General features: G+C 46.7%; 1 pseudogene; it reads left to right on the forward strand.

Moving 5' to 3' along the window:
* Positions 1-11,735: 11,735 nt before the first annotated feature.
* Positions 11,736-45,422, forward strand: LOC138287094 (olfactory receptor 8D1-like; annotated as a pseudogene).
* Positions 45,423-72,089: the final 26,667 nt, after the last annotated feature.

Genomic DNA, 72,089 nt, shown 5'->3' on the forward strand with positions numbered 1-72,089 from the left:
CTGTTCATAGCCACAAGGTCTTAATAGCAGCAGGCACGTGAATCAGTAAACCAGATCAAGCAGGCATTAGCCCTTAACCCCCAAGTGGCACCCCTCTGGCCCTGGACCCATGGTGTGGCCTCAGTGGAGTTGAATTGAAGATTTTCTTTTTCACAAAAGCAAGCAAGCCCAGAGTTCTGTCAATAGGCTCTTTGTATTACAGCATTGACAGTGGGAAGCGCAACTAAAAATCTCTGGCCTGACCATTTGCTATGACAACAGGATCTTCACGCTACAGCAGCAATCGTCTGCAACTCCAAAACTACTTGTTGTGCTACATCAACAACCAATTACGTTTCCTTGCTCTTCATGGCCCTCTCCACCACTAACAGGACTCTGCACTGTACTGAGAAGGTTACTTTTCAGCAGAAATGGTGCCTGGTGCCTGTATCTGACCCGTGCTCCATCACTGTCAGCCTGAACTTGTGACTTTTTTTCAGTCTTGCATGACCAGAGAGCCATGAGAGGCACTTTGAGCTTTTTGGTGGTATTTTCTCCTTAATCTCTGTAATTGCATACCTTTGGCTCTACTCATTGGATGTTTGTTGTTTTAGTCTTGATTTTACTCCATGTCTCAAAATTGATGTGGGAATTTATTGAAAATTGTGTTTTCACTGCATTGCTGTTTGAAGTGTTAAGCATGACTGTTCTGTGCCAAGTTACCAGAGGGTTGAGGACATGTTAATTTAGTGTTTGCTTGAGCCTCACTTTGACACAAATTGTAGTTGCTGCCTAAGTAGGGTTTCTCCCCCCTCAACCTTATTTCCCACAAAGAGGAATATTTGGCCCAGTTTGTAGAGCCATCTTAGGACAGACCCCAGATCACACAGTGGCAAATTCCCTACCCCGTAGACTTTGAATGGAGTCAAACATCTCTAATGAAAAGAAGAAAAAATACTTTACTATGGTGGTCATTACAACCCTGGCGGTCGGTGTTAAAGCGGCGGTAAGACCGTCAACAGGCCGGCTGTAAACAATTTGCAATTATGACCGTGGCGGACACCGCCAACAAAGACAGCCACTTTAACACTCCGTCCGCCACAGCGGTACAAACAGCTTGGCAGTCACCGCCAACAGACAGGCGGAAGACAAAGTAACGCCCACAGTATCACAACCTACCAATCTGCCACCTTTTCCAGGGTGGATTCACCGCGGATAAAAACACGCCGGAAACAGGATTTCGAAGGGAAAACGCTCACCTCTACACACCCCACGAGGAACCAGGACACCATGGAGCTGGAACTCCAAATTCTCCCTGCAATAGTCTTCCTGCTCCTCTACCAGGAGCACGAACGCCGGCGGTGAAGACCACGGTGAGTACCGCACCTACGACACAGGGGAGGGGGAAGGGAAAAAACAGGGACACACACACGCAACACCCCCACCCCCACCCTCACCCACTACAACACACACCCTAATACATATTAATACATGATAGTTATTCCCCCCGACCACCCTTCCGGAAGAATACAAAGACAAAAGAAAATGAGTGTAACCATTGTAATATATTAAAATCAAGTAGGCAAAAATATATATATATATATACATATATATACACCATAAACAAAATATACATCAAGCATAGTAGTCCAGCTAGTGCTCCAATTAAGTCAGTGGAACACTGGGCCCACACGGTATGGGCTAGGACCACACAAGATCCCTGACCATGATGGAGAGAACACTGCAGGGGCATCAGAGAGCAAGAAAACAGGCACCTCAGGGGGAGGGAAAGGGGGGCACCTCAGCCGGTTGGGTGCACAACGCCAAATCCACGAGGGGGCCCCATGCCCACTGTCCAATCCTGGGGAGTGCAAAGCCACAGTCTCTCAAGTCTCTACAGTGGGTGGGTTGGCCACTGTTCCATCCTGGGGAGTGCAAAGCCACAGTCTGTCAAGTCTCTACAGTGGGTGGGTTGCCCACTGTTCAATCCTGGGGAGTGCAAAGCCACAGTCTCTCAAGTCTATACAGTGGGTGGGTTGCCCACTGTTCAATCCTGGGGAGTGCAAAGCCACAGTGTCTCAAGTCTATATAGTGGGTGGGTTGCCCACTGTTCAATCATGGGGAGTGCAAAGCCACAGTCTCTCAAGTCTCACAAGTGGGTAGGTTGCCCACTGCTTTATCCTGGGGAGTGCAAAGCCACAGTCTCTCAAGTGGATAACAGTCTCCACTGGTTCTAGAGGGGGCATTGTGCCCAGAGTGCTTCATCCTCCTAAGGACAGAGGTAGTGGATGTATCTCTCCACTGCTTCTGAATGGGACCTGGTGCCCAGAGTGCTTCATCCTGCTAAGGACAGAGGTAGTGGATGACAGTCTTCACTGGTTCTGGAGGAGGCCTTGTGCCCAGAGTGCTTCATCCTGCTTGTGACGGACTCAGTAGCGTCAGTGCCCTTGGTGCTAGTTCGGGACCTAGGAGACGGACGGGGTGTGGGAGGTGTGGAAAAGAGGTAAAGGTTGGACAGGAAAAGTTTTTGGGAGACACTGGGACGGGTAGCTGGGGGGGTTTGGGAGTGGAGGAAGAGGTTGTGGTTGTAGGAGGTGTTCGTTTGCTGACTTTGGGTGAAGGTGCATGCGCTGGAGGTAGTCGTGAGGTGGATGGCTGTTGGGTGGGTGTGTGCCTGCGTTTGTGTATCTTGAGAGGTGGCGTCACAGACACACTGGGAGAGGACACAGGGGACGTGTGAATGGTAGTGGGGGTGGTGACTGCACGTGAGCGGGGTGTGGTGGTGTGTGTGCTGGTGATGGCAGTAGGGGCTGTAGATGTAGTGCATGCAGGTGTGAGTGGAGACGAGACTGGGAGGGAGGAGGGAGATGAGGAGGAGGGGGACACAGTGGAGGCAGTGGATGTTGCTATGTCTGCATGTGTGTGATGCTTGCATGAGTGCCTGTGGGATGTGTGGTGCTTATGTTTGCCTGAGCTTCCCTTGTGTGTTGACATGTGTGCCTGCTGGTCTGTAGGTGTGCTTGTGATGGCTGGGGTACAGGGGATTGGGTCTGGTAGGAGGAAGTTGGAGGGTGGAGGCTAGACACAGGGACAATGGCTGCCATCAGTGCTGAAGCCAGAGTCTGAAAAGCTCGCTGAAGGGCCGCCTGACCAGAATGAATGCCCTCCAGGAATGCATTGGTTTGTTGCAACTGCCTTTCGACACCCTGGATGGCATTCAAAATGGTAGACTGCCCAACAGTGATGGACCTGAGGAGGTCAATGGACTCCTCACTGAGGGCAGCAGGGGTGACTGGGGCAGGCGCTGAGGTGCCTGGGGCGAAGGTGATGCCCACCCTCCTGGGTGAGTGGGCATGGGGCAAAGGCTGAGGGGCTACTGGGAGGGCAGTGCTGGTAGGGGGGGTGGCGGCCGTACCTGTAGATGGGGGGGCACAGATGTTGCCGCCACCACAAGGGAGCTCCCATCAGAGGACCCTCGCCCTCCGTCCCACTGGTGAAGTCTGAGTCTGTAGTGTGACCTTCCATGGCCATGTGGGATGCAGCTCCCTCGTGCTCCGGTGCCACTGCTCCTCCACCTGATGATGCTAATGCACACAAGAACAGGTAGACCACAAAAAGGGGGGGACAACAGAAGAAAGACATGTTGAGTGCATGAATTACCGCTATCGTTGGCGGACACGACAGACACAGAAGCCCCCTGCACTACGCCGCGCTCTTGGGCTCTTGGGCTCCACTGTTCAATTCCTGGGAAATGGCCTACTAGGCTATGGACGACATCTGCACACATGGATGACACAGGGACATTTCTAGGTGTACTTGGCATTCTACAGAGGTGGGGTGGGGTGCCACATGGCCTGCCTTACGGAGGGACCTTGCCTACGGAACTCGCCCTGGCCTAGGGAAACCCACAGCCCACCTCCCCCACCCAGGCATCTCCACTGCACGCAAAATCAGCAGGATGAGAGTGTACTCACCCCCTTGTGGCTGCTGTGATGCCCTCAAGCGCCCATCCAACTCCGGGTACGCCACAGCCAGGATCCTGAACATCAGGGGGGTCATGGTGCGACGGGCACCCCTCCCACGTTGGGAGGCCATCCCCAGCTGAGCCTCCGCCGTCTTCTTGCTCCAGCGGCGAATGTCCTCCCATCTTTTCCGGCAGTGGGTGCTCCGTCTGTGGTAGACCCCCAGGGTCCGGACGTCCTTGCCAATGGCACGCCAAATATCTTTTTTTCTGGTGGGCACTGACCTACATGAATTGTACAGGGGGAAGAGAAACATTACCAACTGCACCGTCACAGTCATTGGCCTCCATCCCTACCCTTGCCATGTGACACATGCACTCACCGTTGTTTCATGCACGCCGCAATCTACCCCCCCTTCTTACATCCACCCCACTCCACACAGGCATAGCCCATACAGCATGCTCCCAGTGTACTTACCTGTTTGTCTGGAGGACCGTAGAGTAGCATGTACTGGGGGAGGACCCCGTCCATGAGTTTCTCCAACTCCTCCGATGTGAAGGCAGGGGCCCTTTCCCCAGACGCACAAGCCATTGTCTCTTCCAGACCGAGGTCACAGCAGCACTTGCAGTGTAGGTCCTCTCCTGTCGAAGATCAGGTATCAAGTGATTGAACAGATAGAAAATGGCGGTCACGTCCGCGGCGGTGCGTACCGTCACCGCCGGCTTACATCGTCATTGGCTCCTGGGACCAAAAGGGTCCAATGTTAACCAATGCAGCATTGCGCTGCGGTCTTCGACTGCCTACCGCAACGGTGTACAACGCCAGCGCAGTTACCTCACATCCCATTGTCCCAATTTATAGGTCAGACAGCCGCCATTTCAGGGGCCCACATGGCTTCATTTTTATCTGCGTCACACATACCTAGGCCTAGACTCAACACACATACAGGCCACTTTTTGGATTATGATTCGTGTTCTGTGTAAGCTGTGGGTACGTAACTCTGAGTTGGTTGACTCTGTGCTCGCTGTTGTCCTTCATAGGCACCGTCCGCTGGGACATGTGAGGAGATGTGCATCCTCCGGTGTACCGACCGTTGGTGGACCTGTCGACAATGGAGGAAAGACATGTGATCATCACCCTCAGGCTTGACCGTGCCACAATCCAGGAACTGTGTACCCAGCTGGAGCCAGACCTGATGTCAGCTATCCGCCATCCCACAGGAATACCCCCTCAAGTGCAGGTGCTGTCAGTACTCCATTTCCTTGCAAGTGGGTCATTTCAAACAACAGTGGCCATAGCATCAGGGATGTCCCAGCCTATGTTTTCCAACGTGTTGTCCAGAGTGTTGTCTGCCCTGCTGAAACACATGCAGAGCTACATCGTTTTCCCTCAGGTGGAGGATTTGCCTACAGTGAAAGGTGATTTCTATGCCCTGGGAAATATCCCCAACATCATATGTGCCATTGATGGGACCCATGTGGCTTTGGTCCCCCCCCGCAGGAGTTAACAGGTGTACAGAAACCGGAAGAGTTACCATTCCATGAATGTACAGATGGTATGTTTGGCAGACCAGTATATCTCCCATGTGAATGCCAAGTTCCCTGGCTCAGTGCATGATGCCTCATCCTGCAGAATAGCAGCATCCCTTATGTGATGGGTCAACTCCAGAGGCACCGTGTGTGGCTATTAGGTAAGCACCTGGAAGCAAGACAGTGGGAATGGTTGTCTGCGTCTGGGGATATCCCTACAGGTTAGTATGTGTCTAACAGTTGTCCCTTGCTATTTGCAGGTGACTCTGGTTACCCCAACCTGTCATGGCTACTGACCCCAGTGAGGAATCCCAGGACAAGGCCAGAGGAACGCTACAATGAGGCACATGGGCGAACACAGGGATAATTGAGCAGACCTTCGGCCTCCTGAAGGCCAGGTTCAGGTGCCTCCATATGACAGGTGGATCCCTAATCTACTCACCAAAGAAGGTGTGCCAGATCATCGTGGCCTGCTGTATGCTTCACAACTTAGCTTTGCGACAACAGGTGCCTTTTCTGCAGGAGGATTGTCCAGATGTCGGTGTTGTTGCAGCTGTGGAGACTGTGGACAGTGAAGACGAGGAAGCAGAAGAAGAAGACATGGACAACAGGGACTCAGTGATCCAGGAATATTTCCAGTGAGACACAGGTAAGAATACAAACCTGCCTACTACATGTAATTTAACACTACTACCTCTCTACTGTCTGTCGTTATCACCCAGTGAGTTGTCACTTTCCCTTACGATTTCATAGATGTGTGTCCCACAGTGTGACTTCTGCTTTGATTCATCATGTACTACAGCTGTGTGAGATAGGTATGTTCACATTACAAATGAAAGAGTTTTTTGCCACAGTAATTGCTAATACACTATTCCGAAATCACAGACTGACTCCAGATTGTTTTGTGCTATAAGGGTGTTTATTTTAGTGCTCAATATTGGAGGGGGTAGCAAAATGGTGAGGGGTGATGGTGGAGGAATGTCCATGGCAGAGTCCAGTCTATTAGTCTCACAGGTGCATTGCCCAAATGGGCATAAGAAGTGGAGCTGGGGCATTTTAAGGATGGACAGGGTGACAAAGTGGGACAGAAGGATGACATTCAGGATGGTCTCATTTCTTGGCTGGGTCTTGGCATCGTTCTCTGTCTTTGTCCTGGATCTCAGGGACCATTTGCGAGGTGGTTCTCCCGCTGCAGGGGGTGGGGTGCTGGTGTGGTGGTCCTGTGGCGGTGCCTCCTGTCCACTAGTGCCGGCGGAGGTGGTGGGTAGTTCATCGTCCAGGTTAGTGTCACAGGCCCCTTGTAGTGCCACAATGTCCCTTTGGGTGTTGAGTACTCCCCTACGATGGTGCAGAGGGTGGAATTGATGGCTCTGAGTTCCTCCCTGAAGCCCAAATACTGTTCCTCCTGCAGGCGCTGGGTCTCCTGAAACTTGGCCAGTACCGTTGCCATCGTCTCCTGGGAGTGGTGGTAGGCTCCCATGATGTTGGAGAGGGCCTTGTGGAGAGTGGGTTCCCTTGGCCTGTCCTCCCCCTATCGCACAGCAGCCCTCCCAGTTCCCCTGTGTTCCTGGGCCTCCGTCCCCTGGACCGTGTGCCCACTGCCACTGCCCACAGGTCCCTGTTGTTGTTGGGGTGGTGGGTTAGCCTGGGTTCCCTGTAGTGGTGGACACACTGCTGGTTGAGGTGTCCTGGGGACGGAGTTATGGGCCCGCTGGGTGGGTGCTGTGCTGGTGTTTCCAGAGGGGGGAAGCTCTGTAGTGGCCTGTGACTGTCTGATGGAAACCGACTGTCCAGAGGTCGGCAATGGGCCGGGCTGGTCACCTATATCCAGTTGGACAGAGGTGCTGTCATCACTGTGAGCCTCTTCTGTTGGTGGTGTGGACATGTGTGGACCCTCCTATCCTGTGACGTTGGGTAGGGGTCCTGCAGGGGTATAAAAGGATGTTTATTACATTTGTGTGTGGCATGGTGTGCAATGGGTGGGCGACCGTGTACCCCAGTGCTTGCATTCCTGTGTGGGACCTTGTGTGATGATGTTTTAGGGGGGTGTATGGGTATGTGCAGTAGACATGCTTTAGTGATGTGTGTCCATGCTTTGTTGTTGCATGCAGGGCTTGGTGTTGGGATAGGTGGTTTGTGATGTTGGGACATTTGTGAGGAGTTGGGGTGTTGGGGGTGAGGGTGGGGGTATGTGATGGCATGCAGGTAGGGGGGCAGATGTAATAGATAAGATTTGACTTACCAGAGTCCATTCCTCCACGTACTCCTGCGAGGCCCTCAGGATGCAGAATTGCCAAGACCTGCTCCTCTCATGTTGTTAGTTTTGGGGAGGAGGTGGGGGTCCGCTGCTAGTCCGCTGAACCGCAAAGTGGTGTCTTGAGACCACAGAATGCACCTTCCCCCGTAGGTCGTTCCACCTCTTCCTGATGTCATCCCTATTTCTTGGGTGTTGCCCCACTGCGTTGACCCTGTCCACTATTCTTCGCCATAGCTCCATCTTCCTTGCAATGGAGGTGTGCTGTACCTGGGCTCCGAATAGCTGTGGCTCTACCCGGACGATTTCCTCCACCATGACCCTGAGCTCCTCCTCTGAGAACCTGGGGTGTCTTTGCCGTGCCATGGGGTGGTGTGGGTGATGTGTGGGGTGGTGTGTGGGGTGATAAGTGTGCTGATATGTAGTGGTGTGTTGTGTGAGGTGTGTGGAAGTTATGTGGGTGATGGTGTTGTGTACCTGTGGATGCTAGTATTGTTGATGGTGGTGTCTCTCTCTGGCCTTCTCTCTGTAATTGTGGTCGTAGGGGTTTGTGGGTGATGTGGGTGTGTGTTTTATATTGTATTGGGTGTGTGGGAGTGGTGTGTCCAATGTGGTGGTGTTTTGGCGATGTGTGTGTATTTTGAGTGCGGCGGTGTGTACCGCCAATGGAATACCGCGGTTGAAAGACCGCCACGTGGATTCGTGGGTCGTGATAGTGTGGGCGTATTTCTGTTGGCGTGACGGTGTATCTTTTGTTTTCGCCAGTTTATCACTGACCTTTGGTGTGGCAGACTTATGTGGGTGTCTGAATATTGGCGGATTCCGTGCTGTGGGTCTTAATAGCTGTGGCGGAATTCCGCATCCGCAGCGGTGTGTTGGCGGTCTTCTGGTTGGCGGTAAGCGGCTTTCACCGCCAATGTTGTAATGACCGCCTATGTCTTTAAGAATGTAGGCCCAGATTTATGGAGGGCTTGCACCATTCCAGCGCCACATTAGCATCATTTTTTATGGTAATGTGTTGTTGGAAGGGCAAAAACGCTGCACCCTACTAACAAAGTGGGGCAATGCTTGCATTGCATCACTTTGCAACCCCTTGTGCCACATTATGCCTGCACCAGGCATAATGTATGCAAGGGGGGCGGTCCGACACTAGGGGGACCGTAAAAATGGTGCAAAGGAATTTATAAGATTCCTTTGCACCATATTTGTTGGAACTTTTTGACACCAGCTAAGCGCAGGCTTTTAAAAGAGGCTCTCATTGTGGTCAATGGGCCTCTGGGTGCTTTGTAGGATTAGTGTCACCATTTTTTATTTTTGGCAGTAGTCCTGCAAAAGTGCCAGAGTAGCGTAAAAAATGTTGAGGCTAGTGCCCCTGACTACCGCAGTGGTGCATCATATATTAATAACGGTGCACACATGGTGGCGTTAGGGGGGTTGCTAAGGGGCGCAAGAAAAATGGTTTAGGGGCTGTTATTGTGATGATGAAACTCCTGTTTAGGTTTTCCCACATTATACAGGTCACTGTGAAATATAGGATTTTACTTGTGTATTTTGTGCAATAAATGGACAGCATTCGATCAATAAAGACTGATATTGAAAACTTCTACAGCAGGAGGCAGAATTAATTAATATCTCTAGCTTTTAACAGACTTACCTAAAGGGATCACACAGGTTTTCGTTTGTGGTCTTTCATGAAAATATTGATTTAAAAGTTCATAATCGCATAAATATGTGAATAGTTTCTGCCACTAGACGATAAAGAACCAGGAAGTTAAATTATCTTGCAAAAAAACACAATTTAGCTTATTGTGAAGAGAGAGGCCATTCGTATGACACCATCGAATGAGAGGCCGTCCATTTAAGTACAACTGCAGACCTGTTGTGTTAGACCTGGCATCCTTAGCGTGATCTCCCATGTCTTTTTTACCACTGCGTCCCCAGTTTTGACTTTGTGCTGGACTCTGTTTTTTCTGTTTTTTGTACTCTGGGCACTTTACCACTGCTGCCAAGTGCTAAAGTACAAGTGCTCCTGTGTTCATTCTATGTGTAATTGGCTTATCCCTGACTGGCATATTTGATTTACTAGTAAGTCCCTAGTAAAGTGTACTAGAGGTGCCCAGGGCCTGTAAATCAAAAGCTACTAGTGGGTCTGCAGCACTGGTTGTGCCTCCCACATGAGTAGTCCTGTAAAAATGGCTCAGACCTGCCACTACAGTACCTGTGTGTGTGCAGTCTTCACTGCCAATTGGACTTGGCAAGTGTACCCACTTGCCAGGCTTAAATCTTCCCTTTTTCTACATGTAAGGCACCCCTAAGGAAGCCCCTAGGTAGCCCCATGGGCAGGGTGCAGTGAATGTTAAAGGTGGGACATGTTCTGGTGTGTTTTACATCTCCTAACAGTGAAATGCTGCTAAACTCAGGTTTCACTGTTGCAAGGCCTATCTCTCTCATAGGTTAACATAGGGGCTGCCCTTAAATAATATGTGAGTGCAGATTCCCTTTGGGGGCAGATAGAAATTTGAAGTTTGGTGTCTCTGAACTCACAATTAAAAAAGATATATTTTGGTAAAGTTGGTTGTTAAATTGTCAGTTTGAAAATGCCACTTTTTTAAAGTGAGTAATTTTCTTGCTTAACCCATTCTGTGACTCTGCCTGCTTGTGGATTCTCTGTCTGGGTCAGACTGACAGTTGGGCTGGTGTGAATTCCCTTTAGATAGTAAAACAAAGGGAGCTGAGGGGTAGCCTGCAGGTTCTGATGGGCCATCTGAGCTAGAGTGGAGGGAGGAGTGGACACTTACACCTGAATGGGCTGTGCCTGCCCTCACACAATGCAGCATTCAACCCCCTGGTGTGAGCCTGGAGCTTGGGCTGGGCACGGCAGGATCTTGTGAACAACAGAAGCTTTCATCTGAAGTAGGTCTACTCCAAAAACAGAAAGGGGTATAAGAAGAGCACCCAAAATCCCCGGAAAATCAGAGGAACCTCTGCAAAGGAGAAGAGCTAAAGAGCTGAGGAGAAATGCTGCCCCTTCCTGTGACTGTGTTTTGCTGGGCTATCCTGCAGTTGCTGCTTCTACCTGTGAAAGGGGACAAAGACTGAACTTTTTTGTGGATTCCTGCTTGAGAAGAATCTCCAAGGGCTTGAGTTGAGCTTGCCTCCTATGGTCGCTTTGTGATCCACTCAGAATTACTTTATGAAAGATGTAAGTTTTATTGCAGCAGGAATTGTGATTTCCTAATTATATATCAAAACAAACATTCTAGATTTTTTTACATGTGGCCCTTAGTACTTTGTCAAACCTGGCAAGCTGCTTTGTGTGAACTGTAACACTAAATGAACTTCTAATAACTGAAATAGCTGACAAAGTAACTGCTTTGTTGGATTTCGTTCCCTCTCACTAAAGATGCTAATAAATAAGGGTGAATTCAACCTGAGTAATGTTCTTTTTTATTGTTGTAGCAGAATTTTAGCCGATGCTGATTAACAGGAGTAGTTTTTATTTCAACTGGATAGGCCAGTTGTCTAGCCTGTAAGTAAGCCGTTACAAAATATTACATATGTCTTTATGTCAAAAGGTAGGTCATTAAATTAACCTTTATTGTCAGGGTGATCAATTTTGTGGGTAGATTTACAAAATTAAGTAAAATATCAAACTTTTAGTAGATTTTAAGGAATGGAATTTGAGTATGCAAGGCTAATGAGAAAGTTGTTTTTTACATACGCATTTGACCAAATCTTAAAGGATATTGGATTTATCCATGATCCAGTGGGCCCAGAGGCATTCCTGAATTGCTCAATCAAATGTGTAATGTTTGCTTAAATTTAAATTTTGATTTATTTTGAAGCACTTCACATTAAATGTCCAGAATAAATGTGTATCTCTTACTGCATAGTGCTTAGGGTCAAACACATTTGAGAACTTCTAGCTGCTTCGCTCTTTGACTTTTTTTATCCAAAAGGCTATGATAATAATCACCTTTGTATTTTCAACAGATCTGAGGATCCAACACAATGAAAGAAAGAAACTGGACGTCGGTTAACAAATTTATACTCCTCGGTCTCACTGATGAAGCAGAGATGCAGATTCCACTCTTCATAGTGTTCCTTCTATTTTATATCATCACCCTTCTGGGCAATATTAGCATTGTGGCATTAGTCACAATATGTCCTCAACTTCACACCCCTATGTACTTTCTTCTGGGTAATTTAGCTTTTGTAGATTTTTTTATTCTTCAGTTATCACACCCAAGATGTTGGTCAATTTCCTCTCAGAGGCAAAGGCTATCTCTCTACAAGGTTGTATGACACAGCTGTTTTTTTTTCTTTTTTACGGGTAGTACAGATGTCTTCCTCCTAGCAACTATGGCCTATGACCGCTATGTGGCAATTTGTAATCCTTTGCTTTATGCTGCCATTATGACCAAAGACACATGCCTTTCAGGTGGGGCATATTTAATTGCGTTCATGAATGCTGTGCTTCACACAAGCTGTATGTTCAGGTTGTCTTTTTGTGGACCAAATAGGATCACCCATTTCTACTGTGATGTCCCTCCTCTTCTTAAACTATCCTGCTCTGACACATCACTCAACGAGGCAGTGCTGGTTTCTGTGGTTGGCTTCTTCTTGGTTTCTTGTTTTATAATTATCTTCATTTCCTACACTTACATAGTTTCAGCAATCTTGGCGATTCGTTCATCTAAAGGGAGAAGTAGGGCATTTTCCACATGCTCATCCCACTTTTTCTCTGTTGTCTTGTTCTATGGGACTGTCTTCTTCATGTATCTGAGACCAAGTTCTAGTAACGCCATGAACCATGACAGAGTGGCTTCAGTGTTCTACACAGTAGTGATACCCATGTTAAATCCCCTAATATATACCCTTAGAAATCAGGAGGTGATAGGGGCACTAAAAAACACCATATTGAGAAAGTGTGCATGAAATAAATGCCCCAATGTGTACCCATCCTTTGCATTCCCACCACATTCCTTTTAATAATGAAGTGACAATATGTAGGGATGGTCCCGATGGTGCACAAGAGATTGACTGTTATGCACATATCTGTATATGTTAGTAAATCTGTGTACATAAAACATGAAGATTATACAAATAACTGTGAATGTATCAATATCCAGAATGGTTTCACAACTGTTCTTATACTGTACTGCAACAGTACAAAGTATATTCCTATAGTATAATATGATACATAATATACATACATTTTGTGAGATACAAATTTGTCTTCCGGATATACACATAGATGATGGTTTGCTTATAGAAAACAACATTTTTAGTTGTTAAATGCTTTTAAGAACATGTTGTGGAGAGCTTATGGCAGATCCATTTTGGAATGACATAAATGTTATGCTCAATATTCTATTTTTGCATTTGTGCATCAAGAAGTAGAGATGATCTCACATAGAAAATGTGATACCTGGTAAACACAAATTTAATATCAGACCTATGTCACATTGGTATCAGATGTAGATTGAATTACAGTAAATAATGGAATTCAATATTGACCTTCCGGATTTATTCCTGCAATATATGCATTTGTGCAAATCATTAGATCTAATTGGGAAAGCATATCATAGGCAATATGATTCACTTAAGGAATTGTTCTTTTATATAGCTCACAAAATTCAATGAATTAATTTCCACTGACAGAGTTTCTTGCACTGTGAGAATAATCTTCTTTATGTAGAGGATAGAGCTGTACAACATAATGTAACCCAATATCATGTGTACATATGTACTTTCTGGTATTTTGCCAATTGTTCTCTCTGTTACCAGTGGTCATAATGCATTGGTTGCCAAGGGCAAGTTTTCAAACATAAGGCCGAAAATAGCTACTAATAATGAGAATTATTTCTGTACTCTTTTTCTCCCTACTCTGTGTTACTGGGAAACACTAATTAGTGCAAAATCTAAAACTGATTTTGGAGCCAGAAATCTGTAAATGATGCTTACCTAGAAACAACAGTTGGTGTAGTTTCCAAGGTATTTGATGTAATGAAAAACCACCTCTCGTTGTAGTTGTATGACCATTTTGAGCCCAAACAGCAGCAGGCTGAGATCTAGATAAAGAAAGCCCAAGGTGAGGGCAGCCTGTGCTCCAGTTTGGCCTCAGGCCCCACCTGAGGTTGAGCACTTTCCTTCACCACGACCATTGGAATCTGCCTCCAAAAGGAGAAAAAGAGCAGTGCATAGACTTCCATTGACTTATAGTCATACTTCGTGTTCGAAGGAGGGCCCAACTGACTCTTGGGCGATACAGGAATACTATAATTGGGGACATATTGTTTAGCAAATTGAAATTGTGTTTTGCAAGTAGTCTTATTGTCCTATTTGAACTATTAGTGGTTCTAGCAAGGTTATCTGTCCCTTGCACGTCTAATGGGGAGCTTCTCATGGGGCAGAGGTGTGACTTATCAGCCTGTCCGGTTCCCCCTGTCCAGAATATGACTCAACCCATATTTCCCCTGCTCCATCCTTAACTTTCTGGCGTTAGGCACAGCTCCACCCCCAGCAAACCTTTGCCTGTTAGACAAGGTTTTCAAGAGCACACAATCTGTGCATATGGTGATTTGGGTGCTAGTACCCTTGTTCAATTGGCTCAACAAGGACTTGTCCCCTTCCATCACCACTGAATCTCCATCTACCTTCAGAAGCCTGTCTTTAAGTAGCTGTGTTGGTCAATGTTTAAATGCTGCCCTCAGGGCTTTCAGAATCCACAGATCAACTTAAAAACAAAGTTTATCACTGACTTCCTGTTATCCTGACTTCACTCCAGCAGGATATGCAAACATGTTAGATTGTGCAGTGAGTAGCCTCGGTAGGCCCTTTGGCTAAGGCATACAAGGGGGACTGTATTGTAAAAACCTGTAAGCAGCCCTCCCTTTTTAGGAGCCTACTTCATTACGCCACCATCATACCCATTGACACAGAACATATCAGGCTTTTATCACTAAGTTAGTTTTATAGTCACTTGCAGTCCATCTCACACCAGCAGCACTTTAGAGCACCATTACAACATGCCAATCAGTTACAGAATTCTATTGCAATTCCAATGCAGAACAATTTGCAGGTCTTGGCTGATATGAACCCGGAGTACTGCTTGGGTAATCTAGAAAGGAAACTTCTCCCACCAATGACTGTGGTGCCCCCAAATGCAATTTTAAGCCCAAGTAATGGTTTGTCCACTGAACATCACTGTAAGGGGAGCACTCATCATGAGTCCATAGACATTATCATATGGGATATTTCCAGTCTTGCTACCAAAATAATGGACAAGGATTGGATTCACTTTATGAAAACATTTGAAATATTTTGCTGCAAAACTTGGACCTTATTAACAACCCACTTAGATAGTTATTGAAGCTACATAGCACATGCAAGTCCATCCCCACTGGCTGTGCAAGGGTGGGGTCTTCTAACTCTATTTAAAATCTCCTCCATGAATTTTAGGATTGTGACTAATCCTTCTCAAGATTTCTAGGATACAAATTGTCTGGATCTAATGCTCCAGAAATTATGGCCCATATTTATACTTTTTGACGCTAAACTGCGCTAACGCAGTTTAGCGTCAAAAAGTTTTGCGCCGGCTAACGCCATTCTGAAGCGCCATGCGGGCGCCGTATTTATTGAATGGCGTTAGCCGGCGCAAGCAGACCGGCGCTGCCTGGTGTGCGCGAGAAAAACCACGTACACCAGGCAGCGCCGGCGTAGGGGGAAAATGGCGCATGGGCGTCTTAAAATGGGGCAAGTCAGGTTACGTCGAAAAAATCGTCGTAACCCGACTTGCGCCATTTATTTTCGACGCCCATCCCCCATCAACATGACTCCTATCATTGTAAAGATAGGAGTCATGCCCCCTTGCCCAATGGCCATGCCCAGGGGACTTCTGTCCCCTGGGCATGGTCATTGGGCATAGTGGCATGTAGGGGGGCACAAATCAGGCCCCCCTATGCCAAAAAAAATTATTAAAAAAAAATAAAAAAATACTTACCTGAATGTCCCTGGGGTGGGTCCCTCCAGCCTTGGGTGTCCTCCTGGGGTGGGCAAGGGTGGCAGGGGGGGTCCCTGGGGGCAGGGGAGGGCACTCTGGGCTCATTTTGAGCCCACTTGTCCCTTAACGCCATGCCTGACCCAGGCGTTAAAAAGCGGCGCAAATGCGCCGTTTTTAGCCACGCCCACTCCCGGGCGTCTCTTTTGCCCGGGAGTATAAATACCACGTAAAGGCCTGGGAGTCATTTTTTAGACGGGAACGCCTCCCTTGCATATCATTAACGCAAGGAAGGGGTTCACGCTAAAAAATGACGCACATTCCGGGAACTTTGGCGCTATTCGCCTCTAACGCCATAGTATAAATATGGCGTTAGTTGGCGTTAGTTTAGCGTCGAATTTGCGTCGAAAAAAACGACGCAAATTCGGCGCAAACGGAGTATAAATACGGCCCTATATGTTTTTCCTGTATAACTTTTGTAACAAGGTTTCCAAGAGCCCTAAAAATGGGAATTTAGTCTATTTCATTTCTGCTCACCAGTTCCTCAGCAATCGGTATATCAAGCTTGGCCTGCAAATTTTCACTGTTTTGCAGGGACAATATTGAACAATATTGCATCTGCCCAACCCTCAGTCATGTAAATTTAGTTGGTTGCAAATCACATCCTAAGATGGATACAAGGTGGGCTGTGCTTTACAAACTTGTACAGGATTTCAATGTATGCTGTTTTCAGGAAATAGTAGGGCTTTCAATCATAAAACCTGCTTCATTTCATTTAGTAGATGGAGTTGGGGGAACAAAATTGACTGTGTTTTTTTTCCAGAATGATTAATGCATGGGTCTAGGAGGGGGGCAACATAAATTGTGCTGCTAGTGATTATAACCCTAGCACTTTGAGGTTAGCCATCCAGGTAAATTTAGGAGTAGCCAAGACAATAGCCCATTTGATGTTCATATTAAGGATAAGGGTTTGAAACTGTAATAGAAGGGGGAAGATATCCCACTGCAGCCTGTGTGTGCATATTTACACTTCCCTTTCGACCTGGCAAGGTAAACCTTTTGCCACGCCTAAACCTTCCTTTTTCGTACATGTAAGTCACGCCCAGAGTAGACCCTACACAGCCCAGGGGGCAGGGTGCAGTATATTTTAAAAGATGGAAACTTACTTTAAACTTTTATATGCCGTGATACTGAAAAACAAATACATTTGTTTTTCACTACTGCAAGGCCTACCTCACTCATGGGATAACGTTGGGCTACCTTATTATATTTAATCAGTGCTAACGTTCAGTTGGGAGGAGGTAAAAAGTATGGTTTCTAAAGAAATTTAATTTAAAAGTCTCTTTAATAGTAAAGTTGGATTTTAAAACACAGTTCTAAAAACACCACTTTTGGAAAGTAGACATGGTCTTGTTCTAGCCATTTGGTACCTACAGCCTGTATCCTGGCTCACATGAGTAGAAATAGCTAGTAGTTGGTCTTTATGTATTGCTTTCAAAATAGAGAAACAACAAGGGATAGGCGCTATCGTGGTAGAGTATTTCTGTAATGATGGGGGAGAAGCTGTCACCTTCCACCCTTTCACATCACCAAGGGCCTGCCTTAGCACATGTTCAAAGGGCTTCCCACTATTCTTTTGTCCCCTCAGGCAAGCGAGGGTGAGGGCAAGGAGTCAGGACATTCCAAACACCTCAGGGAGTGGAAGCCATCAGGACCTTGCCCTGCTGCAAAGCTGGAATCAAGAATAAGTACTGGATCCTCAGACATAACTCTTCAGTATACCTCTGGACCTGTAGAAGACTCAGATGGACTGTGCTGCAAGAAGGACTGCTACTCTGGTGCTCTGCTTCTCTGCTACTCTGCTGCTCTGCTGCCTGAGGGAAAAGTACAGGACATTCATCTTGAACTAAAGACCACCAGAGTGGTGCCAAGGGCTATTTGGCTGGCCTCCTCATCAGAGCACCAGGGACAGACATGGCTCCAACCATCTTGAACCCAGCACCTGGGATCTGCTTGTTGTGAGTCTTGCCACCACAGTTCTGGGCCTTTGTACGTAGACCTGAAGGTGCTCTACTAGCTCATCTGTGGTCTTTTGGCCAGGAATGATGCATCTCCTCACAACTCCACATCAGAACCACCACTGCACAGCACATCTTCAATGCAAGACCTCATATCACAGCCCGCATCCTTTAAGACAATGCAAGACCTCGCATTGCAAACATTGTCAGTGGGTCCATCAGACCCGATACTGTGTTATGCATCCTGAATGCCTGATCTGGCATTGCAGGCAGAAGGCTCTTTGGAGCCACTGCTGCTGCACAACACATCCTCAATATGGGATCTCGAATGCTCCGCAACCAGGATTGAAGGTATTTTGTTCTGTTTGACCTACCTGGGTCCGTGTATCCATCGCAGTAGACTAGAATATGTGACTTTATCCGGGTTTGACTTCACCAGATAACCATGTTGGTGCTTTGTGCTTTTAGGCACTATTTTTCGTCATATTGGTGTCAAATAGTGTATTCAATTTTACTTTAATGTTCTAAATTTGTGTGGGATGTTTCTTGTGTTATGATCACACTTTATTACCTATGCAATTCTGCAAATATATTCTACACATTGCCTCTAAGGTAAGGCTGGCTGCTTTCCTGCAAACCTATTAAGAGGTTAACCACAGGTTAATTAGGGGTTGCTTGTGACTTTACCCTGACAGGAATTCTGGTTGCTGATTGATTTCATACCCAACCAGTAACCCAATTTCCTACAAGGTTCAAACTGCTTAGTTCTTGGCATACCACTATAATTACATCAATCTTCAAACAAGGAAATAGACAGGATTCACTCTGTGATATAATTGTATCACTACTGGATAATGCAGCACAGATTGGCGGTTAAGTAGTTCTCAAAAGAATCCGGTCTTGGTGTGCCAAGAGGAACATATTTCTGAGGTCCAGTTTGGGTTCAGAGCTGAGCACGGCACAAGAGAACAGAGCCTTTATCTTTATACGTAGTGCTAACTAGGCACCGGGGATTTTTGTTGTTGTTGTTGTTTTACAGATGGGGAGCGACCCCTTAGGCAAGGGTCGCTCCCCTGGAGGGGCAAACTGTATTTAGGCCATTTCTGCCCCCTTTGGGGGCAGATTGGCCGATTTTAGGTCAATCTGCCCCCAAGGGGGGCAGAAACCACTAGGCACCAGGGATCTTTTTTTTTGCGGCAATGTCATGCAAGCGGGGCGACCCCGTAGGCAAGGGTCGCTCCCCGAGCGGGGGTGGCAAATTTATTTTAGGCTGTTTCTGCCCCCTCAGGGTCAGATCGGCCTATTGTTATTAGGCCGATCTGCACAAACCTCTATACGCCAGGGCAATTTTGTTTTGTGTTTTTTTTTGTTTGTTTGTTTTTTTAGAGATGGGAAGCGACCCATTAGGCAAGGGTCGTTCCTCTGGGGGGCAAATTGTATTTAGACCATTTCTGTCCCCCTTGGGGGCAGATCGGCGGGTTTTAGGTTAATCTGCCCCCAAGGGGGGGCAGAAATAACTAAACACCGGGGATTTTTTTTATGCGCCAATGTCACGCAAGGGGAGCGACCCCGTAGTCAAGGGTCGCTCCCCAGGGGGGGGGGGTTGCTGGGGGAAACTTATTTAAGGCCATTTCTGCCCCCCCTGGGGCCGGCTGAGCTAGAGGCCAAAATCCACAGGTAGGCACTTTGCAAGAAACACCTCTGTTTTCTGTGAAATAATTTGATGTGTCCACGTTGTGTTTTGGGCCATTTCCTTTCGTGGGCGCTAGGCCTACCCACACAAGTGAGGTACCATTTTTATCTTGAGACTTGGGGTAATGCTGGGTGGAAGGAAATTTGTGGCTCCATTCAGATTCAGAACTTTCTGTCACCGAAATGATGGGAAAAAGTGTTTTTTTGGCCGAATGTTGAGGTTTGCAAGGGATTCTGGGTAACAGAACCTGGTCAGAGACCCACATGTCACCCCATCTTGAATTCCCCTAGGTGTCTAGTTTTCAAAAATGTGCTGGTTTGCTATGTTTTCCCAGGTGCCGGCTGAGCTTGAGGCCAAAATCCACAGGTAGGCACTTTGTAAAAAACACCTCTGTTTTCTGTGAAAAAATGTGATGTGTTCACGTTGTGTTTTGGGCCATTTCCTTTCATGGGCGCTAGGCCTACCCACACCAGTGAGGTACCATTTTTATCGGGAGGGGAACGCTGGGTGGAAGGAAATTTGTGGCTCCTCTCAGATTCCAGAACTTTCTGTCACCGAAATGAGAGGAAAAGGTGTTTATTTGGTCAAATTTTGAGGTTTACAAACCATTTAAGTAACAGAACCTGGTCAGAGCCCCACAAGTCACCCCATCTTGGATTCCCTTAGGTGTCTTGTTTTCAAAAATGCGCTGGTTTGCTAGGTTTCCCCAGGTGCTGGCTGAGCTAGAGGCCAAAATCCACAGGTAGGGAATTTGCAAAAAACACCTCTGTTTTCTGTGAAAAAATGTGATGTGTCCACTTTGTGTTTTGAGCCATTTCCTTTCGTGGGCGCTAGGCGTACCCACACAAGTGAGGTACCATTTTTATCCGGAGGCTTGGGAGAACACAGAATAGCAAAACAAGTGTTATTGCCCCTTGTCTTTCTCTACATTTTTTCCTTCCAAATGTAAGGCAGTGTGTAAAAAATACGTCTATTTGAGAAATGCCACGTAATTCACATGCTAGTATGGGCACAATTTAGAGATGTGCAAATAACCACTGCTTCTCAACACCTTATCTTGTGGCCATTTTGGAAATACAAAGTTTTCTTGATACCTATTTTTCACTTTTTATATTTCAGCAAATTAATTGCTGTATACCTGGTATAGAATAAAAACCCATTGCAAGGTGCAGCTCATTAATTGGCTCTGGGTACCTAGAGATCTTGATGAACCTACAAGCCCTAAATAGCTCCGCAACCAGAAGAGTCCAGCTGACGTAAGGGTATATTGCTTTCAAACATTTGACATCGCAGGAAAAAGTTACAGAGTAAAACGTGGAGAAAAATGGCTGTTTTTTTCACCTCAATTTCAATATTATTTCATTTCAGCTGTTATTTTCTGAAGGAAACAATTGTAGGATGTACACAAATGACCCCTTGCTGAATTCAGAATTGTGTCTACTTTTCGGAACTGTTTAGCTTTCCAGGATCCAGCATTGTTTTCTCACCCATTTTGGTCACTAACTGGAAGGAGGCTGAAAGCTAAAAAAATAGTAAAAATGGGGTATGTCCCAGTAACATGTCAAAATTATATTGAAAAGTTAGGGTTTCCAATTCAAGTCTGCCTGTTTCTGAAAGCTGGGAAGATGGTGATCTTGCCACCACAAACCCTTTGTTGATACCATTGTCAGGGAAAAAACCACGAGCTGCCTTCTGCAGTCCTTTTTTCCCACTTTTTAGAAAAAAACAACATTTTCCCTGAATTTTGGCTAATTTCTTGGTCTCCTTCAGGGGAACCCACAAAGTCTGGGTATCTCTAGAATCCTTAGGGTGTTGGAAAAAAAGGACGCAAATTTGGCTTGGATAGCTTATGTGAGCAAAAAGTTATAAGGGCCTAAGCGCGAACTGCCCCAAATAGCCAAAAAAAGGCTCGGCACAGGAGGGGGGAAAAGCCCTGGCAGCAAAGGGGTTAAGATTTGTATTGTTATTTATAACATGGTTTTAAGAATATTTCTAAAACCAAATAAAGCAACTACTACTATAGCTGAGGAACTATAACATTAGGGAGTCTGGAAACCTTCTTGGTTCTCAAGACAAAACAGGTTCAGTGAATGTATCTGAAGAAAAGGTTGTCTTACCATCTAGTGCTCTGAGGAAATTTCAAATGCTATAGGTACCAAAATGAATGTGACCGAATGGCACCATACATTGTTATGGGCCACCCACCAACACCTCGGTATTGGTTCAGGCATAATTACGCTCAGGTCTTCAGTTTCACTGAATGGAAGAAGGGCATGCACAATCTAGAATGGAACGGACACAAAAGGGTCACCAGATACACACAGTAAGTTGGTAATGTTTGCTTGAGGGGACCACCAGCTCTCATTTGGGGGGAAATCTTTTTTTTTTACAACTCATTTTTGTTGTGTAAATAGTGCAAGGCTGGTGCCTCCCTGTTTAACCCCTTAGCTACTGAGACATCTCCCGCACCAGAGCTGAGCTTTTTCTGATATATGATGCACTTCATGACTTGGCCTTGTATAAGTACCCAGGCTCTGTGTCTTCCCATAGAGGAAACCAAGAAAATAGACAAAATATAGCAACATTTTGGACTTTTGAAAAAATGGGAAAAACGTGTTGTTCGAGAAAGCATTTTTTTTCTAAAGTGGTATCAAATGATTTGTGTTAAGATCACCATGGTCCCTACTTTATGAAATAGCAGAATTCAATCATTTTTTACGGATGATTTTGCATTTTTCCAGCTGCAGTTTATTTTTCATATTTGTTTGCACTTTCTACTTGCTTGCAGCTGGAAGTGGAAACAGATTTGGAACACACTGGTGAACCCGGAAACAGAAACATTTCTGAAAAGTAGATAACATTATTAAAGAAGCAATTGGTCATTTTGTAGATTGTTCATGATTTTCCATCTGTAGTGTTTTCCCCAAAAGCAAATGTGCAAGAATAATATACTGAAATGTCCACCATACCACTCTGGTAGCAGGGATATATAATGTTGTTGGTTACCCAAAACATGACATACCAAGAGTCAAAAACTGTGGTGCAGCTTTTAATGATCTTGCATTGTTTACCGACCAGCATTAACCCGTTTGCTGTTCGTTCTCCCCCCTCCAGTGCTGAGCCTTTTTTCGGCTATTTGGCGTAGTTTGAGCTGAGGCCTCCATAACTTTTCGCCCACATGAGCTATCCACGTGAAATGTGTGTCCTCCTTTTCAAACATCCTAGGAATTCTAAGGGTACCCAGGCCCATATTTATACTTTTTGACGCTAAACTGCGCTAACGCAGTTTAGCGTCAAAAAGTTTTGCGCCGTCTAACGCCATTCTGAAGCGCCATGCGGGCGCCGTATTTATGGAATGGCGTTAGACGGCGCAATCAGACCGGCGCTGCCTGGTTTGCGTGGGAAAAAACCACGTAGACCAGACAGCGCCGGCGTAGGGGGAAAATGGCGCATGGGCGTCTTAAAATGGGGCAAGTCAGGTTACGTAGAAAAAATCGTCTTAACCCGACTTGCGCCATTTTTTAACGACGCCCATCCCCCATCAACATGACTCCTATCATTGTAAAGATAGGAGTCATGCCCCCTTGCCCAATGGCCATGCCCAGGGGACTTCTGTCCCCTGGGCATGGTCATTGGGCATAGTGGCATGTAGGGGGGCACAAATCAGGCCCCCCTATGCCACAAAATATTATTAAAAAAAAAAAAAAAAAAACTTACCTGAACTTACCTGAATGTCCCTGGGGTGGGTCCCTCCAGCCTTGGGTGTCCTCCTGGGGTGGGCAAGGGTGGCAGGGGGGGTCCCTGGGGGCAGGGGAGGGCACTCTGGGCTCATTTTGAGCCCACTTGTCCCTTAACGCCATGCCTGACCCAGGCGTTAAAAAGCGGCGCAAATGCGCCGTTTTTAGCCACGCCCACTCCCGGGCGTCGCTTTTGCCCGGGAGTATAAATACCACGTAAAGGCCTGGGAGTCATTTTTTAGACGGGAACGCCTCCCTTGCATATCATTAACGCAAGGAAGGGGTTCACGCTAAAAAATGACGCACATTCCGGGAACTTTGGCGCTATTCGCCTCTAACGCCATAGTATAAATATGGCGTTAGTTGGCATTAGTTTTGCGCCGAAATTGCGTAAAAAAAAACGACGCAATTTCGGCGCAAACGGAGTATAAATATGGCCCCCAGTGTTTGTGGATTACATTGGAGAGGACCAAAAAAATTGCCAATATGTAGCTAAATAGCATGTTGTTTGGGGGAAATGTGAAAAAAGTGATGAAGAAGAAATATCTGTGTTTTTTTCACTGCAAATGGCATCAACAACAGGTTTGTAGTTCTAGAATTATCATCATCCCAACTTTCAGGAACAAGCAGACTTGGGGCTACATGTACGAAGCATTTTGAACGTAGCAAACGGCGAATCAGGCCGTTTGCGACGTGCAAAATGCAATTTGGGATGTACAGACCCATTTTTGCGATTCGGTAATCTGAGAGGGCAGCCATTCCCAGTGGGGTTGCAATTTGTGAACTACCTCATGAATATTCATGAGGCAGGTCATTTGCGACCCCCTTGCGAATCGCAAACAGTGTCATTGACACTGTTGTACATAAGGTTTTGCGACTCGCAAATTGCGAGTCGCAAAACCTGTATTTCGTACATGTGGCCCTTGATTCAGAAAACCACATTTTCAAACAGTTTTGTCATTTTACTGGGAGACAGCTCATTCTTCCTATTTTTTTGCATTCAACATCCTTCCAGTTTGTGGTGGAAATGGGTGTGAAACCCATCGTGGATCCCGGAAAGCTAAACATTTCAGAAAACTAGACAAAATTCTAAATTCGGAAAGGGATCATTTGTGTAGATCCTTGAAGGTTTTCCCTAAGAAAACAGGTGTTGAAGTAAAAAAAAATGATTTAAAATAAGTAGGAAACATTTGTAACTTCTTGTTATGATGACTGTTTCACAAATGTGATATACCATTACATCTGCTAGATCCATCTGGTTGTGGAGATATATAGAGTTTCTGGGTTTTCCAAGATCTCAGGTTACCGAGAGCCAGTGACTGTGCTGCAACTTGTAATGGTTTTTCAGTGTGTACCGGGTATAGAGCAATTGATATGGTAAAATAGTGAAAAAAAGGTATCAAGGAAACCTTCATATTTACGAAACAGGCATAAGACATGGAGTTTAGAAGCAGGGGATATTTGCACATTGCTGACCTTGTGGTTACCCATGCTAGCATGTGAATGAGAGAATTATTCTTAAAATTACTTATTTCTTACACATTGTCTTACATTGGGAAGGTGCACATGCAGAGAAATGCAATTGGTAATAGCATTTGTTCTACTATTCTGTGTTTCCCTTTATAAGTCACCCAATAAAAATGGTACCTCACTTGGGTGGATAGGCCCAGTGCCCACAACAGGCAACAGCCCAAAACGCAAAATGAAGATCAAATTTCTCGTTGCAAAACTGACCTGTTTTTGCTTGTGGTTAGCTCGTGGTGTTTTGGGCTCTGGCTCAGCTCAGCTAGGGAAAACCTAGCAAACCTTTTCACTTTTGAAAACTAGACACTTAGGGGAATCCAGGATGTGGTGACTTGCATGTTTCCCACCAGTTTGTACTACCCAGAATCCCTTGCAATCCTCAAACTTTGAATGAAAAACACATTTTCCTCACGTTTCTGCAATGGAAAGTTCTGGAATCTGCACAGAGCCACACACTTCCTTCCAACTAGCATTCTCCCATGTCTTCCCTTAAAAATGGTGCCTCACTTGTATGGGTAGAATTAGGGTCTGATTACAAGCTTGGCGGAGGGGATTTTTCCATCCTAGACGTGATGGATATCCTGTCCGCCGTATTACAAGTTCCATTATATTCTATGGAACTTGTAAAATGGCGGGTTGAATATTCGTCATGTTTGGGACAGAGTCATCCCCTCCGCCACGATAGTAATCAAGCCCTTAGTGCCAACTACAGGAAACAGCCCAAAACACAAATAGATACATCAAACTTTTCCACGCAAAACTGACCTGTTCTTTGCAAAGTGGGTAGCTGTGGTTTTTGGGCTTTAGCTTAGCTGGCACCTAGGGAAACATAGAAAACCTGCACATGTTTTATAATCTAGACACCTAAGGAAATCCAGGATGGGTGACGTTCAAGGCTCTCGCCAGGTAGTTTATGCAGAATCACTTGCAAACCTAAAAAAAACATATTTTCCTCACATTTCTGTGATGGAAGGTTCTGGAATATGCACAGGGCCACAAACTTACTTCCACCCAGAATTCTTCAAATTCTCTCAATAAAAATGGTACCTCACATCTATGGGTAGGCCTAGTGCCCATGACAAGAAATGGCCCAAAACACTACATGGATACATCAAATTGTTTGACACAATACTGACCTGTTTTTTGCAATGTGGGTAGCTGTGAATTTTTAGCCCAGCTGAGCTGACACCTAGGGAAACCTAGTAAACATGTACATTGTTTAAACCTAGACACCTAGGGGAATCAAGAATGGTGTGACTTGTATGGCTGTCACCAGGTTGTTTTACCCAAAATCCCCTGCAAACCTCAAACTTTAACTAAAAAACAAATTTTTCCTCAAATTTCTGCGATGGAAAGTTGTGGAATCTGAACAGAGCCACAAACTTGCATCCATCCAGCATTCCCCTAAGTCCTTGGGAAAAAATGGTGCCTCACTTGTGTAGTGTAGGAAAGTTCCCTCTTTCTTGGCACAGTTACCCCCATTTTCTGCCAGTTTCAGTATGTTTAACTGTTTTGTCAGTGTGCTTGACTGTGTCCACTGGGAGCCTGCTAACCAGGACCCCAGTGATTATGCTGTCTCTCTCCAAACTCTGTATTTCACTCCACATTTGGCATACTGTGCCCCCTTATAAGGCCCTAGTGTATGTTACCCAGGTACCCAGGGCATTGGGGTGCCAGGGGATCTCTATGGGCTGCAGCATATATTTTGCCACCCATAGGGAGCCCATGCAAAGTGTTTGCAGGCCTGCCATTGCAGCCTGCGTGAAAAGGTGAAAGCACCCTTTCACTGTCATTTTACACTGCACCAGGTCACTTGTAAGTCACCCCTTTGGCAGGCCTTCCAGTCCAGAGAGCATGGTGCAGAGTACCTGTGTATGAGGGCATCCCTGCACTAGTAGAGGTGCCCCCATCAACTCCAGGCCCATTTTCCCATACTTCGTGGGTGCAGGGACACAATTTTATGTGAGTATTAGACACAGGTCAATACCTATGTCCAGCTACATAATGGTAACTCTGATTATGATAATGTTTGTTGACGAACATGTCGGAATCATACCCCCATGCTAATGCAAGCATTGGTTATATGATTTCATGTACTCTGGGGGCTCCTTAGAGGACCCCCAGTATTGTCATTTCAGCCGTTTGAGGTTTTGAAGGCAGCCCCATTTGCTCCCACCTCACAGACAGGTTTCTGCCCCCTGTTGCTTGAACAGCTCAAGCCCAGGAAGGCAGAACAAAGGACTTCATTTGGGAGAGGGGTGTTACACCCTCTCCCTTTGGAAATAGTTGTTACAGGCTTGGGAGGGGTAGCCTCCCCAATCCACTGAAGATACTTTGAAAGGCACATTTTGTGCCCTTCTTGCATAATCCAGTCTACATCGGTTCAGGGACCGCCAGTACCTGCTCTGGTGTGAAACTGGACAAAGGAAGGGGGAGTGACCACTCCCCTTTTCATCACTACTCCAGGGGTGGTGATCACAGCTCCTCCAGAGTTTCCCTGGGTTCTGTCATATTGTTTCCAAGGGTGGCAGGGAACTCTGGGAGCATCTGAGTGGCCAGTGCCAGCAGGTGACGTCAATGCCCTTCCCTGATAGGTGCTTACCTGGCTAGGTGACCAATCCCCCTTTCAGGGCTATTTAGGGTCTCTCTCTTGGGTGGTTTCTCAGATTCAGATTGCAAGACTCCAGCAGGATTCCTATGCATCCTCAGCTTCCACTTGTCACTGAAGAAACTGCATCTGGACCCTCCAGGAACCTACAAGCTGCAACAAAGATGCAAGACACCTCCCTCAACATTGTATCTCCGGCTCCTGCCAGCAACAGTTTTCCAGTCAAGCATCCTCTAAAGAGAGCCTGTCTCCAGCCTGTATCTCAACAAAGAAGGAGTCTCCCTGGGAGTGAAAGAGTCACTCCCCTGCTTCTACAGGCATCATTTGCAAAGACAACTGGCTGCATGGATCCGCTCTCCTGCAGAGCTACATGGATCCTGAATCACTGGTGTTGGACTGAAGTGTTCCCAATGGTCCTTTCGTCCAGCTGTCCAACTTTGGTGGAGGTAAGACCTTGCCTGTCCACGCAAGACAGTACCCCCTTGCAACACATCTTTTGCAGATGCCATCCTTCCTCCAAGTCTTTCATGCATCTTGTAGCTCCAGTCCCCAGCACTTCATCCTGTGACGCACACCTTCCTGAGTGGTTCTCCAGTGGCATGGAGCCTTTGTTGCAGTGCTACATGGGCATCTTCTGTAACTTTCTTGTTCCCATGCTGTGGGACTCCTGGGTGCACTGCTTGGTCTTCTGTGGGCTCTCTAAGTTGTTAAAGGCCCCTTCTGACTCCCTCTCCTGGGTAGATTCTACCTGGTACTTCTTGGTCCCAGGCAGTGCCATTTTCCACTAAATGCAAGCTTTGCAAATGCCAAGGCTTGTTGGCGGACCCCGACAAAGCAAACCCAACTGCAATCCCTCATCCAGCGTGGGACATCACTTGCACTCTCCAGGAACCCGACTCTCTCTTCCAGGGTGCAGCAGTGACTTTTCATCCTCACCGTCGACTCTCTTTGCAGACAGTGAACATTGCGAGGGTGCTGGTGCATCCTGCAGGTGACAGTATTGCTGCCGGCTCAATTATGAACGGGAGACAGAGCTGTATCCTGTTTCCTGCTAGGCCAGCCTTTGGAAACGTAGGCGTTTGCCCACGGACCTAGCAGGAAACTCATGATAGCACCGGCGGAGAGATCGACGTGTAGAAGGAGGCCACCTTATTGGGAGCTTTACTGACCTAGTTTGCCATCCGCAGAACTAAAAATGAGGCCTATAGAGTGCTTGACATGATTGGCTTGACAATCACAGTCAATGGTTTAAATGTCATTAATGGGAGCCTGAGAGTGAGTGAGAGAGCGATCAAGTGAGAGAGAGAAAAAAGACAATACATGTGTGTGTGTGTGTATTTCCTAAGAATGTTTTCTATCTGCAGTATTGTTTTTCATTTAACATATGAATCTTTCATATTTTTTCCTGAAAACAGAGTTGCTCTTAGGTGTCAGGTGAGTTCTGGAAGTAGTTTAATGTTCATCATGTCACATCTTAGATATGTAAGACTGAAAGATCTGAGGATGAAAGCCCTGCAAACTTGTGACAGCACAAGTCACTGTGTCATAAATATGTACATACTACATGCTCATTGTTAGAAATAGGGTGTTTGATTGGCAGTCAGGTTACCCCCTGTCCAAGCAAGAACCCTCACTCTAGTCAGGGTAAGTCACACACAATCCAAATTATCCTATGCCCACAGTTGGGTAGCTTGGCACTGAGCAGTCACACTTAACATAGAAGTCAATGTGTAAAGCATTTGTGCAATAAATCATGCAATAACACAGTATAAACACCTCAAAAATACACCACACAGGTTTAGAAAAATATAGAATATTTATCTGAGTAGATTAAGGTCAAAACGATCAAGACTTGATAAATACAAGTTGAAATATCACTTTGATAATGATAAATAGAGTCTTTAGTTCTTAAAAAGCAATGTGTCTCTTGCAAGCACAAAGTACCTGATTTGCATAGGACCGCAGAGGAGGAGATGTGTGGAAAACGGGGAGGTGTGCGTCGGTTTCTCCAGGAGCACACAGACAATGCGCCAGTGCTTTTTCATGCAACAAGGGCTTTGCGTCGATTTCCGGCGCGCAGACGTGGATCCTCTTCGGGTTCAGACCTTCTCAGAAAAGCAGTCAATGTGAGTCCTTTGGGCAGCCAGGCAGTTCCTCTTGGCAGGTAGCAGTTCTGGGGCAGTGTCTGTCCCAAGCAGTATCTTGAAGTGTCCAGAAGTGTCTGAGTTGGTAGGTCAGGGACCCTGTTAAATACCCAAATGTGCCTTTGAAATGGGGGAGACTTCAAAGAGAAGCTTAGAAGTGCACAAGGTCCCCTTTCAGTTCCATCCTGGCCCTCAAGGTCACAGTAGGGGGTTTGGCAGTCCATTGTGTGAGGGCAGGTCACTGTCTTTTGACATGTAAGTGTCAGGCCCTCCACCCTCCCTGCCCAGGAAGACCCATTCAGTATGCCGATATGTGCAGGTGACTGAGCATCCTGTGTTTGGGGTTGTCTGAGTAAAATGTACAAGGAAGCTGTCAACTAACCCAGCCAGATGTCGATTGTAAGGCATAGAAGGATTTAAGTGCAGAGAAATGCTTACTTTCTAAAAGTAGCATTTATAAAATAGTAATATTAAATCCAACTTCACCAGTCAGCAGGATTTTGTATTAACATTCTGGCCATACTAAATATGACCTTGTTACTCCTTTCAGATCAGAATCTACCACTCAAACAGTATATGGGGGTAGCCATAATGCTAACCTATAAAAGGAGCAGGCCTCACGGCAGCGTAAAACAGATTTATGAGTTTTACACTACCAGGACATGTTCATGTCCTGGCTTTTACTTACATACCACCCTGCCCCAAGGGTTACCTAGTGGTTACCTTAGGGGTGACTATTATGTAGAAAAAGAGGAGTTTAAGGCATGTCAAGTACTTTTAACTTCCAAGTCGAATTTGCAGTGCACACACAGGCCCTGCAATGGCAGGCCTGAGACACGGTTAGAGGGCTATTTATGTGGGTGGCACAAACAGTGCTGCAGCCCACTAGTAACATTTAATTTACAGGCCCTGGGTACATGTAGTGCACTTCACTAGGGAATTACAAGTAAATTAAGCACTTTAGCACTTGTTAGCATTGGTAAAGTGTGCAGAGTCCTAAAAGCAGCAAAAACAGTGTCATAAAGTGGAGGGAGTCAGGCAAAAAATTGGGGATGACCATCATAAGGCTGCCAAGTCTAACACTCATTCAGTACTTGGCCTTTCTGCAAAGTGCCAAGAGCAATCATCACATATGATCCATTGTAACTATGATGCTATGGGAGAATATGTGAAGGAATTACATACCTTTTAAAATATGATGAGCACTATAGGGGACAGTTTCCAACCAATGCCACCCCATGGGAAGGTCTCTCATCTGATTGATTAGCTTTCTCACTGCAGTCTAGATTTGGCATTCTCTATGAATGCAGTGGGAAGTGTGAGGAATGGAAGTGGATGGTATAAATAGAGGAGAGTAGGCTCCCGCTGAGGTATCAGGGTGATAGGTGGAAGAAGATGTGACTGTTTGGATAGCTGGAAGCTAAGTTGTGTAGTGCCTTGAATGTGTGTGTGAGGAGTTTGAAATGAGGATATTTGTGTTTTGGGAGCAGGTAGCGCTCCTTCAGGTGCAGTGTGATGTGAGTTTTGAATAAGAGGTTGAGGGTGAATCTTGCTTCTCAGTTGAGGATGGTTTGTAGTCCTCTAGTGAGTTGCACAGTCCAATTTGCTGTTGACTAGGGCTTAAGTGAAAGTCTTTCAAGTGCTGCTTGGAAGCCATTTGAAGATCTTTTGCATCATCTTCAGGGTGCAAAAGCAGATGATGTGATTGCACTGACCTTTGTAGTCATGTCCAGTTTCCTATCAATTATTATTTTGAGGTTCTTGGCATGGGTGCTGGATGTGGGTTCCAATTTGGCTAGCAACTAACTGAAGTCCAATGATCTATTCTTGTAAAAATCGCTACTTCTGTTTCATCAGGGTTGAGCTTTCGGATGACAGCAAGATACATACTATAAATATATTCAAGTTTAACTATCATTTGCATGTGGGCGGGGTGTGTGGGAGGATAGCTGTGGGCCAGAGGATGGGGCCCTCAAGAGACTCTACAAACGAGGCTCCCATCTCCCAAGTCCTGGGAGCATACCAACAATCCCAGGAAGTATGGGCCAGATCATAACTATGTTGGGGGAAAACCAAAGGCTGCATAGGGAATACCACCAGGAGGTCATGCAGCAGTAGCAGGCCCACAAAGCCACAATGGCCTCCTTTGCAGGGGTGCTGAGGGATATCAACACCACCCTGTGTGCTTCCTCCACCCAAAAGCAAGGCTCTTCCACTAGCAACATAACATCAGACCTATCAAAACCGGCTGTAGCCAGCTGAATGAAAGCCCTGCCAGGAGACCCACATGCCTCAGACACCCCTCCCTATGTAGCTGATAAATCCCCCATAAACGTGGACATCCATTCAGATATTTGGCTGGAGCAGATAGCAAGACTACACCCACTGACAGGAAGTGACCCTCACCTGATTTGTTTCCCCTCGTGCCACTGAGACACCCTGTTGACTGTTCAATTACATAACTCTATCTTCTCCACATTGGCAATTGAACACTGGACCTGTGCAACCAACAGATGTATAACCTACTCTGATGATTTCATCTACCATTACCCCACTGATCACCTCTTGGATCTGTGCACCATATATGTTTGTCACCATTTCAATAGATGCACAATAAACACCAATGGAACTCAGCTACTGTATAATTGTCTTCATTACAACATAAACAAAAGTTATGATTACCATATGTGAGATGGCTTTGCACACCTACATACAACAGGCAGAGTAATGAGCAGGAGAGGGAGGTATTCTCAGCAGGGGAGACATTACATAAGATGTTCCAGAAGACATGTTAGACAGTCCACAATCCTGAGCCACATAAGAGAATAGTCATCATGCAAACCTTCAAAAGGACAATTACAGAGAGTACCATCAGGATGAAAGGCCACACAAAGCACATATGCAGCATATAGAGGTTGCCCCTAGTGTACATTACCACCTAAGCATGGTCCCCCACAGTTAACCTATACAACACCAGTCATAAAATATTTATCATGTAGCACTATAGCTTGCATCTTTCATATACAACTCTCTATTCTCTAATCATTCAGCAATGGTAAGTGACCATAACAGCCCAAGCCATGGGTAGCAGAGGCACATGTATCCTTAACACAGTCAGTAGGCAGAATGACATGACTACAGGAGAATGCAGCACACATTGCTCATAACTGGTGTGTACAATGGAGATTAAAATCAAAGACACTTCAGTGGGCACACTTGTTACATATGAGAAAATGTTGGGTATACTTGTTACATATAAGAAATTGTTACTGTGTTTATGACATAGTAACAGTCTGCTCCCCCAACACACACATAGGTATAGGAACACATCACACCACCACTGATGAATTAGCTCTGGATGACTTATGTTAGAATTCATGTGGAAATTCAACACAAAACAAAAGCACCATACCTCAGTGTCACTGGAAGTACTGATTGATGAGCCCAGTCCTAGAGTCAGCTGCACCTTCTTTTTCTGCCCCCTCCTCATCACTTGCCATGTCAGCATTACCAGACACTGGTCCTGCTGCCTTACCCTTATCCACTAGAAATGGTATCTGGCGTCTCAGGGCTAGATTGTGGAGCATGCAGCAGGCTGCTACTGTCTGGCATGCCTTTTGAGGTGAGCAGAGGACGGCACCTCCAGATAGGTCCAGGCCCCTGAATCTGGCTTTCAGAAGGCCAAATGTCCCTTCTATTATATGCCTTGTCCTCCCGTGGTCGCATTGAAATGGACATCCCCATCCGTGGCAGGGTACGTCACTGGTGTCAGTAGCCAGGGAAGATTAGGATAGCCAGAGTCACCTGTGTAAACAAATGTAGCACCTTTGACATACCAGATACTTTGACAGGAAGAATATGATGACAGCTGCAACTACAATAAACTACATTCACATGGATAGGTACCAAGGAGGCAGGCCCCCTCTGTGTGTAGGTGTGCTGTCATGTGTGGGACATAGCTGTTCCTCAAAATAAAGGAGTCATGGACAGATCCATGAAACTTGGCTGTGAACTGTGAGGTGTACTGGTCTGCCTGACACACCAGCTGAACATTAAGGGAGTGGTCGTTTTTCCTGTTTCTATACACCTGTTCATTGGCACTGGGAGGCACCAGAGCTACATGGGTGCATCAATGGCCCTTATCATATGATGGATGTGTCCTATATCATAAAGTCTGCCTTCACATAGGCCAAATCTGCATGTTGGGGGAATCTGATGTAGCTATTCATTTTTTTCAACAATGCACACAGTACACCCTTCAACACTAGACTTAACATTGGCTGTGACATCCCTGCAACCAAACCCATTTTGATCTGAAAGGAGCCTGGAGCACTATCGGACACTGTTGGTCATGCGTAGCACTCCAGAAATATACAAAAATGGGCTTGCAGATGCGCTTTGGACACCAGCCTTGCAGCACAATGTGGAACATGTTAGTTGTTTAGGACACATGTCACATGTGTCAGCACTACCATGATGGCAAAACATGGGCTTTCTCTGCTATTTGTCATTATGTGTATATGACACACATAAATTGGCACATCAATGCATGAGATGTGCACAAAATGGCAGTCTCCTGTCCTCCAGCACTGGACAGATGGAAGTGACCTTACTCTGCTGGCGCATGTCATCATGGAGGTAGGCGGTCACTACCACTGTGAAACTTCTCATTGGTTAACATTGCTGCCTCTTGGGGACTGAGGCCAATGGCAATGACCACCAGCTGTGACAGACCTGTATGCAGCAGCCGTGACTGCCATTTTCTGCAGCCTTTCTCACTTGACTCCTGACACCTCCAGCAAGACCTCCACGACTTGAGGTGCTGTGTTCTGTCTCTGGGAGCCATCATGCCACATCCTGCAGGTGATAGGGCCCCAGCCCTCACACCAGAAGAGCTGGGGACGAGTGTGGAAGAGGTCCTACCTCTGTATGAACAGCTATATGGGGCACCAGAGGAACAGGTGAGCCCAATTCCATGTGTGATAGGGGTGCATGTGGTGATGTATGTTGTAAGAGTACCAGTGAGAGAATACAGAAGGTAGCAGAGAGCATGATGTGAAGGCATGTGGGCAGTGAGGATGGGTATGTGTGGGGACTTAGGGGGTCATTCCAACCTTGGCGGTAAAAGCCGATTACCGCTGTCAGAAGACCGCCAACATACCGCCGCGGCCACGGTAAACCGCCACGGTCATTCTGACCCACAACAGGCAAACCGCCAAAATACAGACATCCACAAAAGTCCGCCACACCAAAGGGCAGCGAGAAACTGGTGATGACCAAACTTCCACCGTCACGCCAACAGAAATACGCCCACACTATCACGACACACGAATCCACGCGGCGGACTTTCAACCGCGGTATTCTATTGGCAGTACACACCGCTGTGCTCAAAATACACACACACTTACAAAACACAGCCACATTGGACAATTCAAAATACACACACCTGATACACATACACACACCACTCCGACACACCCAATTAAATATAAAACACACACCCACATTACCCTCAAACCTCCACTCCAACAGAATTGGGACCACGCACAGAGAAATAGAGATCCGAGCACCCAGACGCGCATTTTACTTTCACCCAGCAATATTACCACGCACTTCACACAACACACCAATACACATCACAACACTTAGCACCACACAATCCACCCCACACCTCACCTACACCACCCCATGGCACCGCAAAGACACCCCAGGTTTTCTGAGGATGAACTCAGGGTCATGGTGGAGGAAATTGTGCGGGTAGAGTCACAGCTCTTCGGGACACAGGTGCAGCATACCACCATTGCCAGGAAGATGGAGCTATGGAGCAGAATAGTCGATAGGATCAATGCTGTGGGACAGCACCCAAGAAATAGGGACGACATCAGGAAGCGGTGGAACGACCTACGAGGGAAGGTGCGTTCAATGGTATCCAGGCACAACATCGCGGTGCAGCAGACTGGCGGCGGACCCCCATTTCCTCCCCCAAGATTTACAACATGGGAGGAGCAGTTCTTTGCGATCCTGCATCATGAGGGCCTCGCAGGAGTATCTGGAGGAATGGACTCTGGTAAGTCTCATCTTCACTACTTCATCCCCCCACCCCACCAGCATGCCAACTCATACCCCCACCCTCACCCCCATCACACCTACTCCTCGCAAATGTCTCACCATCACAACCCACCCATCCCAACCCCAAGCCCTGCATGCGACCACAAAGCATGGACACCCATCACCAAAGCATGCCCACTGCACATACCCATCCCCCCCCAAACCACCGTCACAAAAGCCCCCACACGGGAATGCCAGCACTGGGGTACACGGGCACCCACCCATTGCACGCTATGGCACACACAGATGCAATAACCATACTTTTATACCCCTGCAGGACCCGAACGCCACGTCACAGTGCAGGAGGGTCCACAAATGCCCACTCCACCCCCAGAAGAGGCCCACAGTGATGACAGCACCTCTGTCGACCTGGATCTAGATGACCAGCCCGGCCCATCAGGGACCTCGGGACAGTCGGTTCCCCTCAGACAGCTACAGGCCACAGCAGACCTTCCCCCCTCTGGGAACACCAGCACAGCACCCACCCAGCGGGCCCATCCCTCTGTCCTCAGGACACGTCAATCCGCGGTGTGTCCACCACTACAGGGCACCCAGGTTAACCCACCACCCCAACAACAACAGGGACCTGGTGGCAGTGGTAGTGGGCACACGGTCCAGGGGACAGAGGCCCAGGGAAACAGGGGAACTGGGAGGGCTGCTGTGCGACAGGGGGGGGACAGGCCCAGGGAACCCACTCTCCACGAGGCCCTCTCCTCCATCATGGGAGCCTACCATCATTCCCAGGAGACAATGGCGACGGTCCTGGCCAGGTTTCAGGAGATCCAGCTCCTTCAGGAGGAACAGTATTTGGGGTTCAGGGAGGAACTACGAAACATCAGTTCCGCCCTGGGCACCATTGTAGGGGCTCTGAATCAGGTAGTCACCACATTGCGGGACACTGTGGCACCACAAAGGGCCCCTGACACTAGCATGGACCAAGAACTGCCTACCACCTCTGCTGGCGCTAGTGGACAGGAGGCCCCGCCACAGGACCAACAGGCCACCAGCACCCCACCCCCTGCAGAAGGAGAACCACCCCGCAAGCGGGCCCTGAGATCCAGGAAGAAGACAGAGTAAGATGCCAAGACCCCCGCCAGGAAAGGATACCTCCCTGATTGTCATCCCACTGTCCCACATTGTCACCCTGTCCATCCTTAAACTGCCCCTGCTCCACTTTCCACAGGCATTTGGACAATGCACCTGTGATACAAATAGTCTGGACTCTGCCATGGACAATCCTCCACCATCACCCCTCACCGATTTGCAACCACCCACCAATATAGAGCACTGAAATAAACACAGTTATTGCACAAAACATTCAGGAGTCTGGCTGTGATTTTGTACAAATGTATTAGACATTACCGTGCCAAAATGCTTATTTACATTGTGATGCCAACATACCACTGTCACACAGCTGTAGTCCATGGGGAAACAAAGCAGATGTCATGCAGTGGGGCCCACATCTCTGAAATCAGAAGGGAAAGTCACAGCTCAGTTACCATACACTGGGGGAAAAGGTCAGACAGTAGAGAGGTAGTAGTGTTTAAGTATATGTAATATGCCGGTGTGTATTCTTACCTGTGTGTCATTGAAAATACAGCTGTATTACTGTGTTCCTGTTGTTTATGTCGTCCTCTTCGGCTTCCTCGTCTTCACTCTCCACAGGCTCCACAGCTGCTACAACACCACCATCTGGACCATCCTCCTGCAGAAAAGGCACCTGGCGTCGCAAAGCCAGGTTGTGAAGCATACAGCAGGCCATGATGATCTGGCACACCTTCTTTGGTGAGTACAATAGGGATCCACCTGTCATATGGAGGCACCTGAACCTGGCCTTCAGGAGGCCGAAGGTCCGCTCGATTACCCTCCTAGTTCGCCATGGGCCTCATTGTACCGTTCCTCTGCCCTGGTCCTGGGATTCCTCACTGGGGTCAGTAGCCATGACAGGTTGAGGTAACCTGAGTCACCAATTAGCCACACACGGTGCCTCTGGAGTTGAGCCATCACGTAAGGGATGCTGCTATTCTGCATGATGTAGGCGTCATGCACTGAGCCAGGGAACTTGGCATTAACATGGTAGATATACTGGTCTGACAAACACACCATCTGTACATTCATCGAATGATAACTCTTCCTGTTTCTGTACACCTGTTCACTCCTGCTGGGGGGGACCAAAGCCACATGTGTCCCATCAATGGCACCTATGATGTTGGGGATATGTCCAAGGGCATAGAAATCACCCTTCACTCTAGGCAAATCCCCCACCTGAGGGAAAACGATGTAGCTCCGCATGTGTGCCAGCAGGGCAGACAACACTCTGGACAACACCTTGGAAAACATAGGCTGAGACATCCCTGATGATATGGCCACTGTTGTTTGAAATGACCCACTTGCAAAGAAATGGAGTACTGACAGCACCTGCACTAGAGGGGGGATCCCTGTGGGTTGGCGGATTGGTGACATCAGGTCTGGCTCCAGCTGGGCACACAGTTCATGAATAGTGGCTCGGTCAAGCCTGTATGTCAGTATGACATGTCTTTCCTCCATTGTAGACAGGTCCACCAGCGGTCTGTACACGGGAAGATTCCTCCATCTCCTCGCATGTCCCAGCGGACGGTGCCTATGAAGGACAACAGCGAGCACAGAGTCAATCAACCCACAGGTACGTAACCACAGCTTGCACATAACACGATTCCCAATGCATTGAATGGGTTGTATGAGTGTTGATGCAAGGCCTAGGTATGTGTGACGCAGTAGAAACTAAGCCATGTGGGCCCCTGAAATGGCAGCTGCCTGACCTGTGAAGTGCGACAATGGGATGTGAGGTAAATGTGCTGGCGTGGCACACCGTGGCGGTAGGCGGTCGAAGACCGCGGCGCAAAGCAGCATTGGTTAACATTGAACCCTATGGGTCTCAGGAGCCAATGACGATGTGGGCCGGCGGTCGCAGAACGCACCGCCGCGGTACGCACCACCGCAGGCGTGACCGCCATTTTCTATCTGCTTAATCACTTGATACCTGATCTTCGACAGGAGAGGACCTACACTGCAAGTGCTGCTGTGACCTCGGTCTGGAAGAGACAATGGCTCATGCAACTGGGGAAAGGGCCCCTGCCTTCACTGCTCAGGAATTAGAGAAACTTGTGGATGGGGTCCTCCCCCAGTATGCGCTACTCTACTGTCCTCCAGACCAACAGGTAAGTACACTGGGACCATGCTTTGTGGGCAATGCCTGTGTTGAGTGGGGTGGATGAAAGATGGTGGGGAGGGGAGCGATTGAGGCATGCATCAAACGACAGATGAGAGCATGTGCCACGTGGCAAGGGTAGGGATGGGGGGCCACTCACATTGAGCATGCAGAAGGTGGTGACTATTTTTCTCCCCCTGTACATTTCACATTGGTCAGCACCCACCAAAAGATCGATATTTGGCGTGCCATCGCCAAGGACGTCCGGACCCTGGGGGTCCACCACAGACGGGGCACCCACTGCCGGAAGAGATGGGAGGACATTCAACGCTGGAGCAGGAAGACGGCGGAGGCTCAGCTGGGGATGGCCTCCCAACGTGGGAGGGGTGCCAGTCGGACTTTGACCCCCCTGATGTCCCGGATCCTGGCGGTGGCCTACCCCGATTTGGATGGGCGCGTGAGGACATCACAGCAGACACAAGGGGGTGAGTACACTTTAATCCTGGTGACTTTGCGCGCAGTGGAGGTGTCTGGGTGGGGGAGGAGGGCTGTGGGGATCCCTAGGCGAGGGAGATTTCTGTAGGCTAGGCCCCTCCGTAAGGCATGGTCCTGTGCCCCCGTCCCCCCACCTCTGTAGGGTGCCAAGTACAGCTATTCATGGCCCTGTGTCATCTATGTGTGCAGATGTCGTCCATAGGCTTGTAGGCCATGCCCCACGGATTGAGTAGTGGACCCCAAGTGCGCGGCGTAGTGCAGGGGGCTTCTGTGTCTGTCCTGTCCGCCAACGGTGTCGCCAATGCATGCACTCAACATGTCTTTATTTCCCCCCCCATTTTTGTGGTGTCCCTGTTCATGTGTGCATTAGCATCATCAGGCGGAGGAGAAGTGGCATCGGAGCACGAGGGAGCTGCATCCCACATGGCCATGGAGGGCCATGCAACGGACTCCGAATTCACCAGTGGGACAGAGGGCGAGGGGAGCTCCACAGCGGGGACTCGGGCAGACATCAGTGACACGGACTCGTCCTCTGAAGGGAGCTCCCTTGTGGTGGCGGCAGCATCTGTGCCCCCCGCAACAACAGGTACAGCCGCCACCCACCCCACCAGCACCGCCCTCCCAGCAGCCCCTCAGTGTTTGCCCGTGCCCGCTCACCTAGGAAGGTGGGCATCTCCTTCGCCCCAGGCACCTCAGGCCCTGCACCAGTCACCCCTGCTGCCCTCAGTGAGGAGGTCATTGACCTCCTTAGGACGCTCACTGTTGGGCAGTCTACCATTTTGAATGCCATCCAGGGTGTCGAAAGAGAGGTGCACCAGAGTAATGCATACCTGGAGGGCATTCATTCTGGTCAGGCTGCCCTTCAGCGATCGTTCAACACTCTGGCCTCAGCACTGATGGCAGTCATTGTCCCTGTCTCTAGCCTCCCCCCTCCAACTTCCTCCACCCATACCCTATCACCTGTACCTCTGCCTATCCAAGACATACCATCAGACCAGCCTGCACACACCTCAACACCCAAGGGAAGCTCAGCCAGACATAAGCACCACACATCTCACAGGCATTCACACAAGCAACATCCACATACAGACATACCAACACCCACTGCCTCTACTGTGTCCCCCTCCTCCTCGTCTCCCTCCTCCGTCCCTGTCACGTCTCCACTCACACCTGCATGCACAACATCTTCAGCCACTACGTCCATCACCAGCAAACACACCAGCACCCCCGCAAACGTGCAGTCACCACCCCCACTACCATTTACACGTCCCCTGTGTCCTCTCCCAGTGTGTCTGTGACCCCCTCTTCCAAGATACACAAACGCAGGCAGCCACCCACCCAACAGCCATCCACCTCACGACAGCCTCCAGCCCAAGCACCTGCACCCAAAGACACCAGACTTAAAACTCCTACAACCACAACCTCTTCCTCCACTCCGATACCCACTACACCTACCCGTCCCACTGCTCCTAAAAAGCTTTTTCTGTCCAAACTTAACCTCTTTCCACCAACTCCCCCACCCCGTCCATGTCATAGGACTACAGTCAGCACCTCAGCCACGACAAAACCGGGCCCTGTCATGACAGTCTGCCATGGACTGTGGAGTCCCCCACCCTCCAGGGCAGCCAGTTCAGTACGGAGCCAAGGCACGGGCAGCCCAACCCCGGAGAAACATCCCAAGATAGGCAGTGGCCGGCGCGAGAGTGTGAAAACACCAGGGACTAAAACCCTACCATGGCTCCAGAAGGAAGTGTGGAGACAGCTGGCACACCGCCCAAGGTGGGGAAGGGCCACAGGCGATCAGGGAAGGCTGGGAAGGGCAGCACACCCGACAACACTGCCATCAGCCCAGCTGGCCAGGAGGGCCCCGCCAGCCCCATCCCAGGTGGGCAGGAGGCCACCAACAGGCCCGGTACTGCAGCCCAGGAGGGCCCCGCCAGCCACAGGACGGATGGGCAGGAAGGCCCCGCCAGCCACAGGACAGGTGGCAAATGACCTCCACGCCATGGCAGGATCCGCTGCACTGGGCCCTTCATCCTAAGCACCGCTGAACTGGGCACCGCCGTCTCAAGCACCGCTGAACTGGGCACCGCCGTCTCAAGCACCGCTGTACTAGGCCCTTCATCTCAAGCACCGCTGCACTGGACACCGCCGTCTCAAGCACCGCTGAACTGGGCACCGCCGTCTCAAGTACCGCTGAACTGGGCCCTTCATCTCAAGCACCGCTGCACTGGGCACCGCCGCCTCAAGCACCGCTGCACTGGGCTCCGCCATCTCAAGCACCGCTGAACTGGGCACCGTTGTCTCAAGCACCGCTGAACTGGGCACCGCCGTCTCAAGCACAGCTGAACTGGGCCCTTCATCTCAAGCACCGCTGAACTGTGCCCTTCATCTCAAGTACCGCTGACCCATGAGTGGCAGGGGCTGGCCCGCATCTGTGTCGTGCAGGGCTGCACGAAGCACTCTGGGCACCAGTCCCCCTCCAGAACCAGTGGAGACTGTTATCCACTTGTGAGACTGTGGCTTTGCACTCCCCAGGATGGTACAGTGGGCAAACCACCCACTTGTGAGACTTGAGAGACTGTGACTTTGCACTCCTCAGGATGGTACAGTGGGCAAACCACCCACTGTAGAGACTTGAGAGACTGTGGCTTTGCACTCCCCAGGATGGTACAGTGGGCAAACCACCCACTGTCTGGACTTGTGAGACTGTGGCTTTGCACTCCCCAGGATGTAACAGTGGGCAGCCCACCCACTGTCTGGACTTGTGAGACTGTGGCTTTGCACTCCCCAGGATTGAACAGTGGCCATGGAGGCCCCTCGTGGATCTGGCGTCGTACACTCATCTGGCTGAGGTGCCCCCCCTTCCCTTCCCCCTGAGGTGCCTGTAGTTTTGCTATCTGATGCCCCTGCAGTGTTCTCTCCGTTGGAGTCAGGTATCCTGTGTGGGCTTTGCCCATGTGATTTGGGCCCAGTGGTCCACGGACAATGCCTGCTACTATGCTTGGACTTGTACATTTATGTATATAGGAGTTTTTGATGTGTATATATATTTTTAAGCCAGTAATACAATATATTCCAATGTTTAGAATCATTTCCTTTTGTGTTTGCATTCTTCCGGGGGGTTTTGGGGGTGTCACTCTGATGTGTTGCTATGCATTGATGTGTGTGTTGTAGTGGGTGAGGGTGGGGGTGCGTGTGTCGCGTATGTGTGTACCCGTAATATTTTCTCCTCCCCCCTCCCCTGTGTCGTAGGTGCAGTACTCACCATTGTCTTCTGCGCTGGCGTTCGTGCTCCTTGTAGAGGAGTAGGAACACTATCGAGGGGAGTATGTGGAGTTCGGGTTCCATGCTGTCCTGATTCCTCGTGGGCTGTATGGAGGTGAGCGTTTTCCCTTCGAAATGGCTGTTTCCGCCGTGTTTTTATCAGCGGGGCTGCCGCCCCGGAAAAGGTGGCAGATTGGTAGGTTGTGATACAGTGGGCAGTACATTGTCTCCCGCCTGTCTGTTGGCGGTGACCGCCACGCTGTTTGTTTGTGCCGCCGTGGCGGGCGGTGTGGTAATGTGGCGGTCTCTGTTGGCGGTTTCCGCCAGGGTCGGAATTCCATTTTGTTTCCCGCCAGCCTGTTTGCGGTTTGGCCGCAGGTTTAACACCGACCGCCAGGGTTGGAATGACCCCCTTAGTGAGTCTAAAGCATCTAGGCCTCTCCTGTTAGTATGGTACCAGTGTACATTACTTTTTCCTTTTGTTTGTGTCATTCATGCAAGTGAACGCCCATCAGAAGAAAGGATCTGGCATGCCATCGCCAAAGAAGTGGGGATCCTGGTGATCCAAAGCTGGTGGAACACCCATTGCCTAAAGCTGTGGGAGGACATGAGACGCTGGGGCCAGAAGACCGCAGAGGCCAAGCTGGGTATGTCCTTCCAATGAGGGAGGGGTGCCCATTGGAGCCTGTCCCCCTAATGGCCTACCCCGAGGTGGATGGGCGTTTGAGGGCAGCACTGCAGCCACAAGAGGGTAAGTACTAACTGTAAGCTGGGAATTCCATAGAGTATATGGGATTAGCTGCCTCGCTGTAGCTATGGTGAAAATGTAGTCAATGCTACATGAAATAAGACTTAGGGGTAATGGATAGTTACCACCCAGCCTGAGCATTAATTGTAGATGTGTCTTGATGGTTGCTGTCAGTGGGTGTATTTGTCCCATAGCCAGTATTCTCCATGTCTGCATTATGGAGATGGTCTAATCAGATTGTCACATGTGTGACTCCATCCTGCCGTTACTATGGATGTGAGCTTTTGTACCACCCTAGCCATTGAGTATTACATCCTTCATTCCTCAGCGTTTGTGCATTTGTGGTTCAAAGTGTCAGTCCATTCACATCTGCATGGCCAAGCTGTATATGCAAAAGTGTGACTCTGCTTTCACCATAGGGACTTTAGTCATCAGGTACTGGTAATGGTATAGATTCCATGTGAGTCAGCAATTACGTTTCCTGTACATATATGGCTTGTAAATGACTGGACTAATGGCTTGACAGTTCTTTTCCTATATATTGGTATTCTGTTATCTACTGGATATGTGACAGTTTGAAAGGGAGGCTTATTTGTAATGTAGCTTAGGAATGGTCTGATTACAAGCACAATGCATTTTTAAGTGCTAGAATTGTGGGGATGGAACCTTAAATGCAATGGGGTTCTACTAGAGGTGGTAAGTGCTACACAGACCCCTTCATTCACAATGTGAAATGAAAAAACAATGTCCTAGCTGTTGCAGTGCTACATAGCTTAATATCTGCCTACATCATGTCCCAATTGTTACTTGGGGGCACATCTGCTGAAGAGTGAACATGATAGCTAGCCTTGGCCTAGCTGAAGTGGGTGATTGGGAAAGGATTAGGTATTGTATTAGTAATGATATGGTGGTGTGAGATGTATGTTGCATTTCCACTGCTGAGACAGCCCTAATGTGGTGTGATGTGTTGTCACTGTCAATGCGGGGCTGTTGGGCCATTTATGCATATTGCAAACATGTATTGAGCGTCAGTGATGTGTGTTATCAGGAATTAGTTACAGGTATTCACTAATGAGGAATGGTGTTATTGAGGGTGGTGATCTGATGTTGCCCTACTGGTGGAAATACATGTGTGGTGGTTGTAACTGTGGACCATGATGTCATATTGTGGAAGGCGCGGCGATACAGAGGACTCTGACCAGTGTTTTAAGTGAGTTCCCAAATTTTATTTGTTTCGTTTTTGATTGAGGAAGGGTGTTATTCAGGATAGCAATATCGTGGTAGTCTGTATGCGTCCTTTTAAATATTGGAGAGGCTTCTGTAATTGTCTCGCTGTTCTATGATTCCTTGTCTTCTGTCTTTCCTAGGTGGTGGGGTCTTTGGATTATGTCTTCTCGCCTCCTCCCCACGGGTCTTGGAAAACACAAAAGGACAAGGCCAGGTAAGTGGTATGGCGTGGGGTTTACTTTAGTTGTTAGTATACAAGTGGGAGGGCGAGGAACAGGAAAACACTAGGGTCGTTGTGTTAGGTTAGTGTATGTATAAGGGAGGGTGCAGTATTCTTTAAGTGCGGTGGGTAGTGGGGAAGGTACAGCCAGTAACTGGTCCAGGCTCCCGGTGCTTAACCAACACTGCCCTCCTTCCTCATTCCCTCCCCGGTGCTCCTTTCCTCTTTCACCCCTCCCTCTGTGCCCTCGCGTGCTCTTGTCCCCTTTCCCCGATGTCCCTTTAACAGGGACCGTACCTTGAAGAGCCACGACCCTCCTGGGTCATGGCGGGGTTTGTTGCCGTCCTTTTCGTCTCTCCCGGCTCCGTGGCTCGGGCTGGTTATTTCTTCCCCGGTATTCCTGTGTTCCGTGTTCTGCTCCCGGCGCGCCTCCTCGTCCTGCTCTTTTCTTCCGGGCTCCTCTCTCGCCTCACAATTGTCCGTCTTCTCTTTTTCTTCCCCGGCGACCCGGAAATCCAGGCCCTAAATAGAGTTCAGCTTCCATGCGTCTCCTTGGAGGCGCGGAACGGGATCGGACCAGGCACGCAGGCGGTGTCTCTCGCAGGTAAGTGTAGACGCGGGGAATGGCACCCGTCTACATACCCCATCCCAAGATCGGGACTGGTAGAGGACCGCAGAGTCCGGACAGCAGGAGAGGAAATCGGCAGGGCATTGCCGTGAACCAGGCATGTGACGGACCTGAAAGGTAAATGGCTGGAGTTCAAGAAACCAGCGTAAAATCCTGGAATTAGTATCCTTATGGGAGGCTAACCATGTTAAGGGGGCATGCTCTGTGTAGAGGACAAACGATCTGCCTAAGAGATAATACTGGAAAATTCAATGGCCCATTTTATGGCTAGGCATTCCTTCTCAATAGTTGGGTAATGAACCTCCCTTGGAAGGAGTTTGCAACTGATGTAGACAATAGGACGGTCCTGACCTAAATCGTCGGGTTGGGGGAGGATGGTCCCAAGGCCGACGTTGGAAGCATCGGTGAAGAGATGAAAAGGTTTGGAGAAATCTGGACACTGTAAGACGGGTTCGGTCGTAAGGGCCTCCTTGAGATATTTGAACCTCTGAAGCTGAGTTGTGGAGAAAGAGGGAAGTTTGGCGGGGTATTGTTTCTTCAACAGGTCGGTAAGGGGGGCCGTAATAGTGGAATACTGTGGGATAAACCTACGATAATACCCAACCAATCCTAGAAACGAGCGGAGTTCTTTTTTTGTTTTGGGGATAGGAATTTGTCTGATGGCCTCCACCTTATCTTTCTGAGGACGTAGAGCCTCCTTACCAATGACGTACCCAAGGTAGGCAATTTGAGTCTGTCCTAATACACACTTCTTGGGATTAGCAGTGAGGCCGGCCCTTGCTAAGGTAGAAAACACCTTTTCTAAATGTTGTAAGTGTTCTGACCAAGAAGCACTGAAGATAACGATGTCGTCGAGATATGCTGCTGTGAACGTTTGGAACGGCTGTAAGAGCCGGTCCATTAAACGTTGAAATGTAGCAGGTGCCCCATGAAGTCCAAAAGGAAGAACAGTGAAGTGGTATAGAGCGGAAGGGGTTGTAAACGCTGTTTTTTCTTTGTCGTTGGGAGCTAAGGGATTTGCCAATAGCCTTTCGTTAGGTCAATGGTGGACATAAAACATGCCTTCCCTATTTTTTCTAGTACCTCATCTACTCTGGGAATAGGATATGTGTTGAATAGGGATATCTCATTAAGTTTCCTAAAATCAATACAAAACCGGACGGAGCCATCCGGTTTCGGAACTAGAACAACTGGGGAGCACCAAGGACTATTGGAGGGTTCAATGACCTTTAACAATAACATTTTCGTTATCTCTTCTTCTATCAGTTTTTTTCTCGCCTCAGGAATTAGGTAGGGCCGTAGGCGTATGGTCTGACCTTCCGGTGTTCGGATGTGATGCTGAACCAGAGAGGTCCGTCCTGGAACCTCTGAAAAGAATTCGGAGTGCTGTTGTATCAACTCAAATAATTGGGTTTTTTTCTGTTTCAGAAAGACATTCATTGATACTGGGACTTGTGGGTTTTTCTGGTTGTGGTGTAGGATAGAGATTAAGGCCTAGTTCAGTGGTGGGTGTTACAAGGTAACCAATCGCAGGGGGGTCAGCATTATTCTCAGGGTCTTCCCATTTTTTCAACAAATTAATATGATAGATTTGGGTTATTTTGGGCTGCTCGTTTATTTCAATAAGGTAAGTAACTGGCGAGACTGCTTTTACTACACGGTAAGGGCTCTGCCATTTCGCCAGTAGTTTATGTTCGGATGTAGGTCTCATTATTAGCACCTGGTCATTGGGCTGAAGAGTCCTTAACATGGTGCCTTGATCATAATAGGTCTTTTGGGTTTCTTGGGCTTTTTCTAGATGTTGTCGCACATCTTCCCAAACTGTTTGTAGTTGCATTTTTTATTTGTGTATATATTCCAATAGGGGTTTCTCCTCATTATTTTCTTCCTCCCATGTTTCGGCTGCCATGTCAATCAGGTTACGGGGCTGCCTCCCGAATACTAACTCGAACGGACTATGTCCAGTGGAGGATTGTTCATGTGTCCGTATTGCGTAAAGGACGAGGGGTCATTTTTGGTCCCAGTCTTTTCCCAGTTGTCTACTATTTTCCGTAGCAGTGTTTTAATGGTACGGTTATATTGTTCTACTAGACCGTCTGTCTGTGGATGATATACCGCAGTTTTGATTTGAGCAATGCCTAGTGTTTTACATATCTGTTTCATGAGACCGGATACAAAGGGCGTACCTTGGTCCGTGAGTATTTCTTGGGGAAAGCCAACACGGGAAAAGAAGGAAATCATGGCTTGTGCTACTGTTTTTGTAGTCGTACTGGTAAGAGGAATCGCCTCAGGATACCTGCTAGCATAATCGACGAGGATATGTGTATGGCCCTTAGAAGATGCTAAAAGAGGGCCGACCAAGTCCATACCCACGCGTCTAAAAGGAATATCAATAACAGGTAGGGGATACAGAGGGGCTCTCCTCACTGCACCTGGTTCAACTAACTGACATCTGGGGCACTGTGCGCAATATTTACGAATGTGAGCATAGACCCCAGGCCAATAAAAACGTCTTAATAAATATTCTTCCGTTTTTTCTCGGCCATAATGACCTCCTCCTGGTTGGTTATGGGCTAGGAACAACACCTGAGTCCGGTAGGCCTCTGGGACCACTAATTGCTTTTTCTCCCCTTGTGCCGTTAAGACAACCCTATATAGGAGATTATTTTGGACTAGGAAATGTGGACCTACCTACCCGGAGGAGTCGCTTTTGGCATTCCTCCAAGCATGCACAAGGGTGGGATCTTCTCGTTGACTTACTCTAAAAGAAACCGGGGCACTGTCGATACTGGCTACTGTTTTCTCTGTGTTCCTTTGAGGTTTGGAATGGGCGTATTCTCTTTTTCCTATTCTCTTTTCTTTTCGGGTTAGTTTTCTCTTTTCTGGGGGCCCGTCAATAGTTGTGGTAACAAACGGGGCGTCCATCCACCAGTCATCAGTGGGTTCGGTCTTTTGCGTTTGTTCTAGGAGCTCAAAAAATCTCAAATAATCGGTGCCAATAACGCATTCCTCTATTAGATTATCCATTATGCCCATGGGAAGATAGTCTTGGTAGGTGCCCCATTCTATCTCTACCAGCTCTAGGGGGTAGTTGGCCTTGTCCCCATGGATGCAGCAGATCGTAACCCACTGTTTTGTAGTTGGATTTACAGGTTGTATCATGTTTTTGCGAATTACCGATTGACTACACCCGGAGTCAATCAGGGCATTTACTGGTTGTCCGTTTATCTTTAGAGTGAGTTTAAGGGGCATATTTATACTCTGTTTGCACCGAATTAGTGTCATTTGTTTTTACTATAATTCGGTGCAAAACTAACTCTATATTTATACTTTGGTGCTAGACCCCTCTAGCACCAAATTTATGGAGTTAAAGTCATTTTTTGAAAGTGGAGACCTACTTTGCCTTAATGAGATGCAAGGTAGGCGTTCCCGTGCAAAAAATGACTCTATGGCCTTAACGCCATATTTAGGGGCATATTTATGCTCTGCGGCATATTTATACTCTGTTTGCACCGAATTAGCTCCTTTTTGTTTTACTCTAATTCGGTGCAAATCTAACTCCATATTTATACTTTGGTGCTAGACCCATCTAGCACCAAGGACCTGATTTAAACTTTTTTTGCACCACATTAATGTCATTTTATGACGCAAAAGTGGTGCGAACTTACAAAATATTGGCCCTTATTTGTACTTTTTGCTGCAAAACTGCACTAACTCAGTTTTGCACCAAAAAGTTTAGCACCGGCTTGCACCATTTCTGTGCACCAGCCGGGCACCATATTTATGGAATGGTGCAAGCCGGTGCAAAGGGTAGGCTAGAGTTTGAAAAAATTACTTTAGTCGGGTGGGGCTGGCAGTATAGAAGAAGAGGGTTTAGCACCAAAAAATGGCTTTAGGCAGGTTAGAGTAAAAATAAATGACTCTAACCAGATTAGCGTCATTTTATGGTGCTAAACCTACCATGCCACATGACTCCTGCCTTAGAAAAGGCAGGAGTCATGCCCACCACCCCACTGGCCAGCACAGAGGACAGGGGTCCCCTGGGCATGGCCATTGCACCCTGTGCCATGTATGGGGGCCCATTTCAGGGCCCCCTATGGCACTTTCAAAAATAAAATGCACTTACCTGTACTTACCTGGGATGGGGTCCCCCATCCCTGCAGTCCCTCTAGTGTGGGTGGGGGTGCCCCTAGGGCCTAGGGAGGGCACCTCTGGGCTTATTCCATGGTGTTCCACCATGGAAATAGGGCCACAGGTCCCCTAAGGCCTGCCCAGACCCAGGTCTTAAAAAATGGGGCAAAGCAAGCTTTGCCCCATTTTTTGACCCCTCCTTGCACCATTTTTACATGGGAGTATAAATATGGTATTAAGGCCATAGAGTAATGTTTTTTGCACAGGAACGCCTACCTTCCATCTCATTAAGGCAAGGTAGGTTTCCACTTCCAAAAAATGACTTTAACTCCATAAATTTGGCGCTAGACGGGTCTAGCACCAAAGTATAAATATGGAGTTAGTTTTGCACTGAATTAGAGTAAGAAAAAATAACGCTAATTCAGTGCAAACAGAATATAAATATGCCCCTTAGCGTCAAAAAATGATGCTAATCTGGTCAGAATCACTTATTTTGACTCAAAACTGCCTCACGTCATTTTTTTTTAAGCTAGCCTACCCTTTGCACCGGCTTGCACCATTCCATAAATATGGTGCCCAGCTGGTGCTAAAAAATGGTGCAAGCCGGTGCAAAACTTTTTGGGGCAAAACTGTCTTAGTGCAGTTTTGCACCAAAAAGTATAAATAAGGCCCTGAATGTTTTATCTCCCTTACCAATGCACAAAACCCTTCCTCAAGTGACTCCAATTTCCATTGGTTCAACCCCCTTGTTTTTCTTTGGGCATCCTCTTGCTATGTGACCCCATTCACCACAACTGAAACATTGGGGTTGTTGCATGGGGCTCCGTTCCCCACCCCTGGAGGGTCCAGGTTCCTCAATGGCTCGTCTGGTGGGTTACTGGGGGGGGCCCATGGGTACTTTATTCAAAGGTCTGGGAGTTAGGCTTTTGATATCCACGGACCGATGGTAGGCGCAAGCTAAGTCGACTGCCAGTTCAGTATCGACCTTGGGATGCTGTCTTATCCAATTACGGGTGCTCCCCGGAAAGGAGTCTAGATACTGTTCTAAAATGATGGCCTTTATCACGTCCTCGCGGTTAGTCCCTAAGGGACCTAACCACTTAAGTCCTAAGTCCTTCACCTTAAAATAGAATGTTCGCGGATCCTCGTTATGTCCCCATTTAACTTTTCGGAATTTCATCCGATAATATTCTGTATCATGTCCCACTCTCTCAAGGATACTCTTCTTAATGTCGGAGTAAGGGGTAGAGCCACCAGGATTTGCAGCCTGATAAGCAGTTTGGAGGGTGCCTGTCAAAAGGGGGGCAATATATTGGCCCCAATGGTCTTCCGGCCACTGGGCGGATGAGGCCACTCTTTCAAAGTTTGTAAAGAATGAGTCAGGATCCTCACCCTCTTGGTATTTTTGTAGCACCGAACTGGGCACGTTGGGATGTACCTTGCTGGCGGCAATAGTGTCTGTCAATTTCTGGAGGGCGGTTTCCTCCACCAGTTGGTTATTAACCATTATGGTGGCTTGGCTTTTTAGGGCGGCTTGGAGGGCCTCTCGATCTTCTCTGGACTCCCTCTGTTGTGCCTCCCATACCAATTGTAGGTGGCGTTGCCCCTCCGCTAATTGTTTTATCATGTCCTCCAATGTGGGTTTTTCTTCCATGATGTTGACGCTCCTGTATCGCCTGGGAAGCCAATCCCACTTCTGACACCACTGTGGAAGGCGCAGCGATACAGAGGACTCTGACCCGTGTTTTAAGTGAGTTCACAAATTTTAGTTGTTTAGTTTTTGATTGAGGAAGGGTGTTATTCAGGATAGCAATATCGTGGTAGTCTGTATGCGTCCTTTTAAATATTGGAGAGGCTTCTGTAATGGTATCGCTGTTCTATGATTCCTTGTCTTCTGTCTTTCCTAGGTGGTGGGGTCTTCAGATTATGTCTTCTCGCCTCCTCCCCACGGGTCTCGGAAAACACAAAAGGACAAGGCCAGGTAAGTGGTATGGCGTGGGGTTTACTTTAGTTGTTAGTATACAAGTGAGAGGGCGAGGAACAGGAAAACACTAGGGTCGTGGTGTTAGGTTAGTGTATGTATAAGGGAGGGTTCAGTATTCTTTAAGTGCGGTGGGTAGTGAGGAAGGTACAGCCAGTGACTGGTCCAAGCTCCCGGTGCTTAACCAACACTGCCCTCCTCCCTCATTCCCTCCCCTTTGCTCCTTTCCTCTTTCACCCCTCCCTCTGTGCCCTTGCGTGCTCTTGTCCCCTTTCCCCGACGTCCCTTTAACAGGGACCGTACCTTGAAGAGCCACGACCCTCCTGGGTCGTGGCAGGGTTTGTTGCCGTCCTTTTCGTCTCTCCCGGCTCGTTGGCTCGGGCTGGTTATTTCTTACCCGGTATTCCTGTGTTCCGTGTTCTGCTCCCGGCGCGTCTCCTCGTCCTGCTCTTTCCTTCCGGGCTCCTCTCTCTCCTCACGATTGTCCGTCTTCTCTTTTTCTTCCCCGGCGACCCTGAAATCCGGGCCCGAAATAGAGTTCCGCTTCCATGCGTCTCCTCGGAGACGTGGAACGGGATCGGACCAGGCACGCGGGCGGTGTCTCTCGCAGGTAAGTGTAGACGCGGGGAATGGCACCCGTCTACACATATATGTGTTCCTAACTTTCATAAGTTGTGACACTGCACTCAATGAATTGGTATAGATGTGTTATATGTGCAGTATGGGCCATTGTCGATGCATTTAATGTATGGTTAGGAAAAATATGTAATTGTTGTTTAGAGAAATTCCTCTGTGATTGCTTCACACTAATCACATGTCTGTACCAATGACTTGTAATGTACCCATCACATGCCACTTTATGGATGTTCTACCTGTAGTGGCTCAATCAGTTATTAGTGTGAAATTACCAATACTAGCAGCCATGTGATGTGACAGGCAGATGCTGTGTGGTGTGTGAGTGTAGTGGTATTCACTATCATGGATATTTCAAAAAGGATATGGTCTGATCAGCTGATGTAACTGTGCAGGTCTGATGTGTTAGGTTAAATTAGCTGCAATTCCAATAGGTGATAGGAGTATGGAGAAGCCTTATGTGAATTCAGGAACACAGTTGTACTTCACCCAGGGCATAAAGTGCATGCAAACATGGCTAAGGTGGTGCTCATGTGGATAACTCCAGTGGTGCACACTTACTTGGATGTTTATGTGGGTGTGAGGGTTGGCACGCAGTGCTGGGTAATGGTGACATGTAGGACATGAGTATTGGCACCTAAGATTGCCTAGGCAGGATATGTTAGTGACAGATGTGCTTGCTTACAAGTGTGTATGTAAGGTATGTGTTAAGCCACTCTCACCCTATCACTCTCCCTCCCTCCTTTTCTCTCTCTATTTGTGTGCATCAGCATCAGCAGGTGAAGGAGAAGGGGCACAGGCGAGTGGGGATGCTGCAGGCCATGGGACACGGAGTGCTGCTGCCAGCGACAGCAAGGGACCCAGTGGCACAGAGGGCTAGGGTAGTGCCATGGGGAGACCGTATCTTCACCATGATCCTCAGAATCCTGGACAATCCATAGAGGTGGCAGACCCTTCTTAGACCACACCAGCACCATCAGTGTCCACCACCCCCCTTACTACCACCGCCCTGTAGCTCCCCACCTAGTTGCCCATGCCTGCTCACCCAAGCTGGGAGGAGGGTGCGTGTCTCCATTACCACATGCACCTCTGCCCCAGTCAGTCCTCTTGCCTTCAGTGAGGAGGCTAATCACCTCTTGAGGTAAATCTCTGTGGGTCAGTCGACCATTGTTCTGGCCTCCACCCTGATGGCAACCAGTCACCCTTTGTCTACCGTCTCCCCTCCACCTACCTCGACCCAAACGTCTCTTCCCAAACCCAGCCAACGCACACAGTCACACAGGCATGCATCCACCTCAACAGCCAAAAGTACCACTAACAAACACATCACAAAGACCTACCACTGGCATACACACAAACACCTACCGCAGACACGACAACATACACTACCTGCACCTATCCCCCAACACCTTCACAGACAATACACCAGACACACCTGCTCCCACCATACCAACTTTGACAGATTCAGCCACAACTCCTATCTCACCTACAGTCAATAGCAAACTCACAGACATCCACCCCAGTCATCACATCCACAGCCACCATGACCACTGACAAACCCACATGCAGCACATCTACCATGCCTGCAGTCACCAGCCCAACAGACAGTCACCCATCCAGCATCGCATCTCCCAACACCTCCTGCACCCTCCTCCCAAAACAAATAAATTCCAACACTCACCCACCCAACATACACTCACCACCCAAGGGCATTCATTCTATGCACTTGCACCCAAGGCATCCCTAATTACACCTCCTACAACTTCTCCCTCTACCTCCACTCCGAAACCCTTTTACCATGACTGTCCCCATATGTTTAAAAAACATTTCCTCACAGAGTTTTCACTGTTTCTCTACTCCCCTTCCACCCCATGATACCCCCAAATGTTCTGTGTCCCTCCCCAAGTCCAGCCCTTTCACCTCCAAGTCCTCCCCTGCCCCTGCTAGTACCCACGCCCCTCCTCTACCAATAATTCAACCCCCTCCAAAACCCAAGCCCAAGTACCCCCCTTCCAAGCCCAAGCTCATACCCAAAGACCCCCCTCCCAAACCCAAACCCCCTTTCTGCCTTCCCCTCTAACCCCATGAGGTACTCGTCTGCCCCCTTGATGCCCCTGCCCCATGGGGGTCATTTGGCAGTCAGGAGTCAAGTTGGGGCACACAGAGGTGCCATCTGTGCCTTTTGGTACATTGAACTGTCCAATGGGCTGAGATATGTATATAGTTATTTATTATATTGACAAAATGGACATTATTTTTAATACATCTGGCGCAACCTGTTGTTAGCTTCAATGGAACATACTTGCCTTTCTTTCAACATGGCTGTATGGAATTTGCCATCTTAGGTTTGTTTGTGTGTGACATATGTGTGAGGGGGTTGTTCTAGATGTTGTGTTTGTCTGTCCTGCATATGTGTGTGGCCCTGGCTTTTGTGCCGCTGTGATGGCTATGTATGTTTGTAAGATATGGTTGTGTTAGGTACAGGCATGTGTATTGATACATTGTGTGTTGTTTCCGTTGAGATGTGCAATGGTGTTTTGTGTCCTTGTGTGGTTGTTGTGTGTGCCTCTGTGTGGGTAGTGATGGATATGTCAGACGTGTTGTGTATTCTGTTAGCGTGGTATAACGTATATTTCATTGTATGACTGTGTGATTGTGTATATTGTAGGTCAGGTATTGTTATGTGTTGTAGTATGTATGTGGTGTCATGTGGAGGTGTGAACTGAAATCGCTTGATGAAGCTTTTGTGTAGTTAATGCTGTGGTGTTGTTGTATGTGTCAGTGCTGTTGTGTATTGCTGTGTTTGACTGTACCGGTGCTTTGTATCTGTGAGTTGGTAACTGTCTTGTACATGTGTGTTGGCCACGGTGTGTGTAGTATGGCTGTGCGTGTGTAGTATGGTTGTGCATGTGTGTATGTAGGTGTGTGTATATGTGCATATGGGTGTGTAGTTATGTGTGTGTGTGTGTGTCGCTGTCACCTGCTGCACCGGATATGTATGTTGTGTGTGTGTGCGTACTTTGGGTTTTCCCTACAGTGTCAGGTAGGTTTGTATACTCACAGTTGTTTTCTTCATCACTGTTGCTGGTTCCGGAGTTGTGCAAGCAGGAGCAGTGGGAGGGCTTCCAGTTTGGGTTCCATGGTAGCTCCTCTCTGTTATGTGTTCCTGAGGTGTCTCCTTTTATAGACTTGGTTTCCGCCTGTGTTTTCATGGTGGTTCGACTGCGGAGGAAACCTTGGCAGTGTGCAGCCTCATAATGTGTCCAGCGGAAACATGGTCTCCTCTGCCATGATGGTGTCTACTGCCATCTGTGGAGGCATGACCACACTGGCGGGACTGGTGGTAGTTTGGCTGTGCTATGTTGGGAAGATCGCCTTGCTCATAAATTGGCGGTCTTATTCACTGGCTCGTTTGTGGTATGACCGCAGCAGCCAACATGACGGTCCTGGAACTGCCAGACTGGTAATGACCCCATAGGCCCGTATTTATACTTTTTGACGCTAAACTGCGCTAACGCAGTTTAGCGTCAAAAAATTTTGCGCCGGCTAACGCCATTCTGAAGTGCCATGCGGGCGCCGTATTTATTGAATGGCGTTAGCCGGCGCAAGCAGACCGGCGCTGCCTGGTGTGCGTGGAAAAAAACCACGTACACCAGGCAGCGCCGGCGTTGGGAAAAATGGCGTTAGGGCGTCTTAAAATGGGGCAAGTCAGGTTGACGCAAAAAAATCGTCTTAACCCGATTTGCGCCATTTTTAACGACGCCCAGACGCCATTTACATGACTCCTGTCTTAGTAAAGACAGGAGTCCTGCCCCCTTGCCCAATGGCCATGCCCAGGGGACTTATGTCCCCTGGGCATGGTCATTGGGCATAGTGGCATGTAGGGGGGCACAAATAAGGCCCCCCTATGCCACCCCAAAAAAACAAAAAAAAAAATGTATACTTACCTGAACTTACCTGAATGTCCCTGGGATGGGTCCCTCCATCCTTGGGTGTCCTCCTGGGGTGGGCAAGGGTGGCAGGGGGGGTCCCTGGGGGCAGGGGAGGGCACCTTTGGGCTCATTTTGAGCCCACAGGCCCCTTAACGCCTACCCTGACCCAGGCGTTAAAAAGTGGCGCAAATGCGGGTTTTTTTGACCCGACCACTCCCGGGCGTGATTTTTGCCCGGGAGTATAAATACGACGCATTTGCGTCGCAGTCATTTTTTTAGACGGGAACGCCTTCCTTGCATCTCATTAACGCAAGGAAGGCGTTCACGCAAAAAAATGACGCTATTTGCCCATACTTTGGCGCTAGACGCGTCTAACGCCAAAGTATAAATATGGCGTTAGTTTTGCGCCGAATTTGCGTCGAAAAAAACGACGCACATTCGCCGCAAACGGAGTATAAATATGCCCCATAGTGTTTTTAAGTATGAAGTCTCGGATTAAATAGTAAAGTAAAATATTTTGAATGTTTAAAATGCTAAAAACGAATTAAAAGTGCTATTGAACGTTAGCTGATTGCATCTTTCTTATAGTATTGAGTTCATAAGTGGCCATTGAGATAGCTTTGTTTTAAGCTGTTTCTCAAGAATGGTTGATGTATATTCCAACTTTAAAACTTTATATATATATATATATATATATATATATATATATATATATATATATGTGTGTAATAAGTTTTCATAAGGAATTAATTCATTACTAAACCCTTTAACACTTAGGTTTTACCCTGTATAGAGGTGTTTGTATAGAGTACATTTGAGATGAAACTCAAACATTCATAGTCTACAAAGTTGCATGATGTACACCCAAAGTCTTTGGAGAGGGATTTCTTCTAACAAACGTGTTTACAGCCAATGTTTGAAATGTGGAGGGGTCTAAGTAGAGGGGCCATTTTGTTAGTAATGTGTTTTACTGGTTATGCTTAACTTGTAAAGGAGTGTTAGGACAGATGGTGTGCACTTATAAAACTGAACCAGCCACTCTGCATGGACTTGTATAAGAAGGTGCAACTCATTCAAGAAACACTATCACAACCAAACTGTATCCTGTCTAATTGTGGCAGGGGCAGGAGAGGGCCTAGTGTTTGTCTAAAACATACCACACTAACCCTTAACTCCCTTCAAAGGTATCAGTAAAGACCTTGTAAACCCAATCATACACCATATTCTGTCAGAAGAGATACCTTTGTGCAGGCATGAACTACTTACTAAACTCTTTTACGCTCAAGTTATAACATCTACAGACCTATTAGAGGAGATTGACTCTTCAGATAAATGTGAGCCAATCACTCTGTGTATATTTCTATTACAAACCTTTCATTTTACACTATAGTTCAGTAACTCCATCTTCCCTCTGATAAAATGCAGTAGCACAGGGCCTAGTGTTTATATGATGCCTTCCACACACATATCATTTGCTCTTTTCAAATATATTATTAGATATCTTGCTCTTTATAAAGCCATGCAACAAAGAAGGTATTAGCTCTAAAAGGTCTTCTGCACAAAACAGATGGTCTATGTTGAGCTGTCACTTAGAGAGACTTCCATTACAGATTACTATGTGATAGGATCAATGTTGGACCATGATAGGACTATGCCAAATGTATAGTATGATGAAATGTAGTAACACAGAGCCTATTTTTTCTATTAATCCTTATACACGCACTGATTTATTAGTAATAACTCTGTAAGAAGCATAAATAAATATTCTGGCCTTCATAATGACTTTGGCGGCAAATCCCGCTTACCACCGCGGTGACGGTCGCCAACATACCATCGTGGAGGCGAACATCTGTTTGTCATATTATGACACACACGCACACTAAACTGACAGAATACTGCCACGAACACATATCCGCCAAACCAAAGGTTAGTGTTAAACTGTCGGTTCGGACACCCATACCATTAAGCCAACAAAACAACACCCTCCACATTATAACCCACAAATCACCACAGCGGACATTCAACACCGGTAAACCATTGGCGGTATAAACTGGTGCGGTCAGAATTCCCACCCAAATATAAAACAACACAACATTGGCCAATGCTAAAAACACACACCTGACACTGATACACACACCACCCACAGCACAATAAAACACACAACCACATTACCCACAGCCCTTTCATAACACGAAAAATACCCAAGAGATAGCCACGCAAATCATAGACAAAACTACACAAACACCTCAAACACCCATTCATCCATCACGCACCCCACACCCCACCACATTACTCAACACCCACTGCATAACACACACCACACAACACCCATGTCCCCACAAAGGTACCCCTGTTTCACTGATGAGCAGTTGTGGGTCATGGTGGAGGAAATAGTCAGGGTAGAGCCAAAGCTGTGTGGAGCACAGATACAGCAAATCACCATTGCAAGAAAGATGGAGCTATGGCGGAGAATCGTGGACTGGGTGAATGCTGTGGGACAGCATCCACGAACAAGGGATTACATCAGGAAGAGGTGGAACGACCTACGGGGGAAGGTACGTTCCATGGCAGCAATGCACCAGCTCGCCATCCAGAGGACTGGCGGTGGACTGCCACCTCCTCCCCCACAGCTGACAGAATGGGAGGAGCAAGTCTTGGCAATACTGCATCCTGAGGGACTCACTGGAGTTGCCGGAGGACTGGACACTAGTGAGTCAATATCTACTACCTATCCCCCATACCTGCATGCCATCACCACCCCTTACCCCAACACCCATCACTCCTCTCCATCCCACCCAGTGCACCAACATAAATAAAAATCCTAAATGCCAAGTCTTGAATGCCATACCCACTACATGCACATCCCTACCATTCCTGCATGTACACCCACCACCAATGCATGCACAGCAGGGAAAACTAACAATCCCACAATACATCACCATACACAAACAAAGGGGGCAGGGCAACAGCAACAATATAAGAGAAGCTAGGGATGTTGAGTATGTCACAGGCATGTAGCATAATACACCACTTACATCCCCACGGGCGCCCCAGCCAATTCCAGTGGCGAGGAGGTGCCACAGCTACACAGTCCCCCACCAGAAGATGCCCCCAGTGATGACAGTAACTCTGGACTACTGGATCTGGATGAACTCCCTGACCAATCAGGGACCACTGGTCAGTCGGATACCCGAGCCCACATCTAGTCCACCACATAGCCTCCACCATCAGTATCCAACACCACAGCAGCCACCCAACCTCCTCACACCTCTGTCCCCAAGACACGTCAATCAGCAGTGTGTCCATCTGTACAGTGACCCCAGTCCACACCTCACAGCCAAAACAATCAGGGACCTGGGGTCAGTGTCAGTGGGCACACCGTTCAGGGGACACAGGCACAAGGGGACAGGGACACACGGACGATAGCTGTGTGCCAGGGGGATGACAGGCCCAGGGAACAGACTGCCCAGGAGGCACTCATCCATGTCCTGGGGGCTTACCAACAATCCCAGGACAAGATGAGTCAGGTGATAGACATTGTGCAGGAGAACCAGCGGTTGCTGGAGGAACACCACCAGGAGATCAGGAATGAATTGCAGGCCCTCAACACCACCATGGTCTCCATAGCAGGGGTGCTGGGTGATATGGTCAACAAAATGAGGTACTACACAGCACACCAGCGGGCCAGCTACTACTAGCCAGTCAACTGAACAGCCATCCACATCTGCTGCAGCCAGTGGACAGGAGGTCCTGCCACAGGATCCACAGGCCACCAGCAGCCCTTCCCCTGCAGAAGGTGAACCACCCCGCAAACGTTCCCTGCGATGCAGACAGACACCAGAGACACTTGCCAAGACCAAGACCACCGCCAGGAAATTATTCTCTCCTGAATGTTCCCCTTGTGTTCCACTCTGTCACCTTGTCCACTTTGAAATGCCTTTGCTCCCCTTCCTAAGACCCCTTGGATACTGGGCGTGTGCTACAAACAGACTGGCCAATAACGTGGACTTACCTCTACCATCACCCCATTCAATTGCACTAATCCTTCTAAGATTTTCACTTCAATAAACACCGTTGAACACTACTTGAGTGATAGTGCTTTATCTGACAAAAATGTGCAATGTTTTAAACTGTTTCATCTTGTGCAATTGTCCTTGACTTTGTGGTCCCATCCAAAAAATGGCCTGTAGCAGTTTGTAGTGATAACAGTAATACACAGTTGTAACATCTGCAAAATGGGAAGGCATAGGTGACAGTCAGTTGGGATGCTAAGGAAGTGACTGCCATCATGCTACAGCCACACAGAAAAATATATAATCAGAGGAATGGTCAGTTCCACTGTCTTACCTGTGTGTCATTGGAAGTACTGTTGTATAACTGATGTCTTGGTATGCACATCTTCATCCTCTGCCTCCTCATCCTCACTGTCCTCAGGGTCCAGTGCTGCCACTGGAGCATTTTCACCTTCCTCCACCTGCAGAGAGGCCTCATGTCGTCTGATGGCCAGGTTGTGCAACATGCAGCATACAACATCTATCTGGCAGGGATTCTCAGGGGACTGGCAGAGGGATCCACCTGTCAGATGGAGGCATCTGAACCTGGCCTTCAGGAGATCGAAGGTCCTCTCAATTATTCTCTTGGTTTGCGCATGAGCATCATTATACCTATTTTCAGCCCCTGTCCTCAGATTCCTTACAGGAGTCAAGAGCCAGGACAAGTTTGGGTAGCCAGAGTCACCTGCAAGAAATGAGGGACAAACATTGGCCTTGCACAATGGCATGGGAGATGACTCCTGAAGCCATACACTGACATGCATTGGGTGGGGACTCAGACTCACCTATATGCCACAACCTGTGCCTCTGTAGTTGTGCCATCACATATGGAATTCTGCTATTCCTCAAGATGAAGGCGACCCAGGATACTTGGCAGTGATGTGGGAGATGTGCCAGGCGCATCATTTGCACATTGAGTGAATGAAAACCCTTCTGATTGCTGAACACCTGTTCATTGGCCCGGGGTTGTGGTGACAAATGCTATATTTGTTCTATCATATGGCCCCAATAACATTTGGAATATGTCCCATTGCATAGAAACCAACCTTCACATTGGCCAAATCATCCACTTGGGAAAAAGCGATGTAGCTGCACACATGTTTCAGCAGGGCAGCCAAAACCCTTGCCAGCACTATTGAGAACATTGGCTGTGACATTCCTGCAGCCAAGCCCACAGTCACTTGGAAAGAGCCAGTTGCCAGAAAATGGAGCACTGATTGGATCTGAACAAGTGGGGGAATCCCAGTGGGTTGACGGATAGCAGATATCAGATCAGGTTCCAGTTGTTTGGAGGCTCTGTGATTGTGGCACTGCCCAGCACCTCAGCCAACCAGTCTGCCACTGCTACCACCAAGAAATCTGCTGCTGGCACTAAGGAGCCCCTGAGTGTGACGGTAGCCACTCCAAGTAAGTCCACACCTCAGCCTCAGAAACGAAGGACTAGGGTGGCGAAACCTAAGGGACAGAGGACGGGGTCAGTGGAGGTACCTCCTAGACCTGGAGGCAAGGACACAAGTCACATGACAAAGGCCAAGGGGGGCAATCACAAGATGGAACCCAAGGATCCCCCTCCACCACCAAAGGAACCCAAGGAGCCCCCTCCACCACCAAAGGTACAGAAGGAGCCCTCTCCACCACCCAAAAAAACCAAGGAGCACCCTCCACGAGCAAAGTAACCCAAGGAGCCCCCTCAACCATCTGAGGGCAAGAAGCCCTCTCTATCAGATGAGTGCAAGGAGCCTCCTCCACCAACAAAGGAACCCAAGGAGCCCCTTCCACCATCTGAGGGCAAGGAGCCCCCTCCAAAAGCAAAGAAATCCAAGGAGACCCTCACCATCTGAGGGCAAGGAGTCCCCTCCACCATCTGAGGGCACCCTCCTGAAACTGTGGCTTTTCACTCCCATCCAGAACCAGTGGGCATGAAACCAACTCTAGCTGAGGTGACCTCCCAACCCCCACTCCCGCGGAGGTGCCTGTCCATTCCCAACATGATGCCCCTGAACAGTGGAGCCTGGATGTTGTCGGGAGTCAAGCTGGGTCTTGGACTATGCCCAGTGGCCATGTGGCCTTTGGTGCTTTGGACTGGCCATTGGCTAAGTCTGTACATTGGCGTGTGCATTTTGATTTCATGATTCACTATGGTGGCTGTTGGAAGCAAATTACAGTGTTTGCAATTCAGAATTGTTGTCCTTTAATTATTTGCTCGTGGGTCCTGTCACAGTCGTTTCACTCTGCAGCTGGTTCTGTGTATGTGGTGTGTGTGTATGGTGTGTGTTGTGCTTGTGTATGTCACTCTTCTTTTCCTCCCTCCCTCCCTTTTGTGCTAGGCGGCTGTACTCACCGTCGTTGTTTTTGTCGGCGTCGGTGCTCCAGGACGGCCATGGCATGGTAGAGCATCAGGAAGACTTGGCGTTTCGGTTCCATGACGGCGGCGGAGTCCACTGATGGTGAGTCTTTTGTTTTCTATACTGTTTTTTCGCCAGGCTTTTTATGCCGTTCGTACCACCTTAGAAATCCTGGCAGTTTACTATGTCATAATATGGTGGGCGGCACCTTGACTTCCTCCTGCCTGTAGGTGGCTACCAACGTGGTCAGTGGTGTGGTACATTGGCTGTCTATAAGAGGTATCACCGCCACAGTCATAATTTGGTGGAAATTACCACCAGGCTGTTGGTGGATTACCACCACATTAACAGTCCCAGTCAGTATACCGCCAGTGTCATAATGACCACCTATGTGTCTTTTATTTTCTTTGTAGTGCTTCCAGTCAACTACTGATGGCAACAAAGCAGTAAAAGAAAAGGAAAAGAAATCAACAGTACTCCAAAGAAGTCTCCAAACATGAAACACAGGCAAAGAAACGGAAATGATAATAAAAGAAAATTGAAATAAAGTAAGAGTAGCACATGTTTTCTAAAAAAATGAATAACATCATGTAAAAACAAGAGCCCAGCCAGCCATATTATAAAAAACTTTAAGAAAATTTGACAGAAATTATTTCAAACAAGTGTTGTGTTTAATATTAAAGAAAGCATGAAAACAGTAAAACACAGAAGGGAATTGCATAACCTGAAAGGGTTTTTTGAGTATCTAGTAGGCAAGGTCTTTCTTTAAAGAGAAAAGTATTTATTCTCATTTTGAAGAGAATGAGATGTGTCAATAAATATTCAATTCATTGAGAAAACATGTTGTCAACAGATGCAACTTAGTAAAAATAAAACTTGAGCACTGTTTTCCAAGGAGAGATTTTGTTAATGAGGAGAGCTACTTACAGAAAAATGAGTTCGCGTTTGAAATTAACACACATGGTCAGGCATATGAAGTCAATCAAGGTACACACACTGAAATAGAAAAATGAGTTCTGAGGATTGTAGAAGAAGAAATATGGAATTACATTTTTCGTGAACATCCTCAACAACCATTTTTTGAGTAGAAATGTAAAAACATGTGCAACATAAGACAACAGTCTATTGACAAACTTAGACTCCTTTTAAGCAAACACAGCAGAGGAACTGTGTAAGAAAAAATGAAACTAATCCAAGGCATTGGGCCTTGTAAAGTAAGGAAACTCACAAACCTTCAAGTACGTTTATTGCCTGACTTATCAGAACAGATTTGTGACAGTACTTTCTATCACATATGGATTCTGTCTGTGTACCACACTAAAATGCGTAATATTGCAAGAAGATGGTATTTTGTCAAAAGTCCAACTCTTCAGCTTCAAAAATTACATGAAATGCTATTATGAGATAGTTTTTCTGATGCCAGTTCTGTTACAGATGATATTTTGATGCAACACTTTTGGATTGAAAGACTAAACAAAGAGAGTTAGATAGCTGTGGAAACCAGCACTGACATTTCTAACACTACCACAGTTGTGGAGAATTGCAAAAAGGAAATTGATGCATTTGCAACAACTACAGAAATTTTAGATGAGGTATGTGTTTGATGCAGGTGAACTCACTACAGATCACATGTCCAAAAACAATACACATTTGTAGAATAAAAAAAGAGACTGATCTAGTGTGGTGGTTTAAACTTGTTCTTTATTTGATCACTAAATATTGGTTTGACTTTGTTCTGTAAATAATGTATTGACAAACTGGATGATAATACAATGTCAGCTAAAGGTATTCATAACAAATAGGGGGATTTTCCAATTCACGATGAGCTAGAAAACCCAAATGTGTATGAAACTATTCTCATTCAAACAGTGCATTCCTTCCAAGTCATTATTAGACTAAAAACTAAAAATAAAAATAACTTCCTTTTGAACTACTGAAAAGGGAAGATGTGTATTTCCCTTTGAATATAAAGAAGAATATTGAAGCTATAAGAGAAGATTGAGAAGAAGAACAACAACTAGTGGTTTTAGTACCTATTAAAGAGAAATAAAACTGACAGGAACGTGTGAGCATAGATATGGTTAAAAAGCTTTCCAATACCTTAAATGAAAAAAAGTGTTTTACAAAGATATTGACATACAGAAACATGTTGCTTGTCGTAAAAAGGAAAGTTCCACATCAGCTCCTTCTACTCAGTTTGAAAACGTTGATTTAGGAAAAGCACAGAGAAATCTATGAACATTGCAGCAGTCACCCTCTGAATTCAAGAGATGTGGTGGGTGATGCTATTGAGTTGTACCAAATTAAGCCAGCAAAAGGAGATCCAGTAAATGTGTGAGAAACGAGCTTAGAAGCAGAGTGTTCTTTAATGCTTTTTCCTATAGGAGAAGATAGTTGTTATGGTGAACATCCACCACAGATTTCTGCATCAGAATATAGATCTAGTAGATTCTGAAGATCCTTGCTTAAGGCAAAACATACCATACATTTTCTACCATTTGTTTGAAAGTGATTTGTCAGTCCTATATTATGCTGTGGTCCATGGTTCAATTACATCTCTGGGAGAGATTTTGTGGAAGAAGTACATGGTAAAGATAAGGTAATAAAAAATAATTTGATTAATGTTATGACTTGCCAACATGGTATTGATGAATATTGGTTTTGTTGTCATGGTGAGCTAAAGTGTATTTTATACTATTTAGATGCACCTACTTGGTTTGATGTTTTGAGATGTGCAGAATATGTTTGGGGTGATGATCATTACTTTCTCAGGCAAGGAAATTCAGGCATTACAGGGAATGATTTCAAGTCTGCAGGTAATTCTTTTCCATTGATCCTGCAGACATTTGCAGACACTCCAAGCACAGATTTGAAGCCATGCTTCATTTTATCCCCAACAAAACTAATCTACCACTAGTTGAGGTTGTTGACTCCTTCTGGAGAAAAGAATATCAAGCTAGAGGAGCACTATATATACCGTGGATTAAAGATGCTCCAAGATTTGGTGAAGATACTGATGATACAATATTGTCATTTAGTGAGTAATATGTAACTTATCACATTCCAGAAGAGTCTCAGTACTGAACTCTCAGCAACAAGTCTTGCGATTCCAGACCAATAAATGTGGCAAATGTTGTTAACAGAGATAGAGAGCAAAAGGGAATTACTATATTAGGTGTCATTTTTCATTCCCTACAGCCATTACCTCCAAAGAAAGAATGAACAGTTTTACATCTTCAGTCAGACACATTGCTACTAGGAAATCAACTTAAAATGCACATAACCTTAAAAGAAGTGAGGCCTTAAATGTCTCAATGATTACAGTTCAATAATCCTATCCATGTGTAATGTCAACATGGATACTCAGTTTGTAGCAGGCAATTGTATTGCTGTAGCTTGATACATCACTTCAGATGTTACAATGTCAGAAAAGACAAAAATGAAGAATGCAAAGGAAGAGACAGTAGTGGAGAAGTCTTTAAGTAAAAAGCTCTACAGCTTCAGTTTAAAAATGCTCTCACACAGGGAAAATAGATCTTATGAAGCTCGCGACAAACTCAGTTCTTCAAGCTAATAGGGGAAGTTTACATCAATAATTTGGATTAATTCAGGTCTGGAATAGACACAAAAATATGTGTCGAAACTGTTTCCTGAAACTTACTATCTTGCTTAGTTTGATCCAGAAAGCTATAAACTCATTAAAAAATATGATGGACACTTTTTAGCCTAATCCAACTGTCCATCTAGAAAACCTCTGTTTGTATGAAGATCTGCAGTACTATATAAACAGAAATAACATAGAAGAATAAACTGAGAAAGAAATGTTAAAGTGATATTTTCAACTTGTGATTATCAAATCTTGACCTTTTGACCTTAATTTAATCAGATAAATATCTTATATTTTTCTAAATATGTGTGGTGTCTTTTTGTGGTGTTCTCACTGTGTTATTGCATGATTTATTGCACAAATACTTTACACATTGCCTTCTAAGTTAAGCCTGACTGCTAAGTGCCAACCTACACGAGGGTGGGCACAGTGTAATTTGGATTGTGTGTGACTTAACCTGACTAGGATTGTGGTCCATACTTGGACAAGGGTGTATACCTCTGCTAACTAGATACCTAATTTCTGACACTATGGGCCTCATTATGACCCTGGCGGGCGGCGGAGGCCGCCCGCCAGGATTCCGCCCTCCATTATACCGCTCCGCGGTCAGAAGACCGCGGAGGGTATTATGAGTTTTTCCCTGGGCTGGCGGGCGGTCTCCAAAAGACCGCCCGCCAGCCCAGGGAAAAACTCCCTTCCCATGAGGATGCCGGCTCGTAATCGAGCCGGCGGAGTGGGAAGGTGCGACGGGTGCTACTGCACCCGTCGCGTATTTCACTGTCTGCTACGCAGACAGTGAAATACTAGCGGGGCCCTCTTACGGGGGCCCCTGCAGTGCCCATGCCATTGGCATGGGCACTGCAGGGGCCCCCAGGGGCCCCACGACAATCCCTACCGCCATCCTGTTCCTGGCGGGCGAGCCGCCAGGAACAGGATGGCGGTAGGGATTGTCAGAATCCCCTCGGCGGCGCAGCGAGCTGCGCCGCCTTGGAGGATTCTTACGGGCAGTGGAAAACCGGCGGGAGACCGCCGGTTTTCCCGTTCTGACCGCGGCCAAAGCGCCGGGGTCAGAATGCCCAAGGGAGCACCGCCGGCCTGTCGGCGGTGCTCCCGCCCCCGTTGGCCCTGGCGGTTCTTTACCGCCAGGGTCAGAATGAGGGCCTATATATCAGAACAAGTGATGCAATCCAGAAAGAGGAAACAATTGCTATAGAAGTTGAAAATAACAGTTCACAAGATAGCCAGAGTCTAATACTCAAGATCCCCCTGACCAGCCTATCATTAAAAATGAGTTGTCTATAACTACGAATGAAGTAGAACATGCTAGTGGTCAAGTGACAAGTGAGAGCACTGATTTAGAATGTTTGATCTCATAACTAAAATAAAAACAACTTAATATTTTTTTAGCAAATAACAAATTCTATAGAATATGGACTGCTACTTAAGTCTGAATATACTTGTAAAACCTTCCATCCAGAACTTCTCTCTGTTAGTTGTCAGGCAGGTACAGGGAAACAAATTCTGCTTAAATCACTGACTGCGTTTGTTCAAACAAAAATTAGTTGTGATATATCCTGTGTAACTTCTGACTGCTCTTACTGGACTTGCTGCTATCAGCATTGAAGGATTCACATCGCACTACTTATGTTGCCCGTGGAACATGACAACAAACTGGAGTATGTAAAGTTTTCTGGAGATGCTTGTCATGAAGTGTCCAGAGTTCTCAAATATTGATGAGATTGGCATAGTATCAAACCTTATGCTAGCTTTCATTCATCTGAGGATAAAAGAGGTCCTCTGAACTCACAGATTTTCTGTTTAGTGGAAAACACGTCATAGTTTTCGGTGACCTTCTACAGTTGACATTTGTCAAAGTTCAATCAGTTTTTAAAAACCTTGTTAATGAGGAAACCAATGAAGAAACTAAAACGTCAGTAAGGAGTATTAGAAATGTTAAAACATGGTTCAATTTTCAGGGGACATGGCCAAGATGGCGGCAAGAACAGGCATGTAATCTGCAGCTCCTCCACAGCTGGCTCATACCTTGTCAGTTATCCTGTGCATCCTGACTCCTTGAAGCCCAAACACCAGCCCTGAAGCCTCCCCCCGGCACATTCTGACCATATTTGTGCCCTAGGCACTCGGCGCGGCTGTGGAATCTCACTAGCCACAAGGTGGGTCTGCCGTGCGAGTAGGCCCAACGGTGCAAAACATACCCAAGGAGCAGTTGCAAGGTTGACCGATGAGTGCTGTGAGCAGAGCTGACTGAGCACCTAGTGAAGATAACTGACCTGAATCGCAGTCCTTATTCAGACAGAACAGACATTCAATCAGAACAATTTGTGTACCTTATATTGCTAGTAGATTTGTTGGGGGAAAGCTGTGCAGAACTGCTCCTGTCCAGAGTGTGCATCAGAACTACTTCCTACATTAGTAGTAAAATACAAGTTAAAAATATTGTATTCTCAAGCTACAAGGATATAGAGCCATGTTAGCAAAATGAATACTTTGCTGGTCGAGGATCAGTTAAAAAAAAAGCATACATTGATGTTGCCACTTTTCATCAGTGGCACTCATTCAGCTCTAGTCACTACACAGTCTACATCAAACATTCATCTGGCTGGACTAAATGTAAAGTATAGGTTACCCTGGAAACAACCACATTCCTCTCTTACATTTCTACAGACAAAGGACCTGACTTTGAGATTGGAGGAAGGGGTACTCTGTCACAATGTGAAGACTATCTGTAAAATATAAAACCCAATATATCCTATGGAATGTATATTTCAGTAGATGGGATATCCATAACCATTGTGACAGAATAACCACTGTGCCAAATTCTAAATTGGACCCAAAGTTCTAGAGGAAATAATGTGTTTAAAACTTCTACCTAGATATAAACAGAGAAAAATCATTAATGTTAATATTAGTTGTCTTTATGCGGTCACAGCGGATAAAAACTATATAATGATTGAACTTTTTCGAATAATAATAAATGGACTTAAAACAAATACATGAGTATCAATGTGTGCTATGTACCAATGCTAGTTTCACGCACATAAAATAAGTGCCTTTTTTCATAAACCAAAATGATTTATTTTTCTCCACAATTGTATAATGTAGTGTATAAGATTAACCTAAACACACTATTAGTATAGGTGTGCACAAATGATACATATTACATCAGGAAATATTCAATGTAAATGCAACTCCATTATAAAAAGTATGGTCTTGAGAGAGCAAACCAAGAAGTACAGAACCCTGCGGACTGCATAGTAGGGATTGTCTCCCTGGCCCTTGCAAGCTTCTCACAAACTCTTGCAAGAGGATGGCAAAAGCCACCAACTACGGTGGCCTTTTCCGGCCCTCAGGAGAGAGTCAAAAGAGTGTTAAGAAGGAAAGAAAGGACAACATTCTATATACAACATAGATTAAGAACCTATAGCATAGCTCTGAAACAAGCAGCTTTTCTTAACATTTTGTAGCATTTTTTTTTGTTTTGTTTAATAATATTTTTTTACTTTCTTCTATTTTTAATTTTAAAATGGAACTTGGGGGGGAGGAACAACAGCATCTCCTTAAAAACAAAAAGGAGAAAAATCTAGAACAATAACTATGATCTAGGGCATTTGTAATTTTGGACAAGCTTGTCCTATGCAGACCTGCTTGTCTCCATTGAAATAATGATCTGCTTACATAAGCAGCAAAAAGTGCTTTTTTAAGATAAACAGGATTGTTATCTGCTTCAGTACTCATTACCTACACAGGCACAGTATCTCCAGGCTCAAATGAGGTGGAAACCCCTGAAGGGTTGTCTGGCTCTGCAGCATGAACTAACTCTGCCTGAGCAAGCCTTTGAGGATGCAAATATCTGAGGTGCCTTTACATGCCTGTTCAGCTGTATTGCTTGTTTCTTCTCCACTGACTGAACTCCTTATTGTAACGTTTGCAAATGACATACTTTTCAGAAACATTTTTTGCTATTGTCCTCATGTTGAAAAACTGCCTCACCAAGGATTGCTTAGAAGGCTGATGACGCTGAGCTGGCGCAACTGCACCTGACTGCTCATTAGAATCTGATGAAGATATCTTTGTACTGGAAGACAAACAAGGAAAGGGAGCAAGCCAAAACGGTCTACTCACAGCAAAGTCCAAAATGGAAATAAAGCAAAGAGGATGGAATTTTCTTTTTCTGAATAAAAACATCCAAATGAACCAATCCTTCACTGGAATGTGTTTCCTCTCCCAGAGCTCACTGTTGTCTGGCGAGTTTCTCACAAGACCCTGAATAAATACTTGCTTTATATCTTCAATGCAACAATACATATTCATTTTTTCTAAGTTAATCAACATCTATAATGTTTTACTTTCATCAAAAGTATAGGAAAACTATTGTATTAACTTAATTCTAAACATACAATCTTGTAAGTGGTTCATGAGAGCGAGAATGGGAGTACAGGGACCTCAGAATTAACGCAGGGGATTCTGCACCCGGCTCATAGAGCGTTTCTTGAGAGTCATCACATTTTAAAAAAAGCAACATAAATATTCGGTCATATTAATGGCTTTCTTATTATAGATACCAATTAAATAAAAATTGAAAACATGAGTAAGAACTCTAGACAGTAGATTAAAATGAAATTTACAACTCTAAGATCAGGAGAGTGTCGTGAGTGGCTAACAAGCCTCTTACAAGAGTAAAAACACCTTAAAAGTAGGTTGCTGGGACGATGTCTCAATATGCGAGTTACAAGAAATGATGAGATGCACAATCTCAGCTGAAATATTTCTCTATAACTCTTTTTTGTACTCACATATCATTTTAGAAACATTTCAAAACTGCAAACCCTTTCCTGTTATGTTACAAATAAAAAACAGCATTCCCTCCAAAGTACATGCAGGATATATTATACAGTTATTCAACTATACAGACACTCACAACAATAATTAATTTACCTAAAAAAAAACTAGAAATTCCCTGAAAAAAATGGTTCAAGTTATGTTATGGTTAGGTGTAACGTAAATATCTTTTTTTGGTTTGAATAAAAAAAAATAGGAATTCATTGAAAAAAAGCAAATGTAAATTTAACGTTATAGGTAGGAGAATTTTTCAGTGACAACATTATTGTTTTCAATTTAAAAACATAGAAATTCACCATTTATAGTTAGCAACACTTAACTTTCACCTCCACAATGCAATGTTTCTAACCTCACATGTGATATCACTCATGACATATTCTATTGACTTAATTTATGACTTCACTGATAACATCTCAAATGACATAATTGATGACATCACTGATGACATTACTGATGACAAGGGGTTTTAAATGCCAAGTCAGCACGGCAGTGTAATACTGCATTCAGGCTGTAATGCTAGGCCTCAGACATGCTTTAGAGGGCTACTTAATTGTGTGGCACAATAAGTTCTGGAGTAAATTAAAGTGCTAATTAAGTATATGCCAATTATACCATGTTTTAGGGAGACAGAACAAGCACTTAGCAGTGGTAAAGTGCAAAGAGTTCTAAAGCCAACAAAAACAAATTTAACAAAAAAGTGGAGGGAAAAGGTACAAGGTTTGGGGATGACCGTGCAGACAGGGCAATTACCAACTTTCAGCATTTATTCCACTACAGCCATCACCAAATGTAATCCAGCACACCATCAACCAACCACACAAATAAGAATGCAAGGCACAGTTATTTCACTGTGTTCAACATGTCAATGAAGAGCTTCTTACTGATAGTAACAAGTACACAAGGAGAGAGAGAGCATAACCAAGTAGAGAATACATCTTTTTGGAGTGCCCATGGAGGCAGTACTGGGAAAATTCTATGCAGATGTGGTCCTAGTCAAATTTATATAGTGGAAACAGGTCACGTCACCTGTAGTTCTTTACCATGGTGGTCCTGTCTCTCTTAAAATCCTCCACTTTCTGGTTGTTGGATATTTTCGGCAGACCACTAGGGCAAAGGGTAACATCACAAAAGAAGGTAAATCCTAGTGAGTGCCCTCAGAAGGGGCTGGAGAGCCCGACCGCAAGATGGCCACAACTCAGTGATGCTCTGAGGTTTTTT

This window comes from Pleurodeles waltl, chromosome 4_1 (assembly GCF_031143425.1).
Source record: "Pleurodeles waltl isolate 20211129_DDA chromosome 4_1, aPleWal1.hap1.20221129, whole genome shotgun sequence".
Taxonomy (NCBI): Eukaryota; Metazoa; Chordata; class Amphibia; order Caudata; family Salamandridae; genus Pleurodeles; species Pleurodeles waltl.